Consider the following 72,089-nt stretch of genomic DNA (forward strand, 5'->3'; position numbering starts at 1 on the left):
GTTCTCTCTGCTACCGCATGGCAAGCGGTACTCGGAGCACCAAGTCTATGTCCAAGAGGCTTCTAAACAGCTTCTACCCCCAAGCCATAAGACTACTGAACATCTAATCAAATGGCTATCCAGACTTTTTGCATTGCCCCGTCCCCCTTCCCTATTTTACGCTGCTGCTACTCTGTTATTATCTATGCATAAGTCACTTTAATAACTCTACCTACATGTATATATTACCTCAAATACCTGGACTAACCTGTGCCCCCACACATTGACTCTGTACCAGTACCCCCCATATATAGCCTCGCTATTGTAATTTTACTTAAATTATTTGTTACTTTTATTTCTTATTTTTCTTTAGGTATTTTTCTTAAAACTGCATTGTTGTTTAAGGGCTTGTAAGTAAGAATTTCACTGTAAAGTCTACACCTGTGTTATTCTGCAGATGTGACAAATACAATTAGTTTTGAATTGATATAAACATGAGTCCTCTATCTATCTCTATGGGGGGAACACAACTGTCTGCCCAACAAAATTCCTCAATAGCAAATGGGAACTGACTACCATTGTGGTGTATCTTTGGAGCTCCCAATAATCTGTCTGTCACCCCCCCGGCAGTAGCAGGGGACAGTAATATGTTATAGAGTGGGTTGTTAGCTTGGGTATATTCTGTGATTGGGTATTGTCACGTCTGCTCCTGTTCCTCCCCTCTGGCATACGACGTCGCCAGAGTACTAACCACCGGTCCTGGGATTCATTATTACGCACACCTGTTAATCATTATGATTCACACCTGGACTCCATTACCTTCATCATTTCCTCCTCTTTATGTCACTCTCCCATGTTCACTCACCAGTTGGTGTTGTTGTTGTGTATTGGTGTTCTGCCTTATGTTCGTGTCTTGGTTTTGTTTTATTAAAACGTTTCTCCTGCTTCTGACTCACTGCCCCATCATTACAGGTATTATGCTCTGCCACATTCTATAAGACAATAGTCTGAAACAAAAACACAATTTGAAGAGCTGTGAACTTCCTCTGACTGTAACTATAAAGTAGTTTTACTCAAGTGGACGAAGGGTCTGTGGCTCTGTATCACCAGAGGCAATCTTCCACCAACCTGAGACTTAAAGAGGTCCGTGTACCCACAACTGACAGCACTTCATACATCTGGACAGAGAACAATTCGAGAGCTTGGGATTATAAGGTTCTATCTGTCATTTTTGTCAAAGTTTCATTATTAACATAGCCCTGTTTTGTTAAATGTTCTCTACCTTTTATAGTACCCGAAATACCCCAATTCATGTTAAGTTCAAAAGAATACAAGATAAAAATCGCTGACACTATTCAAACCAATGGGGGTTCGGAACTTTAAAGCCAGTTATCCCAGAATCATATTTTTGCAGATACGTTTAGTTCCAAGCTCTTGAAATGACAGGACTACTCTAAGGAGCAAGAAGCACTTGCCTGCATGGATTACAGTTGGCTTAAACCTGAAGAAAAAGCAACCATGGCACACCTCAAAAATGAATCAGTGGTATATGGCTTGCTGGCGGTCCTGGGTGTTGTAGGTCTGTCTGTACTACCTTGGTCTGCTGTGGAAAGTCTTCTCACAGGACTCATGTTTGGAACAGGCAGAGATTCATATGAAAGATAAGGAGCTCTATTCAGTCTGTATTGCTGAAGCGTTACAGATTGCGCGATAGAAATGTAAATGTAATTTTTGATTTGATCTGCACACCATGTTGTACTGCACTGTTTTTGCCTGTTTGTGGCCTGCCTGTCAGCTTGCACAATTCTTGCCATTCTCCTTCGACCTCTCAACGAGCTGTTTTCACCCACAGGACTGCGGCTGACTGGATGTATTTTGTTTGTCGCACCATTCTTGGTAAACCCTAGACACTGTCGTGACATGACTATCATTAACGTGATGACTGCTATTTATCGAATAATGACCTACTACATTTAATTATTACTCGATTAAATTAATCATGTAACAATCAACTCATTAGGAATTTGGGGAACCATGGGAAAAGTTGTTTACCGAGTTACTATCCTCTGACTTAATGTTCAGAGTTTATCTAAATAACAGTCAATTATTTATTATTTCCTCATATCAGTCTAATTCTGAACGTTGTTGACTTCAGAAATCTGCACAAACCCTAACCTAAGTGATGAATCAGCGATACACAAATTGGTTTAATTATTTATTCACTAACTAAATAATCACACAGACATACATAAACACACACACACACACACACACACGGTATAGGTTATTGATTACTAACATAATGTAATGAAAACAGTCCCTAGTGGACTAACAAAAACATGACCGTTTGGTTACACAATGGAAAGGGGGTGGGGAAAGATAAAGAGAGGGAGAGACAGAGAGAGTCAACTTATCGTACATACATTTGAAAACTACGCTCAACATATCCAGAATATTTAGCACCCTAACAACCGCTCATTCGGATTAGAAATGCAACATATATTTACGCGTAGATATCTTTCTCTGTCGTCTCTCTGTTGAAACCACTTGGTCCGTCTATGGGGAGTAGTTCGATGTAAGACTGGTTGTCCACCGGAGGTCACAATGTCCTTCTTAGTTGTAGGCTTCTTTGTCTTGGAGTGTTCTTAGAATGGATACCTCCAAGTGTGAGAGGGATCTGTCCTTCCCTCCTGTCTTTGGTCAATTGTCCTAGACTACTTCACATACCCAGCTGCAGACTGTGAATGTTTGGTCTAGTCTTCACCTTCTTCACTCGTCGAGAGTTTCAGAGGGTCTTACCATTTTTTGGTCTTGTAGTTTAAACCATTTCAAAGTGTGAACCACGTCCTCACGTTCTCTGGTCTGTATTTCAATTCTCAGCGAGTCCTTTTTTAGCACTCTGGCCTTGGAGGGCATTCCGTCCTGTTGACACAATGTCTGTGCTCACATCACATGGCGTGGTTACTGACTGGGCCCAGGTTTATATGAAAAGCCATTATCTCATTTAGAAGGCTAAACTCACATTTCTATCTTTTCAAAAGTATTCTTATACTTAATAATTAATTTTATACAACATTTAGATGCAAACCTGATAACTAGGACGTCTACACTTTCAGAGTTACAGTTATCTTGTTATACAGTCTTTCTGATCATTTTAATGCCATCACAAAATAGATATCCATTTTCCATATTCCATCCCTCATCATACTCAACGTTTGGATGTTGAAATATATTGTCCCAGTGTCCGTTGTTAGATGTTGAAGTTTTGTCAAGAGTCTCTCACTACACACAGCACATTCCTTTGTTCAATACTGCAGGGCAAGAGAGAGAAAGTTTATGACCTGCGTTAAGTCATAAAACCGGCCCAACTCCCCCCTTCCTCTCTGGTGGGAGAGAGGGGGGGGTTTGGCTATCTGTCATCCCTTTGCCGAGCTGATCTGGCGCCTTTGATCCTCACCAAGGAGAGAGAGTCATGACAACACTGTCATGCGTGAAAAGCCCAGGAGGCTGTTTCTAAGATACTGGAACTGGACAATCATACCACGCTCCAAGTCACTTAGGTCACTCGTTTTGCCCATTCTAACATTCAATCGAACAGTAAATGAAAGCCTCAATACCTGTCTGCCTGCTTTATATAGCAAGCCACGGCCACTTGACTCACTGCCTGTAGGAGCTAACCATTTTCATGAACCAGATGGTGTACCGAATACACTGGCCACTGAGTGTATGTCGCAATACTAAGAAAACACAGAATGACAGTCATTTTATATTTTTCAGATCCACTTAGCCTCCTTTGAGAAAACCCCTAGAGATCTTATCAGAGGATATTGTTGTGTACAACGTTCAAGGCCCATAAGCATTCACTTGAAAGTCCCTTTAATTAAAGCACATCCCTCAGTGTGAGAGTCTAACTTCTTATTTTTTCCTACGTTCTACAGCTTGTGATGTGAGCTTCTCATGCAAATGAGGGCTGCATTTCTGGACATCTAAAACCACATTGATTTAAATGGATCTGCTGAAGAGGGCCTCTGTATGCTTTGGAACTAACGAAGTGAAAAAACACATATGGGACCTCTTTTTTTTTTTCTCCCTCCGACGCTCTCTCCCTATGCCCAGATCCACACGCCTGCCATATGGGAGTGGATGAGAGGAGGGAAAGGATGGAAGCAGCACCTAATGCACATTCAGTCTCATTCCCAAACACAGCTGAAGGAATCAAAAGTCTCTCTTGTCTCTACTGTAGCTTGCTCTCTTGAGCTCGTGTAAGTGAAGGTCACCCTAAACGTCTGCTTGAAGAGTCTTGTTAGTCCATTTACTTTATTTTGTCTTGACTGGACATGCCCAGGTACTGAAAGAGGGTGAGGGAATAAGTCTGGGAACATTGAATGTATCAGATCAATTTATGCAATTACACACTTTCACAATAAAATATACCTTTTTGCATGTGAACAGGTTATACAGTCCTTGGCTGCACACACTCCAGTGGGCAGAATTTGGCATGGGACGTCATAATGACGTCATTTTCTGGTTGAAATCTGTTTTTTGGGTTGAAGAGATTCCAGTTTACAACCACATAAATATGCATTTTTCTCACCAATAAAAATGTGTAAGATTTAGACAGTGTACAACCTGACCATGACTTCACAAAACAAGCTGATGTCTTTTCAACTAACTTTGCACACAACCAGGATGGCATTGTTCTTATTTTATACAGTCGCTGTAACCTTCCCCTGAATCTAATTTCATAGAGATGGCTTGGAGATAAAGTTGGAAAGTGTCAAGTGGAGAATTCTGATGTGCTCCAGCCAGGCTAGAGCTCTGGAAGCCGTTAGAGCTAGGCCTAGTGGAGCTTTAGCAGAAGGGACAGTAAAAGTTAAACAGGTCAGGAACTCTAAAGCTGGAAGGTATGATGTGAGTTGTATAATCATGCTGAGTAGGATCCGAGGAGAAGACTTATTTGCTCTATAACCTTTACCATTGTGGATAAGGATTATTTTCAAAGTTTAGGCTACATTCTTATCAAATCTAGAGACAGCAATAAAAAATGCACAGCAAAGATGTAGTCCTATGGCCACAGGGCAGTTCTGGCAAATGCCAGATGGGCTGGTCCATTTTTAGCTGGACTAACGGCTCCATTCAATCCGTATCGCGGAAGTTCAGCTTTACAGCGTGATTGCAATTTAAAGTTCCCGCTGTCATAACTCTCCTGTGACGATCTGAAGGATCAGGTTAGTGGGTCCGCTCTACAGCATGCTCTCTCTAGAGGGGGAATGTCATGACTCTCCTGTGATGATCTGAAGGATCAGGTTAGTGGGTCCGCTCTACAGCATGCTCTCTCTAGAGGGGGAGAGCTGGAAGTCTGCTGTTTTATGACGGTCATAAAATACGCTGCCCCTATGCTCTGTAGTGTTCGAGATTGGAATGTAAACTCTGGAACACAGAGAGACCCTTGGACATCAAAAGTTTGAATAATTAAACAATGTTTCTATTTTTGAGAATGTGAGAATGGTCCGTGGACACTTAACCTGTCTGGGCAAGGTGGGACGTTTGCGTCCCACCCTAGTCAACAGCCAGTGGAATCGCGTCGCGCGAAATACAAAACCTCATAAATGCTATAACTTCAATTTCTCAAACATATGACTATTTTACACCATTTTATAGATACACCTTTCCTGAATCGAACCACGTTGTCCGATTTCAAAAAGGCTTTACAGCAAAAGCAAAACATTAGATTATGTTAGGAGAGTACCCTGCCAAAAAAATCACACTGCCATTTTCAAAGCAACTAGATGCATCACAAATACCCAAAACACAGCAAAATGCAGCACTAACCTTTGACAATCTTCATCAGATGACACTCCTAGGACATCATGTTACACAATACATGCATTTTTTGTTCGATAAAGTTCATATTTATATATAAAAACAGCATTTTACATCGGCGCGTGACGGTCAGAAAATATTTTCCCTCAAATGCTTCCGGTGAATCAGCGCTACAATTTACAAAATTACTATTCGAAAACATTGTTAAAATGTAATATTGTCATTCAAAGAATTATAGATTAACATCTCGTGAATGCAACCGCATTGCCACATTTAAAAATAACTTTACTGGGAAATCACACTTTGCAATAAACGACGTGGTATGCTCAGAAAAATAGGCTAGGCGATACATGTTAGCGCCATCTTGGAACCATCAACCATCAAAAATACTATTGTAAATATTCCCTTACCTTTGATTATCTTCATCAGAAGGCACTTCCAGGCATCCCAGGTCCACAACAAATGTAGTTTTGTTCGAAAAAGTTAATAATTTATTTCCCAATAGTTCCTTCTTGTTAGCGCGTTCCGAAGGCTACTCATAATGTACTGAAGCGCGCGGGACTTGTCGTCACGAATGTGCAAAAAAATAATATTTACGTTCGTTCAAACATGTCAAACGTTGTATAACATAAATCTTTAGGGCCTTTTTCAACCAGAGCTTCAATAATATTCAAGGCGGATGATTGCATTGTCTTACTAAGCGTTTCGGAACAAAAGGTTTCCCATGTGCGCCCGCGTCATAGTAGTTAAAACTTTGGGTCAGTTTCTACCATAGAAGACTCAAACCACTTTGTAAAGACTGTTGACATCTAGTGGAAGCCTTAGTAAGTGCTAAATGATTAATAAGTCCCTGTGTGTTTCAATGGCAAAGGTTTGAAGTGATTCCACACATCAGATTTCCATTTCCTGTTAGGATTTGTCTCAGGGTTTTGACTGCCATATGAGTTCTGTTATACTCACAGACACCATTCAAACAGTTTTAGAAACTTTAGAGTGTTTTCTATCCAAATCTACTAATTATATGCATATTCTAGTTACTGGGCAGGAGTAGTAACCAGATTAAATCGGGCCCGTTTTTTATCCGGCCGTGCAAATACTGCCCCCTATCCCCAACAATTTTAAGGGACAGTCATGTCGAGTGTGTTTCATTTGATGATCTCATGAAGAACAGGAAACACACAACTATATCTCTTAAAGTGTACATTTCTCAGCTGTCAGGTTTACTTCTGAATGTTGTGTTAGATGGATGAATAAGTATAAGAATTATTTTGAAAACAGTCTTCTAAATGAGAATTAGTTGTTTTATGGTAAATTATGCACAGTCAGTAGCCACACCCAGGTGGGCACAAACATGATGAGACGGCCCTTTTCTACCCAAGTATAAGAGCCCCCATGACACAATTCACACCAGACCACACAAACCACGGTGTAAGCTAAGGTTGCAAATGGTTGAATTTCTAAGACCAAAACATGCCGGATGACTCGTGTGTAAAGTGGTTTAAACTACAACTCCACCAAAGGACAAGACCAGAGAACGTGGAGATCAGTCCCACGTTGAAATGGCAAAGAAATCTACCAACTTAAGATCAGTTATGCAGACTGCAGCTGTTTAAATAATTTAGTCTGGTAACGCAGACAATTCTAAGAAGATTTTCGAATGGTACTCGGAAGTATCCATTATAACAACTAAGCCTGTCGTATCCATTACGAACACAACCAGAGACTTTCTGTCGATTGACTCTCCAGCAGATGGACGGGCGACCACAGAGAGAGACGACAAGACATACACTCGTAAATATGTAAATTGCTATTTATTTTTTTAATGAGTGGTCGTTCATGTAAAGTATTAACAATTTCTATGAATGTAGTTATGAGCTAAGAGTTTCCCGCTGTTGAGCAGTCCACACCCCCTTTCAAATCAAATCAAATGTATTTATATAGCCCTTCTTACATCAGCTGATATCTCAAAGTGCTGTACAGAAACCCAGTCTAAAACCCCAAACAGCAAGCAATGCAGGTGTAGAAGCACGGTGGCTAGGAAAAACTCCCTAGAAAGGCCAAAACCTAGGAAGAAACCTAGAGAGGAACTATGAGGGGTGGCCAGTCCTCTTCTGGCTGTGCCGGGTGGAGATTATAACAGCACATGGCCTAGATGTTCAAATGTTCATAAATGACCAGCATTGTCAAATAATAATAATCATAGTAGTTGTCGAGGGTGCAACAAGTCAGTAACACAAGAGTAAGTGTCAGTTGGCTTTTTCATAGCCGATCTTTGAGAGTATCTCTACCGCTCCTGTTGTCTCTAGAGAGTTGAAAACAGCAGGTCTGGGACAGGTAGCACGCCCGGTGAATAGGTCAGGGTTCCAGCAGGTCTGGGACAACAGGTCTGGGACAGGTAGCACGTCCGGTGAACAGGTCAGGGTTCCATAGCTGCAAGCAGAACAGTTGGAACTGGAGCAGCAGCACGGCCAGGTGAACTGGGGACAGCAAGGAGTCATCAAGCCAGGTAATCCTGAGGCATGGTCCTAGGGTTCAGGTCCTCCAAGAGAGAGAAAGAAAGAAAGAGAGAATTAGAGAGAGCATATTTAAAGTCACACAGGACACCGGAAAAGACAAGAGAAATACTCCAGATGTGACAGACTGACCCTAGCCCCCCGACACATAAACTACTGCAGCATAAATACTGGAGGCTGAGACAGGAGGGGTCCGGAGATACTGTGGCCCCATCCGATGAAACCTCCGGACAGGGCCAAACAGGTAGGATATAACCCCACCCACTTTGCCAAAGCACAGCCTCCACACCACTGGAGGGATATCTCCAACCACCAACATACCTTTCTTTTGTCTATCAAGCCGTCATATCGGTTTCGTCAGCTAGGGACTTTTTCTTTGTATCATGTAGTAACCCAAATATCTACTGCTTGTTTGTTATGTAATTCTGTGATTATTTAGTTAGTTAGTAAATAAATAATTGAGCCAATTTGTATATCGCTGAGTCATGATTTAGGCTAGGGTTCGTGCAGATATCCAAGGGTTTGCGACATTCAGTAATGAGAACTGATGAGGTAATAATAATAAGATATGGAAATATCTGAAGAGTTATAGTTGGGAAATTGACACTCTATAAACAACATTTTTCCGTGGTGCCACAACTTCCTAGTTAATTAAAGTTTACATGATTAGTTTAATCACATAATAATAATTACACATAGAGAATTGATTTGATAAAATAACAGTCTTCACATTTAATGATAGCCCAGACACGACACCTCTTTAGCGGAGACTGCATTCACAGTAAACGCTGCATATGTTGGCTCACTCTATCACGCAATCTATGATGCTTAAGTGATACAGATTGAATAGAGCCCTAAATTGGGGTTTTAATCCAGAATGATCATTATTTGACTAATAATGGGGGGCCTCAAAGACAAAAATGAGCCTGTGTTAGAAATGCCAGATTCTGTGGTAGTACTTTTCTGTTTCATTCAGCTTCCAAAAGCTTTCTCCCCACTGAACACAACCCAGGGGTAAAGCTCCACCACCTTAGGATGGGAAGTAGCATAAGTACAAAGAAGCTGAACAGATGTGAGCAAAAACATCTTCCTTTCTAAACCTAAGTAAATCATAGAGTAAATCAAAATATTTTGAAAACAGACCCCACCCAGTTAATCTGGTTGGTGTGGATTAGGCTACATTAACACAACAGCTCCTAACGTAAACGATAATGACACCCCACACTTCCCCCAAGTGGCAAAGCAATACGAGCACATCAGAAGCTATACATTGGGCTGTTTATCACACAATTACATTTTGATGAAGTCAATGTCCTTCTCATCAACTGTCACTTTAACTCACGACTGTCCAGCAAGTAAAAGCCTGGTTTGGATGCCATTCCCCCTCTTTTAGTCATTTTCTCTCGCCCCATCGTTCCTTTGCATATCTGCCAATTCGCCAATAAATACATTATGATAATTTCTGCTAATAACCAGAGACAGTGCCAGAGAAGGAAAGAAAACAACAGAATTTTCAGTGAAAAGTGTTTCTCCATAGAACACTTTAAGCCCATTTCCTGTGACAAAATTCGGTAGTTTTTGTGTTGTGGGAAACTAAAACTATGGTGCGAAGTAGGTATGGAGTCTATTGCCAGCTCGCTTGCGCCAGCCAGAATGGCATCACGTAGCGGCTACTGCCGACGCCAACTAACAAACAGCAGGTGACCTCCCCCACTCTCCATTTGCCAAGCTTCACACCTGCTTATTAGCCAATCTTCTGTGTTTAATATAATGCAAGTGCCAGCTTGCCGTAGAACCAAACGCAGCACATACACATCTGTCTATAAACATACATGTAGAAATGCACACATACTTACTGTATGTATCAATGGAACAGTTCCACAGAAGTGCGAGTCTGATCCTTCAAACACAACAACATAATGGGTCCACTAGATTAAACACAAATCTCCTTTTTTGACCGAGTAAGGTTTATCAGCTCTTTTTTCATTTCCATTTCTGCTATGGATCAAACACTTCCCGTTCAATGTCAGGCACATGATGTAGACCAGACCTGTTTTTGAAACATGACTAAATAAAATTACTAATACAATTGCTTAGAGAAAGTTTAACAACTAATATATTTTTTTTCACAAAAGGGTAGGGATCAAAATTATTGACACTCCTGTTTTCAATACCTTTCAATACCTCACCTTGCGAGGATATTGTACACCATTCCTACATACAGAATCCTTCCACATCCTTGATATCCTTTGCCTGTGCTTATGGACTGCCCTCTTTAATTCAAACTACAGTTTTTAATGGGTTTCAAGTCCGGAGACTGAGATGGCCATTGCAAAATGTTGATTTTGTGGCCAATTAACAATTTATTTGTGGATTTTGATGTGTGCTTGGAGTTATTGTCTTGCTGGAAGATCCACTTGTGGCCAAGTTTCAGCCTCCTAGCAGAGGCAACCAGGTGTTGGGCTAAAATATCCTGTACTTGGTAAAGTTCATGATGCCGATAACCTTAACAAGAGTCCCAGGACCAGTGGAAGCAAAATAGCCCCATACCATCAAAGATCCACCACCATATTGTACAGTAGGTATGGGCTTTATTTCTATGGAAGTCTATGCGTGACTTAATTCAATCTTAAATTGTAACGGGCAAATGACACATCAATATCATGTTTGAAAAATACATTTTTTTTGTCAAAATTCAAATTCAAAATAATATACTGCTCAAAAAAATAAAGCGAACACTTAAACAACACAATGTAACTCCAAGTCAATCACACTTCTGTGAAATCAAACTGTCCACTTAGGAAGCAACACTGATTGACAATACATTTCACATGCTGTTGTGCAAATGGAATAGACAACAGGTGGAAATTATAGGCAATTAGCAAGACACCCCCAATAAAGGAGTGGTTCTGCAGGTGGTAACCACAGACCACTTCTCAGTTCCTATGCTTCCTGGCTGATGTTTTGGTCACTTTTGAATGCTGGCGGTGCTTTCACTCTAGTGGTAGCATGAGACGGAGTCTACAACCCACACAAGTGGCTCAGGTAGTGCAGCTCATCCAGGATGGCACATCAATGCGAGCTGTGGCAAGAAGGTTTGCTGTGTCTGTCAGCGTAGTGTCCAGAGCATGGAGGCGCTACCAGGAGACAGGCCAGTTCATCAGGAGACATGGAGGAGGCCGTAGGAGGGCAACAACCCAGCAGCAGGACCGCTATCTCCGCCTTTGTGCAAGGAGAAGCAGGAGGAGCACTGGCATAGCCCTGCAAAATGACCTCCAGCAGGCCACAAATGTGCATGTGTCTGTTCAAACGGGCAGAAACAGACTCCATGAGGGTGGTATGAGGGCCCGACGTCCACAGGTGGGGGTTGTGCTTACAGCCCAACACCGTGCAGGACGTTTGGCATTTGCCAGAGAACACCAAGATTGGCAAATTCGCCACTGGCGCCCTGTGCTCTTCACAGATGAAAGCAGGTTCACACTGAGCACATGTGACAGACGTGACAGAGTCTGGAGACGCCGTGGAGAACGTTCTGCTGCCTGCAACATCCTCCAGCATGACCGGTTTGGCAGTGGGTCAGTCATGGTGTGGGGTGGCATTTCTTTGGGGGGCCGCACAGCCCTCCATGTGCTCGCCAGAGGTAGCCTGACTGCCATTAGGTACCGAGATGAGATCCTCAGACCCCTTGTGAGACCATATGCTAGTGCGGTTGGCCCTGGGTTCCTCCTAATGCAAGACAATGCTAGACCTCATGTGGCTGGAGTGTGTCAGCAGTTCCTGCAAGAGGAAGGCATTGATGCTATGGACTGGCCCGCCCGTTCCCCAGACCTGAATCCAATTGAGCACATCTGGGACATCATGTCTCGCTCCATCCACCAATGCCACGTTGCACCACAGACTGTCCAGGAGTTGGCGGACGATTTAGTCCAGATCTGGGAGGAGATCCCTCAGGAGACCATCCGCCACCTCATCAGGAGCATGCCCAGGCGTTGTAGGGAGGTCATACAGGCACGTGGAGGCCACACACACTACTGAGCCTCATTTTGACTTGTTTTAAGGACATTACATCAAAGTTGGATCAGCCTGTAGTGTGGTTTTCCACTTTAATTTTGAGTGTGACTCCAAATCCAGACCTCCATGGGTTGATAAATTGGATTTCCATTGATTATTTTTGTGTGATTTTGTTGTCAGCACATTCAACTATGTAAAGAAAAAAGTATTTAATAAGATTATTTCGTTCATTCAGATCTAGGATGTGTTATTTTAGTGTTCCCTTTATTTTTTTGAGCAGTATATATTGCATTATCATTTCCCTGATTGAATACGCATATTGCCTGCCAATTTGAAAAAGAAATGGCAAAGTCTGTTTCATATTTCAGTTCAATGGTACTATCCAGTAGAACACTGACACAGAATATTATTTTTATGTAAACGCTTCCCATGTTTGCCATTTAATTTCCTTGTGACCGCATGAATTGTGAAAAAAAGAAATTGAATTCTCAATTGCAGTTGACAATGTTTTTCCATACTCTGTGTGGTTTAAGTCTATCAAAATTCAAATGATCTATGAAATTCGATAAATCAGTTGCAATGCTTCATTTTGCTATTTCGTTTCCTCATTCCTCCTTTGTATTTTCAATGTGTTAGACATGTCAATCAAACACTGTGGGCGGGGTTTCGGTAACGTGAGGCAGAAGAGGTTGCCTGGACATGCTAGCAATAGATACACATGGCGATGTGTGGCTTGATGTGACCACGCCCCCGAGTGGGGTACAGATCTAGGGTACTCCTATGTAATTAGCCTAACTTTGACGTCATCCTAAGCAAACTCCTGACACCTTTTTGTCATTTCAATAAATGTTTTCATCAGCGTCCCGTGTCGTTATTAACATACAGTACTTGGCTGTCACAACAACAAATGATTTGCATAATACTTATTCTACCCCACTAATTTGTTACCCGACATGCTTTCATCTATAGTAAAGCTAGTAAAACTGTTGCATTATACTGACGTCACTGTTTGTTTACCCCTAGCTTTTTCTAGCAAAAGAAGTTAATCTCAATGTAATTCGCTAGTCTTAGATATGCCACTTAACTACTTCAAGTCTTTGCCTACCCTTGAACGGTCTGGTATTTAAAAAGTTGATTCTTGTTGGCTTGCCTATATGTCCTTTCAACTTGGCAGGGACCAGCTGTGCAGACAATCCTACCAAATGGCCCAGGTTTACACAGGCAATACACATAGCTAGTTACAGTAGATACAAACAAGTGTTAGCTAGCGACTTACCGTGAATTAATTGCTTCAAACACACAAATGTATTGAGTAACCGGAGCTCACAGATTCCCATCATCATCGCAGCGTATAGCCTGAAACCATGAGGTTCATCTAACCTGGTCCTTGGGCAGTTGATAAAACTTTATTTGGTGGTCTTTACTCCTACCATTGTTCAAACAAAACAGTACGCAACAGCTTTTCGATATCTTAGCTATAAAAGCAGGGTAAGTTAGCTAACGTTAGCTAGCTGAAGAAAGTCCATTGGAATCAGCTCTTTGGCTGATACTGGTGATGTAGTATCCATGCGACAGTCTAACTGTTCATGCTAACATTTTTACATTTGTTGATTAGCATCATCGGACTGAGCTTGTTGTCATTGCAGGCAATCTCAACGCTGTGCGTTACAGGGAAGACATCCTCCTCCCTCATGTGGGACCCTTCCTGCAGGCTCATCCTGACATGACCCTACAGTATGACAATGCCACCAGCCATACTGCTCATTCTGTGAATATCAGTGTTCTGCCATTGCCAGCGAAGAGCCCGGATCTCAATCCCATTGAGCATGTCTGGGACTTGTTGGATCGGAGGGTGAGGGCTAGGGCCAGTCCCCCCAGAAATGTCTGGGAACTTGCAGGTGCTTTGGTGGAAGAGTGGGGTACTTCCGGCGCCGACAGAGATGGCCGCCTCGCTTCGCGTTCCTAGGAAACAATGCAGTATTTTGTTTTTTTATGTGTTATTTCTTACAATGCTACCCCAGAAAATCTTAAGTTTTATTACATACAGTCGGGAGGAACTATTGGATATAAGAGCAACGTCAACTCACCAACATTACGACCAGGAATACGACTTTCCCAAAGCGGATCCTCTGTTAGGCCTACCACCCAGGACAATGGATCGGATCCCAGCTGGCGACCCAAAACAACGACGGCAGACGGAACGGTCTTCTGGTCAGGCTCCATAGACGGGCACATCACGCACCGCTCCCGAGCATACTACTAGCCAATGTCCAGTCTCTTGACAACAACGTAGACGAAATCCAAGCAAGAGTTGCCTTCCAGAGAGACATCAGAGATTGTAACGTTCTTTGTTTCACGGAAACATGGCTCACTCGAGACACGCTATCTGAGTCTGTACAGCCACCTGGCTTCTTCACGCATCGAGCCAACAGAAACAAGCATCTCTCTGGTAAGAAGAAGGGCAGGGGTGTATGCCTTATGATTAACGAGACATGGTGTGATCATAACAACATATAGGAACTTAAGTCCTTTTGTTCACCTGACTTAGAATTCCTCACAATTAAATGCCGACCGCATTATCTACCAAGAGAATTCTCTTCGATCATAAACACAGTCGTGTATATTCCCCCTCAAGCAGACACATCGACAGCCCTGAAAGAACTTCATTCGACTCTATGTAAACTGGAAACCACATATCCTGAGGCTGCATTTATTGTAGCTGGGGATTTTAACAAGACTAATCTGAAAACAAGGCTCCCCAAATTCTATCAGCATATTGATTGTGCTACCAGGGCTGGCAAAACCCTACATAACTGTTATTCTAACTTCCGCGACGCATATAAGGCCCTCCCCCGCCCTCCCTTCGGAAAAGCTGACCACGACTCCATTTTGTTGCTCCCAGCCTATAGACAGAAACTAAAACAGGAAGCGCCCGCGCTCAGGTCTGTTCAACGCTGGTCCGACCAATCGGATTCCATGCTTCAAGATTGCTTCGATCACATGGACTGGGACATGTTCCGCATAACGTCCAACAACAACATTGATGAATATGCTGATTCGGTGAGCGAGTTCATTAGCAAGTGCATCGGGGATGTTGTACCCATAGCGTCTATTAAAACATTCCCCAACCAGAAACTGTGGATTGATGGCAGCATTCGCACAAAACTGAAAGCATGAACCACTGTTTTTAATCAGGGCAAGGTGACCGGAAACATGACCGAATACAAACAGTGTAGCTATTCCCTCCACAAGGCAATCAAACAAGCTAAGCGTCAGTATAGAGACAAAGTGAAGTCGCAATTCAACGGCTCAGACACGAGAGGTATGTGGCAGGGTCAACAGTCAATCACGGACTACAAAAGAAAAACCAGCCCCGTCGCGGACCACGATGCCTTGCTCCCAGACAGACTAAACAACTTTTTTGCTCGCAATACAGTGCCATTGACACGGCCCGCTACCAAAACCTGTGGGCTCTCCTTCACGGTAGCCAACGTGAGTAAAACATTTAAACGTGTTAACCCTCACAAGGCTGCAGGCCCAGAAGGCATCCCCAGCCGCGTCCTCAGAGCATGCGCAGACCAGCTGGCTGGTGTGTTTACAGACATATTCAATCAATCCTTATCCCAGTCTGCTGTTCCCACATGCTTCAAGAGGGCCACCATTGTTCCTGTTCCCAAGAAAGCTAAGGTAACTGAGCTAAATGACTACCGCCCTGTAGCACTCACTTCCGTCATCATGAAGTGCTTTGAGAGACTAGTCAAGGACCATATCACCTCCACCCTACCTGGCACCCTAGACCCACTCCAATTTGCTTACCGCCCCAATAGGTCCACAGACGACGCAATTGCCATCACACTGCACACTGCCCTAACCCACCTGGACAAGAGGAATACCTCCGGTGAAAATAATTTGGCCTTATTTTGGATTACATTCCAATGATAAAACTGGAGGGGACAAAAATGCAATTTCAGAATGTGGGATCAAGTAGTAACGAAAGGCTAGGATAATGACTGACTGAGCAGAGATTACGATCTGGCAGAGTGGAATTGGCAGGAATGGGTATTTGTAGAGGTCTTGATTTATGGAACGAGTCACAGCTGGTAGGGATCTGCTCTGACTCCAGCACACCTGTCTCCAACCACACCATCACACACAAACAGAAAGGCAGGGGGAGAGAGAGAAAGAGTGTACTGGGGGAATAGCTGCAGGTAAAGCAGATACTGGATGACCACTAGGGGGTGTGGCAGGAGTAGATGTGACACATTCTAGTCATCCTAGCAGAGCTGGGTAGGATTTTTTTCATTGTATCCAAAGCGTTGGTAACTACCTGTGCTGCTGGCAACAATTTAATTACGTTTTTTTCCCCCGACGTTTACTGACACCGGACATTTTCAACGGGTGTTGAGCGTTCGTAAATTCATCAGTTATTCTGCGCTCTGATACATTCAGACGAGAGTGCTCTGAAATCTGAGCAGATAGCCAGAGCGAATTTACGAAGCACCCGAATTAACAATGTCCGATGAGAACGCACAACGACTATACAATTTTAGCTAAACTAAGAATGACGAGAATAATCAAGTCAATTAGCGATGGGTAGTTCGATAGCATATAGTTAATATACAGGCAAGTTCGATGTATTAGTAGCCAACTAACGTTAGGTAGCTGGCTAACATATTACCGGTACATACTGCTGTAATGATATGCTATGCGGAAAGTAGTTATGGTATTTGTGCCTTTTAATTGGTAACGGTTTTGATACCTTGTATTAAAAACAATACTGGGACATCTGCCGATTTACTACTGGAGAATGTGTTCCTTTATTCGATCACACAGTGCAACCAGTCAGGCTGACAGGGTCCATTGTTCGTCCATAATATAAATCTTTTGTCAATACACACACTCAGGAAACAAAAAAACACACAAAACAGTATTTGGTTAGGAACGTTTTCCTTTCCTATCATTTGAAAAGAGTAATTTCTTCTCCATCCAACTATTTTTTAATTATCTATGTCATTTTAAATGTTGCACCCACATGTTAGTTCCTGCTACTGTATGCACATTTCCGTGTAGGGTTTAAATTTATAGCTGGTTTCCCAATCATAACCAACTGTTTTACCACCTAATGTGCAGAACCTGTCCCAGAACAGGATTTTCTATGATGTTCAAAAGAAAATCAGTCTCACCCTCAATTAATTTTGTATGTTCGGAATAGCGTATCCACTCACTGGGTGTGGGGCTCCCTGCCACGTCTGACACAACCCCTGCACAGTTAACCTCATCTCCCCGGGAGCAATCAGCAAGCGGAGTTAGCCATTCCACCGCTGTCACAAAATTGTCGTAGAAATTCTAACCAAAAGGAGAGAGACTGTATTCTTCAAAACAACTTTATTATAATTTTGTAAAAATGGAGCAGTTAACTATGCACTTCAACAGTTGCACATTTAAGGCCCAACAAACAGTGTCGGTTCTCAGAGAAGTACATCTGTTTTGTATACTTGGCAGTCAGCAGAAATTAGTTGTCTGTGCATGTCACGATTGTCGTCGGTGAAAGAGGACCAAAATGCAGCAGGTACGTGTATGCTCATTTTGACTTTTATTTAACTATCAAAAGAACACTCCGAAACAACAAAACACGAAAACGAACGAACAACAAACAGTCTGGCAAAGCCTAGGGCTGAACACAGAACAATCACCCACAAATCACAAACACACCCTGATATATGAGACTCTCAATCAAAGGCAGATAGACAACACCTGCCTTCAACTGAGAGTCCCAATCCCAATTAACCAACATAGAAACACACTCACCAGACTAGACATAGAAATACATAAACAGACTATAAACCAAAACCCCGGAAATACTAAATCAAACACCCTTAATCAAACACACCACCCTGAACCACATAAAACAAATACCCTCTGTCACGCCCTGACCAAACTACAAAACAATTATCCTTATATACTGGCCAGGACGTGACAGTGCAAATTTAAGATTACGATCTACAGGCAGTCGTATGGTTAACCCACGGGATGTCACATGCTGTGGTCACACCCAAACGGCTCTTAGCTGTAAAACCAGTGTATTCACTAAGTCACACAAAGACAAGTTTGTATCAGGTTAGAAAAAACACTATCATATAACAAGAGACTAATCTTTAAGCAGTAAACACGGGAATATTCCATGACAGTTATCACCACTCTTGATTACTTTAAATGTAGTTTAGACAATGGCGTGTGGTTAGTGTTATATCCACATCCGATCACTTCTGGGTGTCGACCCCCGTCCCCGGGAGTTGGCCCACCCAATCTCTTGAGCGAGACTCTAGACAGCGGCTCTGGGTTAAAGCGTTAACACCACCTGTAAATGCACACTGGACAGGTGTAAAGAACACTTGTAAAAATGACCATAACAAGCGTTCAAATCACCTGGAAATGCACATTGGACAGGTGAAAAAATCACGGTTACACAAAATGACATTTGACACTTTCATGGTATCAATAACTGCTTTTAATACACCACATATACAGTGCCTTCAGAAATATTCACACCCCTTGACTTTTTCAACATTTGTTGTGTTAGCCACAGTGAAATGTTTACAAATGAATAAAAAATGAAAAGCTGAAATGTCTTGAGTCAATAAGTATTCAACCCCTTTGTTATGGCAAGCCTAAATAAGTTCAGGAGTAAACATTTGCTTAACAAGTCACATAAGTTGTGCAATAATAGTGTTAAACATGATTTTTTAATGACTACCTTATCTCTGTACCCCAATTATCTGTAAGGTCCCTCAGTATTTTTAATGCCTTGCAAAGAAGAGCAGCTATTGGTAGATGTTTTTTGTTTTGTTTTAAGCAGACATTGAATATCCCTTTGAGCATGGTGAAGTTATTAATTACACTTTTGACAGCCGTCCCTCCTAACTCAATTGCTGCAGGGGAAGGAAACCGCCCTGGGATTTCACCATGAGGCCAATGGTGACTTTAAAACAGTTACAGAGTTTAAAGGCTGTGATAGTAGAAAACTGAGGATGGATTAACAACATTTTAGTTACTCCCAGGGGTGCAACATTCACTGCGGACAGGAGGCACATGTCCACCCCACATTCTGAAATTGCATTTTTGTCCCCTCCAGTTTTATCATTGGAATGTAATCCAAAATAAGGCTATGGAGTGCTTTAGGACCATGCGGACACCTCCGAGCTGACGGGTAGGCTGTTTGGAGTGTTTATCTGACTGGATTAAAAAATATATATATATTATTATGTCCCCCCCCACTTCTAAAACCAAAGTTGCACCCCTGATTACTCCACAATACTAACCTAAATGACAGAGTGAAAAGAAGGAAGCCTGTACAGAACAAAAATATTCCAAAACATGCATCCTGTTTGCAATAAGGCACTAAAGTAAAACTGAAAACAATGTGGCAAAGAAATGAACTTCATGTCCTGAATACAAAGTGTTATGTTGGGGCACTCTTCATATTTTCAAGCATGGTTGTGGCTGCATCATGTTATGGGTATTCTTGTCATCGGCAAGGACTAAGGAGTTTTTTGGGATAAAAAGAAATGGGATAGAGCAAAGCACAGTCAAAATCCTAGAGGAAAACCTGCTTTAGTCTGCTTTCCAACAGACATCGGGACACAAATTCACCACAATAACCTAAAACACAAAACCAAATATATACTGGATTTGCTTACCAAGATGACATTGAATGTTCCTGAGTGGCCTAGTTACAGTCTTGACTTAAATCGGCTGCAAATCTATGGTAAGAATTGAACATGGCTGTCTAGCAATGATCAACAACCAACTTGACAGAGCTTGAAGAATTTTCAAAGTAATAATGTGCTAATATTGTACAATCTAGGTGTGCAAAGCTCTTAGAGACTTACCCAGAAAGACTCACAGCTCTAATCACTGCCAAAGTTGATTCAATCATGTATTGACTCAGGAGTGTGAAGACATATGTAAATGAGATATTTCTGTATTTAATTTTAATACAATTTGCTCAAATTTCAAAAAACATGTTTTCACTTTGTCATTATGGTGTATAGAGTGTATAGATAAAAACATATATTTAATCAATTTTGAATTCAGGCTGTAACACAACAAAATGTGGAATAAGTAAAGGGGTATGAATACTTTCTGAAGACACTATATGTTCTTGAACCGAGTATTTTATAATCACACACAGAAGAAATTAGAAGGATAATTTAGTTGCTAATGGCAGCCTGCAGTACCCCGGTCGGCCTTCAACTTGAGTTATTCAATGAGAGGGGGCAGCACTGAGCTAGCCTGCAACGTCACTTCCTGGAATAGCTCAAACTGAGCATGTTTTGTCTCCATGAGATGCCATCTTAAGCGAATTCATTTGCCTTCAATGCGCTGCTGAGTCTTCACATTGGAATGAATGGTGTCACGTGATCAATGGCTTTATCTATTCATACAGTACCAGTCAAAAGTTTGGGCACACTTACTTATTCAAGGATTTGAATGAGTAGGTGTGTCCAAACGTTTGACTGGTACTGTATATACAGTCAGTGTTTTAACTACTTTTTAAATTGATATTTTCCTTGAGATAATCACAGATTTGTATGTGATTGAAAATATCAGGAAGAAAGGAAGCATTTCTAATGTGATTGAAAAGGGCCATGTCTTTGTCCGACCTATGTCTTCACACCATTCACAATATGTATCTCATTTTACATTTATTTCCTTTCCTAACACTTTGTCTACTACAGGCAGTGTGTCTATCTACTGTGCATATCCCATAATAAGCTACAACCAAACCATTACCAACGGAACTACAACCAGACCTTCATCAATGGCAGCTACAACCTGACGATCACCAACCCAAACCATTTTTTAACAAAAATGATTTGCTTTCACTACCTGTATGCTGTGGATACCTGTGATTGCACTGCCACTGGACGCCCACAAGATGAAACTGGGCATCGCACAGAGCAACACAGAACTACACACATAATGGTTCTTCCTTCAGTTGGACCATTTAGCAAACATTGTTTGCACTGCTGCACTTTTACCCTGCTTTTGTGTCTGCTCACCTGTCTATCCGGGGGATAACAGATACTCTGCTCCCTACCTATAGTTTGGCGTTGATCAGCTGAGCACCTTCCGAAGATGGGGAGCACCTCAAGGAGCATGTGATGTGATGTCAAACGAATACATGAGTTCTCATGATGGAACCTCATTTGGGGCAATGACAGGATATGACATTACACTCACGATGCATTATAAGTTATCCTTTAAGAATACATGGGCACGCTGTATATCATAACAGCAGGACACCTTCCAGATTGTGGTAGAAAATGTCCATCGTGCAGTCACTACCTTTTGAAAAAGGCCATGTAAAAGCTTTCTATAATTTCAGCCAGAAGTATGATTCACGAGCCAAAACGGTTCCTTATAATGTGTGTACTATATGATTCTGTACATGTGCCACATTCACGATCTAACATCATATACCACACAAATGGATGCACTGCCGCACTGTGAAAAAACGGCTACTATGTGCCAACCTAAACTCACACTTTTACCTTGCAATGTAATTGGACATGATTGTGCATTTAGTCAAGATCCTGTTAAACTACAGCACCACCTAAGACAGAGGCTAAAGTTGTGTATTGCCCAGAGAATGATGGGACGGAGAGAAAAAGATCTGGAAGATGTTTGGAGACGCAGTCACCGCTGGTTAACGAAGTCTTCTGACCATGGCTGAGCCTGTGGGCATACTGTAGCTTCCTGTTGAAGCGAGCTACACTGCTTCCTGCTTTTGTTTTTTGTCTATGTTAATGCCAAAAGACTGAACTAAGAGATTGAACCGAAGATTGGTTTTAACCACACTTTAAATATAGTGCAGACAATGGTATGGGGTTAGTGTTATATCCACATTCGATCACTTCAAAAATGGTGGTGTTGGTACAGTAGGGTGTGGCTAGCACTGAGTGGGGTTTCCTATTGCAGGCGGCCCAATTCTGTTATAAAAGGAAGGAGAAGGATACTATAACTTTATCCATTGTTTTTCTTTTGGATGCTGAATATCTGATAGACTTGTGAGTATTCTGAGGTCATTTTATTTACAAGTTGGGGAGTTTGTATATTTATAACTAACCCAAGATAGTTTATCTGTGTCGTTTACAGTGGGAGCAAGAAGTGAATTTTTTTTATCTTGTATTGTAATGTTGATTGACTATTGACTGATATGCTGCATTTTTTTTACTCTGATAACCTCCTTAGCCATGTTGAACTGTTGGTTGTGAGTAGGCGACTGGTCATTAGCAGTTTGGGTTATGTGCGTCACCCCAGTAATCGAATTGGCAAAGCACGGTAATTGTACTGAGTGCATTGACTGGCTCCCCAAGGGTTTTTCTAACCCATAAAATGTTTGGAAGTAAGGCGTGGTATGGTTTAAATAATATGAAATAGTTAACTGCAAGTTTAGCCTTCTATCCAAGGGGCAACTGTAATTTAAGTATACATACTTTTGCTCCTTGGACACTAAATAAATATTGCTTGATTAATTTAGTATGAAAGAAGAAAAACCGTAACAGAGACGCTGAAGCAGCACTATATGAAAGGGAAAGGAAATTGTTTGTGTTTAGTGTCTGGCACAAAATAAGCTGCATGTAATGGCTTGGTAGTCGTGGTGAAGGAATGAGGCACAGGAAGCAGCGAGCACAGGGTAGTGGCGTATTTAATGTACACTCACACACAAAACAAATATTCCCAAACACAGGGGAGAAAACACACACGGCGGAAAACAGCGCCGACACGAACATGAGCCGTCAGTAACGAAATAATCCCGCACAACACGGAAGCGGACCAGCTAAATTAAATAGCCCCGCTAATTACCCAAACTAAACACAGGTGCACAAAACCAAAAAAAGGGAAAACCAAAAAAGGGAATCAGTGGTAGCTAATAGGCCGGTGACGACGACCGCCGAGCGCCACCCGAGCAGGAGGGGGCGCCACCGTCGGTGGGAATCGTGACACTGCATGAGGAGATATACGCACAGCTGATGTGTTCTCTGAAGTCAAAAGTTTATTTTTTTGTAAATGGTTAACTTTTTTATCTTAGAGGTAAGTAATAGGAATGGATGTAATCGAAGCCTTCGAAATCCTAGTGAAAGGTGTAAGGGAGGGAAGATGTATACTGTTAATTTGTTGAAGTTAGTTAACCCTTGATGGGATCTGATAAACATACAGCACATAAGTCTAGGTCAAATCTGTATTAGGGCTGTACGGGCTTAAACTATGGTGTTATAGTGGAAAATGTGTCCAAGCTGGATTGAGTCTTGGTGGAATGAGAGACATTGTGTAGATGTTACTAGGTCAAAATGTTAGAATGTAACAATAATGATAAAGCATAACTGCTGATTTTGACCTCAAGTTTCTAAGAATATGTAAAACTGTTAATATGTCTAAAGGGGATGGATTTGAGTTAATTATGGATTATGATGAATTTAATAGTTGAGGCAATGTATTACAGTCGAATGAAAAAGTTTGGGCACCCCTGACAATTTCCATGGTTTCCATTTATAAATAATTGGGTGTTTGGATCAGCAATTTCATTTTGATCTATCAAATAACTGATGGACACAGTAATATTTCAGTAGTGAAATGAGGTTTATTGGATTAACAGAAAATGTGCAATATGCATCAAAACAAAATTAGACAGGTGCATAAATTTGGGCACCCCAACAGAAAAATCACATCAATATTTAGTAGAGCCTCCTTTTGCTAAAATAAGACTCTAGACGCTTCCTATAGCCTCTAATGAGTGTCTGGATTCTGGATGAAGGTATTTTGGACCATTCCTCCTTACAAAACATCTCCAGTTCAGTTAGGTTTGATGGTTGCCGAGCATGGACAGCCCGCTTCAAATCATCCCACAGATTCTCAATGATATTCAGGTCTGGGGACTGGGATGGCCATTCCAGAACATTGTACTTGTTCCTCTGCATAAATGCCCGGGTAGATTTTGAGCAGTGTTTTGGGTCGTTGTCTTGTTTAAATATCCAGCCCCGGCGTAACTTCAACTTTGTGACTGATTCTTCAACATTATTCCCAAGAATCTGCTGATATTGGGTGGAGTCCATGCGACCCTCAACTTTAACAAGATTCCCAGTACCGGCACTGGCCACACAAATCCCCACAGCATGATGGAACCCCCACCAAATTTTACTGTGGGTAGCAAGTGTTTTTCTTGGAACGCTGTGTTCTTTTGCCGCCATGCATAACGTCCCTTGTTATGACCAAATAACTCAATCTTTGTTTCATCAGTCCACAGCACCTTATTCCAAAATGAAGCTGGCTTGTCCAAATGTGCATTTGCATACCTCAAGCGACTCTGTTTGTGGCGTGTGTGCAGAAAAGGCTTCTTCCGCATCACTCTCCCATACAGCTTCTCCTTGTGCAAAGTGCGCTGAATTGTTGAACGATGCACAGTGACACCATCTGCAGCAAGATGATGTTGTAGGTCTTTAGAGGTGGTCTGTGGGCTGTTTTTGACCGTTCTCACCATCCTTTGCCTTTGCCTCACCGATATTTTACTTGGCCTGCCACTTCTGGCCTTAACAAGAACTGTGCCTGTGGTCTTCCATTTCCTCACTATGTTCCTCACAGTGGACACTGACAGCTTACATCTCTGCGATAGCTTTTTGTAGCCTTCCTCTAAACCATAATGTTGAACAATCTTTGTTTTCAGGTCATTTGAGAGTTGTTTTGAGGCCCCCATGTTGCCACTCTTCAGAGGAGAGTCAAAGAGAACAACGACTTGCAATTGGCCACCTTAAATACCTTTTCTCATGATTGGATGCACTTGTCTATGAAGTTCAAGGCTTAATGAGCTCACCAAACCAATTGTGTGTTCCAATTAATCAGTGCTAAGTAGTTACAGGTATTCAAATCAACAGAATGACAAGGGTGCCCAAATTTTTGCATAGCCTATTTTTCACATCTGATTTAATTTCATACAACTTAATATTGCTACACTAAAAATCTTTGTCTGGACAATACCCCCAGTACTCAGCTTTTATTAGAAAATGAATGGCAAGGCACTGTGATGACAGAGTAAATTATTATGCAGCCTCAGAGGGGTGCCCAAACTTTTTCATACGACTGTATATGTGACCACTTGCTGACACGTGTCCACATTACAGTATATCCTTGGTAGGTTGCTGCTTGACCTTGTGATTTTGAGTTTGAACACTGAATGTGCAGGAGCTATGGAATGATAGTGGTGCTAAAACCTGGACAATCTGAGGCTTTGCAGCATTAGTGGAGAGGCAATTTTATTTTTCCATCATTTTACTCTTCATAGACAAAATATGTGACGTGTTTATGAGTTGTGAGTCTCTCTCTGCCTAGCATTTTTTTTCTGCACTGAGCACATTTCAGGTCTGCTGAGCACAAACTTGAACATTATGCAAATTCTGTGCGATAACTGTGAACACTGAAGATGTACTCGATGTAAGTTCCAGTTCCAGACTGGTAAAGTAGACTACTGTGGCTAATTGATCATAATTGTAGGCCTACCAAAAACAATGGAGAATGGATCCCATAACATTTTAACATGGAAATAGCTGTTCTATCATTCAGCCTACAGTAGCAGCCAATATGTGGTGTTCAGTGTAGGCCTACATTCCATGAGACTTGGACATTAACCTGTTTGTTCCACATGTCCTTCACACATGGAGGTGACTGAAAATGTTGTTGTGTTACAAATGATGCTACCCTCTGCCTATTAGCTACTTAGCTTATTAAAGCCTGTCTCAAAATACAACAATGCCCCTTCTCTTGGTTGTTTGGGGCTGTATAGTACAGTCTTCCCTGTGGCTCAGTTGGTAGAGCATGGTGTGTGCAACGCCAGGGTTGTGGGTTTGATTCCCACGGGTGGCCAGTACAAAAAAAAAAGGCACTCTGGATAAGAGCGTCTGCTAAATGACTAAAATGTAAAAATGTAAAATGTAATAAACGCACACCCTGTTTTAGGAAATCAAATACAGCCAAGTGGAGAAATCATGTTGTTGTATTTTGAGTGTAACAGCCACATGCTATGCAAACACAGAGTAGATGAACAGCTTATTTATGTCAATATCAGGGGGACTGGAGACTGGGGCCATGTGGATGCACCTGTCCAAATATATCTGCAACTTCATCCGGACCCTGACAATCCTTGTCGTCCTTTTATACAACAACTACATTCTGGAGGTGAGGAGAGAAAGTGATCTTCTCCCATTACCATCTACCTACATTAGCCTACCACCAGTGAAGACTGCTGAGGGGAGGACAGCTCATAATAATGACTGGAATGGAATAAATGGGGTGGTATCAACCACATGGAAACCACGTCTTTGATGTGTTTGATGCCATTCCATTTGCTCCATTCCAGCCATTATTATGAGCCGTCATCCCCTCAGCAGTCTCCATTGCCTACCAACCTTTCCCCCTTAGTGACCTCTATTCTCCTCCACAGTGGGAATTGGATCCACACAGGATCCACTCAGAGGGCCTTCCTCCCCTGGACCGCGAGCGACGCTTCTGTAGCCACTTGGGTAAAAATCCCTCACCTGAGGAGGCTCTGGAGGAGCGTTACCTCCTGGAGTCCATCGCCTGGCCAGAGCCTCAGCCATGGTCCACGTCTTCCCCCCTAAACCAGACCAGTGACCCTGCACACAGCCTGTTTACAATCCTCCCTGCAGGGGGTAGGAGAGAGTGGCACGTGGGGGACCAGCTGGAGGCTCTGGTCATTATGAACGATTTCCAGGGATTTCCCAAGAGCCATGGCGGGGACTTCTTGCTGGCCCGGCTGCACTCCCCAGAGCTGAAGGCGGGTGTTGCAGGACATGTGCTGGACCACGGGAATGGGACTTACTCTGTCATTTTTCCATTACTGTGGGAGGGGTCTGTATGGGTGGACGTGACATTGGTCCATCCTAGTGAGGCAGTTCCTGTTCTACTGCGTATACGTGAGGAACACCCCGACAGGGTGCTTTACAAGAGCCTGTTTCGCTCTGGATTACTGTCTGAGACCACCATGTGTAACCTGTGCCTGCCAACCAACCAGCAGCCACTGTGCAATTACACAGACCCCCACACAGGTGAACCCTGGTACTGCTACAAGCCCAAGCAGCTGCTGAGCTGTGATACACGGATCAACCACGCCAGGGCAGGCTACCAGAAAGATCTGATAACCGAGAAAGAAGCACTGCTTTTCCAAAGGTAAGTGCGAGGTAAAAAAAGAGTGGTTTTGGGAATAAATGTAAGTTTTACCTTGGGCATATGCAGAATTTTTGCCTTTTGTCATATATAAATTACAGAGTATGGTTCTGGGGAATGTTATTGCTTGCTTTAAAATGTAAAATGATTCTCTATCTTTTTTAGTGGAGTAAACCTCAAAACACGTATTCATGCTAAGGCGTCTGACAGTGTCACTGTGCTACCTAAGAAAAAAGGTAGGAGTTTTGTAGTGTGAAGAACATCTGAGTTTCTGTAAAGTGGTGGCGGCTGGTGCCTCACGCCTCCTCTCGTATTTCAGACAAACAAGAGGTGGAAAGCAACAGTGAAAAGGCAGCGCCTATCAGGACCATAGCCTCTGGGTATTACTTCCAAGGGTCATGGCGGGGGCTGGGTGGTGTCGTGATGCACCAGTTTAACGACCCCACTGCCATTACTCAGTGTCTGAAGGGCAAGATGGTGTACATGTATGGGGACTCCACCGTCAGACAGTACTACGAGTTCCTCACCAGCTTCTTGCCAGGTGAGTGCTGTTTGCCAATACAATTACATCTCAAACTCAGCTGTCTCAGGTGTATTCAAATTCTCTCTCCCTCTCTCTCCCTCAACATTTATCTCCCTCTCTCTGTCAAAGAGCTGACGGAGTTCAACCTTCAAAGTCCTGTGAGCACAGGGCCCTTCATGGCAGTGGACATCCCCGATAACATCCTGCTGAAGTACCAGAGCCATGGTCCCCCCATCTCCGGGACCCCTATCAGTGTCAGTCAGCTGCGCTATGTAGCTAACGAGCTGGATGGCCTGGCCGGGGGCTCAGACACTATTGTTGTCATCAGCATTTGGGCTCATTTCAGCACCTTCCCTGTGCAGGTCTACATTCGCCGACTACGCCACATTCGAAGGGCGGTGGTGCGGCTTCTGGACCGGGCTCCGAAGACCGTGGTAGTGGTGCGCTCAGCCAACCTCCGGGCCCAAAGCCTACAGGAGAGCCTCATCTTCAGTGACTGGTTCTCAGTGCAGCTGGATGGGGTACTCAAGGCCATGTTCAGGGGCCTGAATATATTGTTAGTGGATGCCTGGGAGATGACCCTTGCCCACCACCACCCTCATGATATCCACCCATGCCCTCCCATCATCAAGAACATGATAAACACTATCCTCTCTCACGTCTGCCCAGTGAAGAACTAGCAGATAGAGTTAAATTATACTTTTTTTCTCCTATTGTGTTATTGACTGTATGTTTGTTTATACCATGTTTAACTATGTGTTGTTGCTTGTGTCGCACTGCTTTGCTTTATCTTGGCCAAGTCGCAGTTGTAAATGAGAACTTGTTCTCAACTAGCCTACCTGGTTAAATAAAGGTGAAATAAAAAATAACAAATGTTTTTTTTAACAACTGCCAAAACAAAAGTAGGTCTCAACACCATTAAGTCGAAATGACAATGGCATCCTACTAGCAAATGTGTGACCAAATTCAGGAAACTAGGTGTATGTCGCAACTCACGACTTCACAGGAGAGCTGGTTGAATGTAAACATTTTTTTTTTATCAAAATACGTTTATTGTCAGAAATGCCTTCTTGAACATGTGAACTTTCATGTGCCTTAATAACAAACGTTTATGCCATTTGTAAATACAAATAAAGTTGTTAAATTACGAGCCTAGTTGGTTTATCCAAAGAAAAAGTCAGGAACTTTCCTGCTAGCCATGATTAGTTGAGATAATGAGTGGGCTGGACATGCCGAGAGATGAGTTTCAGATTGGTCTGCGGTGTAGCATCTTGTGTCTATAAAATGAGCTGCTCGGTATGCGTAGGTAATCCTTTCTACTGCAGTTTTTTTGAAAGATATAACGTTAGCCATGGAGAACTGCAAATATGTTGCTACTGCTCTCAACATTGCTGCCCTGAATTTATCAGGCGCTATTGACAAAGGTCAGTGGGGAAAAGTTGTGATGGACTACTTTCTGGAGTACGATCGTGCCAAGTTGACTCTCTGACTCTGAAAATGAATCAGACGATGACGAAATCCCTGATTTAGGTTAAAAAAATATTGACAAGACATTGTAGAGTTTTCTGATGACAGTGATAGGGAAGAAACAGCGATCAACAGTGTTGTTGTCAAGGAAGAATTTGACCGGGTTTTGAAATCAGTGGAACACAACAGGCCAAACAAGCTGTGCAAACTAAACAAAAACAACACAGAACATCTTATTTAATAAAAGGGGTTGCAGTCTGCTATGAAGCTTTCATCCATGTATACGGGTAAGAATCTAGCTACAGTTTCATATATGATACGTTTCTAATTTTGTCAGAACGTAGATTTCATTGCAAGTTAAAGCTTGCTGTTAGATAGCCAGCTGGAGTTTGATGGCTGGCTTGCTAGCTAACACTGAACCTATTTGGTTAACTTTAGCTAGCTATGACAATCGGTTTGTATTGCTAGTAACGTTACTCTATGGATTGGGATTATAGTTCATTTTTTAGCTAGCTAATGTTAATGTGACATGTCTAAACAAAAGACCCCAAGTTAAAGCTTGCTGTTAGCTAGCTAACATTAACTCACGTGTATGAAGTGTGTGTAACGTTCATTTTCTCAGCATGCCATTTCGCATTGCTAGTTATAGACTAATGTTAGCTAACTAACTAGCTAACATTGAACCTATTTGGTTAACTTTAGCTAGCTGTGACAATCTGTTTGTATTGCTAGTTCAAGCTTGCTGTCATCTAGCCAGCTGATGTTGATGGCTGGCTAGCTAGCTAACATTACGTGTATGAACTGTATGAAAAAGTATATGATCCCCTGCTGATTTTGTATGTTTGCCCACTGATAAAGAAAGGATCAGTCTATAATTTTAATGGTAGGTTTATTTGAACAGTGAGAGACAGAATAACAACAAAAATATCCAGAAAAACGCATGTCAAAAATGTTATAAATTGATTTGCATTTTAATGAGGGAAATAAGTATTTGACCCCCTCTCAATCAGAAAGATTTCTGGCTCCCAGGTGAATTAATACAGGTAACGAGCTGAGATTAGAAGCACACTCTTAAAGGGAGTGCTCCTAACCGCAGCTTGTTACCTGTAAAAAAGACACCTGTCCACAGAAGCAATCAATCAGATTCCAAACTCTCCACCATGGCCAAGACCAAAGAGCTCTCCAAGGATGTCAGGGACAAGATTGTAGACCTACACAAGGCTGGAATGGGCTACAAGACCATCGCCAAGCAGCTTTGTGAGAAGGTGACGACATTTGGTGCGATTATTCGCAAATGGAAGAAACACAAAAGAACTGTCAATGTCCCTCGGCCTGGGGCTCCATGCAAGATCTCACCTCGTGGGGTTGCAATGATCATGAGAACGGTGAGGAATCAGCCCAGAACTACACGGGAGGATCTTGTCAATGATCTCAAGGCAGCTGGGACCATGGTCACCAAGAAAACAGTGATAGTGGTTCCTCTCCATCGCTCGTTGTGTTGATTTCATCATGTCCATTTGGTGATGTTTTTTCACTGTTGAATCTTGTTGCAAATGTACTTTCCATTTTTTCCAATCTTATTGCAAATGTACTTTCCATTTGCAATATGTTTCAATGGGCATTTAGTTTCACGAATTTGACATGCTCAAAAATACTGCAGGAATGCGAAATTGACTGGCCCGATGAACTCGGGATGGCCTGGCAGTGATTCTGGTTTTTCTCCATCGCTCGTTGGTGTTGATTTCAGAATGTCATTTTGGTGACGTTCTATCACTGTTTAAACATATTGCAAAGGGACAAATGTCAGCCAGCAAGTCACCATCCATCAGTCAATTAGATATCATTCTGACACCAAACTGATAAACTGACACCACACCCACTTTTTCCAACTCGTTTAGAAGCCAACTATCACATATTTCAGAGCAGGCCCAAAATTCACAGCGCCTTCTGTTTAAACCATAATAAAAACATATAACACGTAGTTACTATCTAGCTGCGGGTCCAGTTCTGACATTATGTGTAGGCCTAGCTGAGGCGACCCCGAATCCCAAGTTTCGGCTCGATAGGTCATTTGGAGCCCGAGCAGCGACCTTAATTGGTGCTGAAAATACACATTTTCCGGGCATTGCTACGGGGTCCTTGAATGAGCTATCGGACAGAAACGTTGGGGTCCGTCTCTATGGGCCGAGGCAATTTCAATGCACCTAGTCTTGCGACTCTGGGACTTTTCTAAATGTCGTCATTTTCATAATGGTCAAATGTACGAGGCTGTTTCTCGGTCTGAGAACCTTCTAGAGCCGCATAACTGACCGTGCACTATCGACTTGAGCTCTAGAACAGGTTTCTAAAGTTTCAGAGCTCTAGGTCTGACGGTTATTTCATAGTTCGAACAAAGGTAACTATTACAGGCTCTGTGTCTCTAAGCCCCACACTGTGTCACTCCATCCTTGCTGTGTGTGTGTGTGAGTTTTACTTGTAAATCTGATGGGATAAATGACTGATTTACAGTTCATGAGGGTTACCTAGTCACACATATGAAGTTTTGGAAAGATGTGACTTTTTTAACCCTTCGAAACAGACACTGTGACCCCAATTTAAGGCACTTCCGGTTGGCACAAAAGTAAACACATATCCTCATTGGGGTAGGCTTTTACAGAATCCTGAGTTTAAAGTCTTTACGTTATGAATTGACTGATTTACACAGGGTTGAATGCAGTGATTTTCACAAACTGCAGGTTTGGTACATCAAAACACCTTTAGGATGAATTTAACCACTTCCGGTTGCTCCAGAAAGCTTAGAATCAACACAGGTAGACCTAATAGTGGCCTGCGGAATTGTCATCGAAGACAGGTTCATAAGACATTCATAACCCACATAGGCTTCAGGTTGAATTTAGGGGAGCAGGCAATGTATTCCTATGGGCAGAAAAGTCATTGCAAACTGTTTGATGTAAACACCTTCTTTTCACTGTTAAGGGTTAATGCCACATGGTCAAGGTTAGGTTTGCACAGATCGGGAGGACCTCAGGAACGTTCCTGAGGTCGAATTGTGCTTCTAACCCTAACGGTTCTCCTGCTGTCACCCAAAAGCACCTGCAATTTAGGGCCAAGCTTCATTATGGGCCTACTTTTTTCATGGTCGCTGTGCTCAGACCGAGCAAGCTACAGTCAAGCGAGGCATCTCGTTGAACTCGGCACAGCCTAGATATGATGGTAATGCCATTGCAGGCTCTGTGTGTCTTTAAGCCCCGCACTGTGTCACTCCATCCTTTATGTGTGTGTGTGTGTGTGTGTGTGTGTGTGTATGTGTGTGTGTGTGTGAGTTTTTTCTTTGACATCTGTTGGGAGAAATGACTGATTTACAGTTCATGAGGGTTGCCTAATCACACATACGAAGTTTTGGAAAGATCTGACCTTTTTAACCCTTCGAAACAGCCCCTATGACACTATTTTAAGGCACTTCCGGGTTGACACAGGAAGCTGAAAGTGAACACATATCCTCCTTGGGGTAGGCTCTTATAGAATTTTGAGTTTTAAGTCTTTACGTTAAGAACTGACGTATTTACAGAGGGTTGAATGAGTGTGTGTTATTTCAGAAAATCACAGAAATCTGGCAAAGCTCCGAAACCTGCCTTAACGGGTTCGTCTGAACACGCTGCAACTGGATCTGGAACAGTTTTGAAAAAAGACCAAAAAAATTGAACATCACCAATTGTACATTGTACGATTTCTCTTAAATGACGATAGATAAATGTCTGGTTGTTTTTTTCCTGACACCGTAGGTTTATGGACTTTGACGTGAAGCGGTCAAATTAGTGCTCTATTTTTGTTTTTGATCTTTAATCCCAGAAAAATGGCCTTAACTCAAAAAGCGTTGAGGCTTCGACATCATCTTGTTCGGGGCTAACTGCCCATTATGCCAAACCTATGCTCACCAAGTTTCATCTTCGAAGTCTCTTCCATTTAGGAGAAAAGGCCACATCATGATTGGTGATGTTTTGTACATTTGCAATATGATTACATTCGCCATTTGGTGGTATTTTCCGGGAAAGCGGAATAATGACCAAAATTTGAACATTTTATAATACCGGAAACCGAATGTCCGAGAGACTTCGTTCGATGGACATAACCTACTAAAATCATTCTGGTCTAACAAATAAAATATACAGTGAGGGAAAAAAGTATTTGATCCCCTGCTGGTTTTGTACGTTTGCCCACTGACAAAGAAATTATCCGTCTATAATTTTAATGGTAGGTTTATTTGAACAGTGAGAGACAGAATAACAACAAAAATATCCATAAAAACGCATGTCAAAAAGGTTCTAAATTGATTTGCATTTTAATGAGGGAAATAAGTATTTTACCCCCTCTCAATCAGAAAGATTTCTGGCTCCCAGGTGTCTTTTATACAGGTAACGAGCTGAGATTAGAGCACAATTTTAAAGGGAGTGCTCCTAATCTTAGTTTGTTACCTGTATAAAAGACACCTGTCCACAGAAGCAATCAATCAATCAGATTCCAAACTCTCCACCATGGCCAAGACCAAAGAGCTCTCCAAGGATGTCAGGGACAAGATTGTAGACCTACACAAGGCTGGAATGGGCTACAAGACCATCGCCAAGCAGCTCGGTGAGAAGGTGACAACAGTTGGTGCGATTATTCGTAAATGGAAGAAACACAAAAGAACTGTCAATCTCCCTCGACCTGGGGCTCCATGCAAGATCTCACCTCTTGGAGTTGCACTGATCATGAGAACGGTGAGGAATCAGCCCAGAACTACACGGGAGGATCTTGTCAATGATCTCAAGGCAGCTGGGACCATAGTCACCAAGAAAACAATTGGTAACACACTACGCCTTGAAGGACTGAAATCCTGCAGCGCCCGCAAGGTCCCCCTGCTCAAGAGTACATATACAGGCCCGTCTGAAGTCTGCCAATGAACATCTGAATGACTCAGATGACAACTGGTGAAAGTGTTATGGTCAGATGAGACCAAAATGGAGCTCTTTGACATCAACTCAACTCGCCATGTTTGGAGGAGGAGGAATGCTGCCTATGACCCCAAGAACATCATCTCCACCGTCAAACATGGAGGTGGAAACATTATGCTTTGGGGGTGTTTTTCTGCTAAGGGGACAGGACAACTTCACCGCATCAAAGGGACGATGGACGGGGCCATGTACCGTCAAATCTTGGGTGAGAACCTCCTTCCCTCAGCCAGGGCATTGAAAATGGGTCGTGGATGGGTATTACAGCATGACAATGACCCAAAACACACGGCCAAGGCAACAAAGGAGTGGCTCAAGAAGAAGCACATTAAGGTCCTGGAGTGGCCTAGCCAGTCTCCAGACCTTAATCCCATAGAAAATCTGTGGAGGGAGCTGAAGGTTTGAGTTGCCAAACATCAGTCTCGAAACCTTAATGACTTGGAGAAGATCTGCAAAGAGGAGTGGGACAAAATCCCTCCTGAGATGTGTGCAAACCTGGTGGCCAACTACAAGAAACGTCTGACTTCTGTGATTGCCAACAAGGGTTTTGCCACCAAGTACTAAGTCATGTTTTGCAGAGGGGTCAAATACTTATTTCCCTCATTAAAATGCAAATCATTTTATAACATTTTTGACATGCGTTTTTCTGGATTTTTTTGTTGTTATTCTGTCTCTCACTGTTCAAATAAACCTACCATTAAAATTATAGACTGATAATTTCTTTGTCAGTGGGCAAACGTACAAAATCAGCAGGGGATCAAATACTTTTTTCCCTCACTGTATATGTTACGCCCCTGAAAAAGGGGAGAAATAATCACGAGTGTGATACGGTATTGTTTCCTCACTGAGAACTTTTGCTGCAATCATTTTTCCAAAGTAACACATTTTACAAAGGTAACACATTTTACTAAACAACAGATCTACAGGAAAGAGCTAGTGTTGTAGGGTACAAGGCTTATTCAAGTCACAACAGTATACACTGTAATTCACTGAAACATACAATAATTTCAATATAACTGTCAAGCACAAAGCTTTAACTCAGTAAACCATAACTCAATTTATCAACAGTCAATAAAGAGTTTGAAAAACCATTATACAAATAACACCGCAAAATATCTTATTAACAACGCACATGTTCATTCACGATCGACATAAAATGGCAGCTACTCTCAGTACGAAGCTAGCCTTCGCTGCAACCGAACAGGGCTCATATTACTCTCAGCAAACTTAACTCTAACTTCCTCAAGATGTTACTAAGACACACTTTAAACACTCTTGACATGTTAGCGAGTTATTACATTTAAATGACTCTGTTTTATCATCAATAACGTACCTGAAAAAGGGGAGAAATAATCACGAGTGTGATACGGTATTGTTTTCTCACTGAGAACTTTTACTGCAATAAGGAAAAGACCGCGATTTCCACGCGAACTTGGGTGGTGACCAGAGCAATCGATCTCAGGCTCATAGATTAAGAGCATTTAGTAGATCACAGATGAACACTTTTCCCCTTCAATTAGGCACCACAAAATAAAGTAATCAATATAACGTTTACACATTCCTTTTACAATTCTTACCCTTTGTACGCTTGATGGATTTTAACTTATCAATCTCTATTAACTAATACAGAATGCATGATCTTTTTAACATTAGATGTTTTAAGATCCTCACATACTATGAACTTACTAATACTTAATGTATAACAGGCTATGAGTATTTCCTTTAACCTGTCACATATACAGTACCAGTCAAAAGTTTGGACACCGACTCATTCAAGGGTTTTTCTTTATTTTTATTATTTTCAACATTGTAGTATAATAGTGAAGACATCAAAACTATGAAATAACACATGGAATCAAAAAAGTTAAAAATATCAAAATAGCCAAAGTAGCCACCCTTTGCCTTGATGACAGCTTTCCACACTCTTGGCATTCTGTCAACCAGCTTCATGAGCTAGTCACCTGGAATGCATTTCAATTAACAGGTGTGCATTGTTAAACATTCATTTGTTAAATTTCTATTCTACTTAATGTGCTTAGCCAATCAGTTGTGTTGTGACAAGGTAGGGTTGGTATACAGAAGATAGCCCTATTTGGTAAAATACTAAGTACAAATTATGGCAAGAACTGCTCAAATAAGCAAAGAGAAACAACAGTCCATCATTACTTATAGACATGAAGGTCAGTCAATCTAGAACATTTCAAGAACTTTGACATTTTCTTCAAGTGCAGTTGCAAAAACCATAAAGTGCTATGATGAAACTGGCTCTCATGAGGACCGCCACAGGAAAGGAAGACCCAGAGTTAGCTCTGCTGCAGAGGATGAGTTCATTTAAGTTACCAGCCTCAGAAATCGGCAATTAACTGCACCTCAGATTGCAGCCCAAATAAATGCTTCACGAATTTCAAGTAACAGACAGATCTCAACAACTGTTCAGAGGAGACTGCATGAATCAGGCCTTCATGGTCGAATTGCTGCAAAGAAACCACTACTAAAGGACACCAATAATAAGAAGAGACTTGCTTGGGACAAGAAACATGAGCAGTGGACATTGGACCAGTGGAAATCTGTCCTTTGGTCCAACCGCTGTGTTTTTGTGAGGCACAGAGTAGGTGAATGGATGATCTCTGCATGTATGGTTTCCACCGTGAAGCATGGAGGAGGAGGTGTGATGGTGTGGTGTGCTTTGCTGGTGACACTGTCAGTGATTTATTTAGAATTCAAGGCACATTTAACCAGCATGGCTACCACAGCGTTCTGCAGCGATACGCCATTTGGTTTCTACTTAGTGGGACTATTATTTGTTTTTCAACAGAACAATGACCCGACACACCTCTAGGCGGTGTGAGGACATTTTCTGTTAAACCTTACTAATGCTTGTGTACTAAAATATCCTTCTTTAAGTGTAGGCATTGGGCTTGAGATTGTTAAAGAAACTCATGTAAGATAGAAAAGTTTGTGTGCATTAATAAGAGGCCTGTTCTAACTGTTGTGTGTGTAGCATGACCCCATGATATCTGGGCGCTCAGCCAACAGCTTACAGGAACTAACTGGTTCCTCTTAGCTTAACTGGAGACAGAGCAAAGTGTTATATTATGCACACTAGTGATAGAGTTGTTTGGCAAAATATTCATGTTTTGTGTGTGTGGGGTTAGGACATACATAATTTGGGCCGACAGTCAAAGGCGCTTGCTTGCCCAACTTGGGAAAACCGTTGAGCTACTGTTAGAGGAAGTACACGACCGTTCAAAAGCTTGGGGTCACTTAGAAATGTCCTTGTTTTTTAAATAAAAGCACATTTTTAGTCCACTAAAAGAACATACAACTGATCAGAAATACAGTGTAGACATTGTTAATGTTGTAAATGACTACTGTAGCTGAAAACGGCAGATTTTTTATGGAATATCTATATAGGCGTACAGGGGCCCATTATCAGCAACCATCACTCCTGTGTTCCAAGGGGACGTTGTGTTAGCTAATCCAAGTTTATCATTTTAAAAGGCTAATTGATCATTAGAAAACCCTTTTGCAATTATGTTAGCACAGCTGAAAACTGTTGTCCTAATTAAAGAAGCAATAAAACTGGCCTTCTTTAGACTAGTTGATTATCTGGAGCATCAGCATTGTGGGTTCGATTACAGGCTCAAAATGGACAGAAACAAAGGTCTTTCTTCTGAAACTCGTCAGTCTATTCTTGTTCTGAGAAATGAAGGCTATTCCATGTGAGAAATTGCCAAGAAACTGAAGATCTCATACAACGCTGTGTACTACTCCCTTCACAGAACAGCACAAACTAGCCCTAACCAGAATTGAAAGAGGAGTGGGAGGCCCCGGTGCACAACTGAGCTAGAGGACAAGTACATTATAATGTCTAGTTTGAGAAACAGACGCCTCACAAGTTCTCAACTGGCAGCTTCATTACTTGCAGCGTCATTAGATAGTACCCGCAAAACATCCGTTTCAACGTCAACAGAGAAGAGGCAACTCCGGGATGCTGGCCTTCTAGGCAGAGTTCCTCTGTCAAGTGTCTGTGTTCTTTTGCCCATCTTAATCTTTTCTTTTTATTGGCCAGTCTGAGATATGGCTTTTCTTTGCAACTCTGCCTAGAAGGCCAGCATCCCGTAGTCGCCTCTTCTCTGTTGACGTTGAGACTGGTGTTTTACTGGCTCGATCCTAGGCCCCACACTCTTCTCAATTTACATCAACAACATATCTCAGGCAGTAGGAAGCTCTCTCATCCATTTAAACTCAGCAAAAAAAGAAACGTCCCTTTTTCAGGACCCTGTCTTTCAAAGATAATTCGTAAAAATACAAATAACTTCACAGATCTTCATTGTAAAGTATTTAAACACTGTTTCCCATGCTTGTTCAATGACGCATAAACAATTAATGAACATGCACCTGTGGAACGGTCATTAAGACACTAACAGCTTACAGACGGTAGGCAATTAAGGTCACAGTTATGAAAACTTAGGACACTAAAGAGGCCTTTCTACTGACTCTGAAAAACACCAACTGCCCTAGTTACACCAGGAATGCACAATCCCTCTATCAGTGCTCAGACTGTTTGCAATAGGCTGAGAGAGGCTGGACTGATTGCTTGTAGGCCTGTTGTAAGGCAGGTCCTCACCAGACATCACCGGCAACAACGTCGCCTATGGGCACAAACCCACCGTCGCTGGACCAGACAGGACTAGCAAAAAGTGCTCTTCACTGACGAGTCGCGGTTTTGTCTCACCAGCGGTGATGGTCAGATTTGCGTTTACCGTCGAAGGAATGAGCGTTACACCGAGGCCTGTACTCTGGAGCGAGATCGATTTGGAGGTGGAGGGTCGGTCATGGTCTGGGGCGGTGTGTCACAGCATCATCGGACTGAGCTTGTTGTCATTGCAGGCAATCTCAACGCTGTGCGTTACAGGGAAGACATCCTCCTCCCTCATGTGGTACCCTTCCTGCAGGCTCATCCTGACATGACCCTACAGCATGACAATGCCACCAGCATGACAATGCTCATTCTGTGAATATCAGTGTTCTGCCATTGCCAGCGAAGAGCCCGGATCTCAATCCCATTGAGCATGTCTGGGACTTGTTGGATCGGAGGGTGAGGGCTAGGGCTAGTCCCCCCAGAAATGTCTGGGAACTTGCAGGTGCCTTGGTGGAAGAGTGGGTTACTTCCGGCGCCGACAGAGATGGCCGCCTCGCTTCGCGTTCCTAGGAAACAATGCAGTATTTTGTTTTTTTGTGTTATTTCTTACAATGCTACCCAAGAAAATCGTAGGTTTTATTACATACAGTCGGGAGGAACTATTGGATATAAGAGCAACGTCACCTCACCAACATTACGACCAGGAATACGACTTTCCCGAAGCGGATCCTCTGTTAGGCCTACCACCCAGGACAATGGATCGGATCCCAGCCGGCGACCCAAAACAACGACGGCAGACAGAACGGTCTTCTGGTCAGGCTCCATAGATGGGCACATCGCGCACCGCTCCCGAGCATACTACTCGCCAATGTCCAGTCTCTTGACAAGGTAGACGAAATCCGAGCAAGAGTTGCCTTCCAGAGAGACAGAGACTGTAACGTTCTTTGTTTCTCGGAAACATGGCTCACTCAAGGCACGCTATCTGAGTCGGTACAGCCACCTGGCTTCTTCACGCATCGAGCCAACAGAAACAAGCATCTCTCTGGTAAGAAGAAGGGCGGGGGTGTATGCCTTATGATTAACGAGACGTGGTGTGATCATAACAACATATAGGAACTTAAGTCCTTTTGTTCACCTGACTTAGAATTCCTCACAATTAAATGCTGACTCCTGGTTATGATCGAAGAATTCTCTTCGATCATAACCACAGTCGTGTATATTCCCCCCAAGCAGACACATCGATAGCCCTGAAAGAACTTAATTCGACTCTATGCAAACTTGTAAACCACTTATCCGGAGGCTGCATTTATCGTAGCTCGGGATTTTAACAAGGCTAATCTGAAAACAAGGTTCCCCAAATTCTATCAGCATATTGATTGGGCTACCAGGGCTGGCAAAACCCTAGATCACTGTTATTCTAACTTCCGCGACGCATATAAGGCCCTCCCCCGCCCTCCCTTCGGAAAAGCTGACCACGACTCCATTTTGTTGCTCCCAGCCTATAGACAGAAGCTAAAACAGGAAGCCCCCGCGCTCAGGTCTGTTCAACGCTGGTCCGACCAATCGGATTCCATGCTTCAAGATTGCTTCGATCACATGGACTGGGACATGTTCCGCATAACGTCCAACAACAACATTGATGAATACGCTGATTCGGTGAGCGAGTTCATTAGCAAGTGCATCGGTGATGTTGTACCCATAGCGTCTATTTAAACATTCCCCAACCAGAAACCGTGGATTGATGGCAGCATTCGCACAAAACTGAAAGCATGAACCACTGCTTTTAATCAGGGCAAGGTGACCGGAAACATGACCGAATACAAACAGTGTAGCTATTCCCTCCACAAGGCAATCAAACAAGCTAAGCGTCAGTATAGAGACAAAGTGAAGTCGCAATTCAACGGCTCAGACACGAGAGGTATGTGGCAGGGTCAACAGTCAATCATGGACTACAAAAGAAAAACCAGCCCCGTCGCGGACCACGATGCCTTGCTCCCAGACAGACTAAACAACTTTTTTGCTCGCAATACAGCACCACTGACACGGCCCGCTACCAAAACCTGCGGGCTCTCCTTCACGGTAGCCAACGTGAGTAAAACATTTAAACGTGTTAACCCTCACAAGGCTGCAGGCCCAGAAGGCATCCCCAGCCGCGTCCTCAGAGCATGCGCAGACCAGCTGGCTGGTGTGTTTACAGACATATTCAATCAATCCTTATCCCAGTCTGCTGTTCCCACATGCTTCAAGAGGGCCACCATTGTTCCTGTTCCCAAGAAAGCTAAGGTAACTGAGCTAAATGACTACCGCCCTGTAGCACTCACTTCCGTCATCATGAAGTGCTTTGAGAGACTAGTCAAGGACCATATCACCTCCACCCTACCTGGCACCCTAGACCCACTCCAATTTGCTTACCGCCCCAATAGGTCCACAGACGACACAATTGCCATCACGCTGCACACTGCCCTAACACACTTGGACAAGAGGAATACCTCCGGTGAAAATAATTTGGCCTTATTTTGGATTACATTCCAATGATAAAACTGGAGGGGACAAAATTGCAATTTCAGAATGTGGGATCTTAAGTAGTAACTAAAGGCTAGGATAATGACTGACTGAGCAGAGATTACGATCTGGCAGAGTGGAATTGGCAGGAATGGGTATTGTAGAGGTCTTGATTTATGGAACGAGTCACAGCTGGTAGGGATCTGCTCTGACTCCAGCACACCTGTCTCCAACCACACCATCACACACAAACAGAAAGGCAGGGGGAGAGAGAGAAAGAGTGTACTGGGGGAATAGCTGCAGATAAAGCAGATACTGGATGACCACTAGGGGGTGTGGCAGGAGTAGATGTGACACATTCTAGTCATCCTAGCAGAGCTGGGTAGGATTTTTTTCATGGTATCCAAAGCGTTGGTAACTACCTGTGCTGCTGGCAACTATTTAATTACGTTTTTTTCCCCCGACGTTTACTGACACCGGACATTTTCAACGGGTGTTGAGCGTTCGTAAATTCATCAGTTATTCTGCGCTCTGGTACATTCAGACGAGAGTGCTCTGAAATCTGAGCAGATAGCCAGAGCAAATTTACGAAGCACCCAAATGAACAATGTCCGATGAGAACGCACAACGACTATACCATTTTAGCTAAGCTAAGAATGACGAGAATAATCAAGTCAATAAACGATGGGTAGTTCGATAGCATATAGTTAATATACAGGCAAGTTCGATGTATTAGTAGCCAACTAACGTTAGGTAGCTGGCTAACATATATTACTGGTACATACTGCTGTAATGATATGCTATGCGGAAAGTAGTTATGGTATTTGTGCCTTTTAATTGGTAACGGTTTTGATACCTTGTATTAAAAACAACACTGGGACATCTACCGATTTACTACTGGAGAATGTGTTCCTTTATTCGATCACACAGTGCAACCAGTCAGGCTGACAGGGTCCATCGTTCGTCCATAATATAAATCTTTTGTCAATACACACACTCAGGAAACAAAAAACACACAAAACAAACAGTATTTGGTTAGGAACGTCTTCCTTTCCTATCATTTGAAAAGAGTAATTTCTTCTCCATCCAACTATTTTTTTATTATCTATGTCATTTTAAATGTTGCACCCACATGGTAGTTCCTCCTACTGTGTGCACATTTCCGTGTAGGGTTTAAATTTATAGCTGGTTTCCCCAATCATAACCAACTGTTTTACCACCTAATGTGCACAACCTGTCCCAGAACAGGATTTTCTATGATGTTCAAAAGAAAATCAGTCTCACCCTCAATTAATTTTGTATGTTCAGAATAGCGTGTCCACTCACTGGGTGTGGGGCTCCCTGCCACGTCTGACGCAACCCCTGCACAGTTAACCTCATCTCCCCGGGAGCAATCAGCAAGCGGAGTTAGCCATTCCACCGCTGTCACAAAATTGTCGTAGAAATTCTAACCAAAAGGAGAGAGACTGTATTCTTCAAAACAACTTTATTATAATTTTGTAAAAATGGAGCAGTTAACTATGCACTTCAACAGTTGCACATTTAAGGCCCAACAAACAGTGTCGGTTCTCAGAGAAGTACATCTGTTTTGTATACTTGGCAGTCAGCAGAAATTAGTTGTCTGTGCAAATTTAAGATTACGATCTACAGGAAGTCGTATGGTTAACCCACGGGATGTCACATGCTGTGGTCACACCCAAACGGCTCTTAGCTGTAAAACCAGTGTATTCACTAAGTCACACAAAGACAAGTTTGTATCAGGTTAGAAAAAACACTATCATATAACAAGAGACTAATCTTTAAGCAGTAAACACGGGAATATTCCATGACAGTTATCACCACTCTTGATTACTTTAAATGTAGTTTAGACAATGGCGTGTGGTTAGTGTTATATCCACATCCGATCACTTCTGGGTGTCGACCCCCGTCCCCGGGAGTTGGCCCACCCAATCTCTTGAGCGAGACTCTAGACAGCGGCTCTGGGTTAAAGCGTTAACACCACCTGTAAATGCACACTGGACAGGTGTAAAGAATACTTGTAAAAATTACCATAACAAGCGTTCAAATCACCTGGAAACGCACATTGGACAGGTGGAAAAAATCCCGGTTACACAAAATGACATTTGACACTTTCATGGTATCAATAACTGCTTTTAATACACCACATATACAGTGCCTTCAGAAATATTCACACCCCTTGACTTTTTCAACATTTGTTGTGTTAGCCACAGTGAAATGTTTACAAATGAATAAAAAAATGAAAAGCTGAAATGTCTTGAGTCAATAAGTATTCAACCCCTTTGTTATGGCAAGCCTAAATACATTCAGGAGTAAACATTTGCTTAACAAGTCACATAAGTTGTGCAATAATAGTGTTAAACATGATTTTTTTAATGACTACCTTATCTCTGTACCCCAATTATCTGTAAGGTCCCTCAGTCGAGCAATGAATTTCAAACACAGATTCAGCCATAAAAAATAGTTTTTTTAATGCCTTGCAAAGAAGAGCAGCTATTGGTAGATGTTTTTTGTTTTGTTTTAAGCAGACGTTGAATATCCCTTTGAGCATGGTGAAGTTATTAATTACACTTTGGACGGTGTATCAATACACCCAGTCACTACAAAGATACAGGCGTCCCTCCTAACTCAGTTGCTGCAGGGGAAGGAAACCGCCCTGGGATTTCACCATGAGGCCAATGGTGACTTTAAAACAGTTACAGAGTTTAAAGTCTGTGATAGTAGAAAACTGAGGATGGATTAACAACATTTTAGTTACTCCCAGGGGTGCAACATTCACTGCAGACAGTGTGTCCACCCCACATTCTGAAATTGCATTTTTGTCCCCTCCAGTTTTATCATTGGAATGTAATCCAAAATAAGGCTATGGAGTGCTTTAGGACCATGCGGACACATCCGAGATGACGGGTAGGCTGTTTGGAGTGTTTATCTGACTGGATTAAAAAATATATATATATATATTATTATGTCCCCCCCACTTCTAAAACCAAAGTTGCACCCCTGATTACTCCACAGCCTGTACAGAACAAAAATATTCCAAAACATGCATCCTGTTTGCAATAAGGCACTAAAGTAAAACTGAAAACAATGTGGCAAAGAAATGAACTTCATGTCCTGAATACAAAGTGTTATGTTGGGGCACTCTTCATATTTTCAAGCATGGTTGTGGCTGCATCATGTTATGGGTATTCTTGTCATCGGCAAGGACAAAGGAGTTTTTTAGGATAAAAAGAAATGGGTTAGAGCAAAGCACAGTCAAAATCCTAGAGGAAAACCTGCTTTAGTCTGCTTTCCAACAGACATCGGGACACAAATTCACCTTTCAGCAGCACAATAACCTAAAACACAAAACCAAATATATACTGGATTTGCTTACCAAGATGACATTGAATGTTCCTGAGTGGCCTAGTTACAGTCTTGACTTAAATCGGCTGCAAATCTATGGTAAGAATTGAACATGGCTGTCTAGCAATGATCAACAACCAACTTGACAGAGCTTGAAGAATTTTCAAAGTAATAATGTGCTAATATTGTACAATCTAGGTGTGCAAAGCTCTTAGAGACTTACCCAGAAAGACTCACAGCTCTAATCACTGCCAAAGTTGATTCAATCATGTATTGACTCAGGAGTGTGAAGACATATGTAAATGAGATATTTCTGTATTTAATTTTCATACAATTTGCTCAAATTTCAAAAAACATGTTTTCACGTTGTCATTATGGTGTATAGAGTGTATAGATAAAAACATATATTTAATCAATTTTGAATTCAGGCTGTAACACAACAAAATGTGGAATAAGTAAAGGGGCATGAATACTTTCTGAAGACACTATATGTTCTTGAACCGAGTATTTTATAATCACACACAGAAGAAATTAGAAGGATCATTTAGTTGCTAATGGCAGCCTGCAGTACCCCGGTTGGCCTTCAACTTGAGTTATTCAATGAGAGGGGGCAGCACTGAGCTAGCCTGCAACGTCACTTCCTGGAATAGCTCAAACTGAGCATGTTATGTCTCCATGAGACGCCATCTTAAGCGAATTCATTTGCCTTCAATGCGCTGCTGAGTCTTCACATTGGAATGAATGGTGTCACGTGATCAATGGCTTTATCCATTCATACAGTACCAGTCAAAAGTTTGGGCACACTTACTTATTCAAGGATTTTCTTTATTTTTACTACATTCTACAATAATAGTGAAGGCATCAAAACTATGAAATAACACATATGGAATCATGTAGTGACCCCCAAAAAAGTGTTAAACAAATCAATATATATTTTTTTGATTTGATTGTAGAAATAATTAAAATAAAGAAAAACCCTTGAATGAGTAGGTGTGTCCAAACGTTTGACTGGTACTGTATATACAGTCAGTGTTTTAACTACTTTTTAAATTGATATTTTCCTTGAGATAATCACAGATTTGTATGTGATTGAAAATATCAGGAAGAAAGGAAGCATTTCTAATGTGATTGAAAAGGGCCATGTCTTTGTCCGACCTATGTCTTCACACCATTCACAATATGTATCTCATTTTAAATTTATTTCCTTTCCTAACACTTTGTCTACTACAGGCAGTGTGTCTATCTACTGTGCATATCCCATAATAAGCTACAACCAAACCATTACCAACGGAACTACAACCAGACCTTCATCAATGGCAGCTACAACCTGACGATCACCAACCCAAACCATTTTTTAACAAAAATGATTTGCTTTCACTACCTGTATGCTGTGGATACCTGTGATTGCACTGCCACTGGACGCCCACAAGATGAAACTGGGCATCGCACAGAGCAACACAGAACTACACACATAATGGTTCTTCCTTCAGTTGGACCATTTAGCAAACATTGTTTGCACTGCTGCACTTTTACCCTGCTTTTGTGTCTGCTCACCTGTCTATCCGGGGGATAACAGATACTCTGCTCCCTACCTATAGTTTGGCGTTGATCAGCTGAGCACCTTCCGAAGATGGGGAGCACCTCAAGGAACATGTGATGTCAAACGAATACATGAGTTCTCATGATGGAACCTCATTTGGGGCAATGACAGGATATGACATTACACTCATGATGCATTATAAGTTATCCTTTAAGAATAAATGGGCACGCTGTATATCATAACAGCAGGACACCTTCCAGATTGTGGTAGAAAATGTCCATCGTGCAGTCACTACCTTTTGAAAAAGGCCATGCAAAAGCTTTCTATAATTTCAGCCAGAAGTATGATTCACGAGCCAAAACGGTTCCTTAAAATGTGTGTACTATATGATTCTGTACATGTGCCACATTCACGATCTAACATCATATACCACACAAATGGATGCACTGCCGCACTGTGAAAAAACGGCTACTATGTGCCAACCTAAACTCACACTTTTACCTTGCAATGTAATTGGACATGATTGGGCCTTTAGTCAAGATCCTGTTAAACTACAGCACCACCTAAGACAGAGACTAAAGTTGTGTATTGCCCAGAGAATGAGCGGACGGAGAGAAAAAGATCTGGAAGATGTTTGGAGACGCAGTCACCGCTGGTTAACGTAGTCTTCTGACCATGGCTGAGCCTGTGGGCGTACTGTAGCTTCCTGTTGAAGCGAGCTACACTGCTTCCTGCCTTTGTTTTTTTGTCTATGTTAATGCCAAAAGACTGAACTAAGAGATTGAACCGAAGATTGGTTTGAACCGTGTTACGAACCGGCTCAGAGTTCGCAACAAAAGGGAGACAACGTGGAGACAAGGAGTATCAAAAATATATATTTATTCGATACCATAACTAGCACAACCAAAAACAAGGTGTCTGCATGGAGAGAGTCTCCCCAATGACTGTGGAAGAGTTGTCTTTATCCTGGGACACACCCGAGCCCAGGTGCTTCCCATGCAACTGACGACCCTTCCAACTCCGCCCACTGGCATCCTAATAAGGAACAAGAGCAAAGAGAGAAAATACAGCAGACAGAGTGGGAGGGTCGTCACAACCGAAGATTGGTTTTAACCACACTTTAAATATAGTGCAGACAATGGTATGGGGTTAGTGTTATATCCACATTCGATCACTTCGAAAATGGTGGAGTTGGTACAGTAGGGTGTGGCTAGCACTGAGTGGGGTTTCCTATTGCAGGGGGCCCAATTCTGTTATAAAAGGAAGGAGAAGGATACTATAACTTTATCCATTGTTTTTCTTTTGGATGCTGAATATCTGATAGACTTGTGAGTATTCTGAGGTCATTTTATTTACAAGTTGGGGAGTTTGTATATTTATAACTAACCCAAGATAGTTTATCTGTGTCGTTTACAGTGGGAGCAAGAAGTGAATTTTTTTTTATCTTGTATTGTAATGTTGATTGACTATTGACTGACATGCTGCATTTTTTTTTACTCTGATAACCTCCTTAGCCATGTTGAACTGTTGGTTGTGAGTAGGCGACTGGTCATTAGCAGTTTGGGTTATGTGCGTCACCCCAGTAATCGAATTAGCAAAGCACGGTAATTGTACTGAGTGCATTGACTGGCTCCCCAAGGGTTTTTCTAACCCATAAAATGTTTGGAAGTAAGGCGTGGTATGGTTTAAATAATATGGAATAGTTAACTGCAAGTTTAGCCTTCTATCCAAGGGGCAACTGTAATTTAAGTATACATACTTTTGCTCCTTGGACACTAAATAAATATTGCTTGATTAATTTAGTATGAAAGAAGAAAAACCGTAACAGAGACGCTGAAGCAGCACTATATGAAAGGGCAAGGAAATGGTTTGTGTTTAGTGTCTGACACAAACTAAGCTGCATGAGGAGATATATACACAGCGGATGTGTTCTCTGAAGTCAAAAGTTTATTTTTTTGTATATGGTTAACTTTTTTTATCTTAGAGGTAAGCAATAGGAATGGATGTAATCGAAGCCTTAGAAATCCTAGTGAAAGGTGTAAGGGAGGGAAGATGTATACTGTTAATTTGTTGAAGTTAGTTAACCCTTGATGGGATCTGGTAAACATACAGCACATAAGTCTAGGTCAAATCTGTATTAGGGCTGTACGGGCTTAAACTATGGTGTTATAGTGGAAAATGTGTCCAAGCTGGATTGAGTCTTGGTGGAATGAGAGACATTGTGTAGATGTTACTAGGTCAAAATGTTAGAATGTAACAATAATGATAAAGCATAACTGCTGATTTTTGACCTCAAGTTTCTAAGAATATGTAAAACTGTTAATATGTCTAAAGGGGATGGATTTGAGTTAATTATGGATTATGATGAATTTAATAGTTGAGGCAATGTATTATATGTGACCACTTGCTGACACGTGTCCACATTACAGTATATCCTTGGTAGGTTGCTGCTTGACCTTGTGATTTTGAGTTTGAACACTGAATGTGCAGGAGCTATGGAATGATAGTGGTGCTAAAACCTGGACAATCTGAGGCTTTGCAGCATTAGTGGAGAGGCAATTTTATTTTTCCATCATTTTACTCTTCATAGACAAAATATGTGACGTGTTTATGAGTTGTGAGTCTCTCTCTGCCTAGCATTTTTTTTCTGCACTGAGCACATTTCAGGTCTGCTGAGCACAAACTTGAACATTATGCAAATTCTGTGCGATAACTGTGAACACTGAAGATGTACTCGATGTAAGTTCCAGTTCCAGACTGGTAAAGTAGACTACTGTGGCTAATTGATCATAATTGTAGGCCTACCAAAAACAATGGAGAATGGATCCCATAACATTTTAACATGGAAATAGCTGTTCTATCATTCAGCCTACAGTAGCAGCCAATATGTGGTGTTCAGTGTAGGCCTACATTCCATGAGACTTGGACATTAACCTGTTTATCCACATGTCCTTCACACATGGAGGTGACTGAAAATGTTGTTGTGTTGTTTGATGCAAGAAACCACTTTACAAAATAAAATGCATTATTATTCCCACACCATTATTACAAATGATGCTACCCTCTGCCTATTAGCTACTTAGCTTATTAAAGCCTGTCTCAAAATACAACAATGCCCCTTCTCTTGGTTGGTTGGGGATGTATAGTACAGTCTTCCCTGTGGCTCAGTTGGTAGAGCATGGTGTTTGCAATGCCAGCATGGTGTGTGCAACGCCAGGGTTGTGGGTTTGATTCCCACGGGGGGCCAGTACAAAAAAAAATGCATGAAATGAAATGTATGCACTCACTACTGTAAGTCGCTCTGGATAAGAGCGTCTGCTAAATGACTAAAATGTAAAAATGTAATAAACGCACACCCTGTTTTAGGAAATCAAATACAGCCAAGTGGAGAAATCATGTTGTTGTATTTTGAGTGTAACAGCCACATGCTATGCAAACACAGAGTAGATGAACAGCTTATTTATGTCAATATCAGGGGGACTGGCGACTGGGGCCATGTGGAAGCGCCTGTCCAAATATATCTTCCTCCCGCTGACCCTGACAATCCTTGTCGTCCTTTTATACAACTACATTCTGGAGGTGAGGAGAGAAAGTGATCTTCTCCCATTACCATCTACCTACATTAGCCTACCACCAGTGAAGACTGCTGAGGGGAGGACAGCTCATAATAATGACTGGAATGGAATAAATGGAATGGTATCAACCACATGGAAACCACGTCTTTGATGTGTTTGATGCCATTCCATTTGCTCAATTCCAGCCATTATTATGAGCCGTCATCCCCTCAGCAGCCTCCATTGCCTACCACCCTTTCCCCCTTAGTGACCTCTATTCTCCTCCACAGCGGAAATTGGACCCACACAGGATCCCCTCAGAGGGCCCTCCTCCCCTGGACCGCGAGCGACAAGTCTGTGGCCACTTGGGTAAAAATCCCTCACCTGAGGAGGCTCTGGAGGAGCGTTACCTCCTGAAGTCCATCGCCTGGCCAGAGCCTCAGCCATGGTCTACGTCTTCACCCCTGAACCAGACCAGTGACCCTGCACACAGCCTGTTTGCAATCCTCCCTGCAGGGGGTAGGAGAGAGTGGCACGTGGGGGACCAGCTGGAGGCTCTGGTCATTATGAACAATTTCCAGGGACTTCCCAAGAGCCATGGCGGGGACTTCTTGCTGGCCCGGCTGCACTCCCCAGAGCTGGAGGCGGGTGTTGCAGGACATGTGCTGGACCACGAGAATGGGACTTACTCTGTCATTTTTCCATTACTGTGGGAGGGGTCTGTATGGGTGGACGTGACATTGGTCCATCCTAGTGAGGCAGTTCCTGTTCTACTGCGTATACGTGAGGAACACCCCGACAGGGTGCTTTACAAGAGCCTGTTTCGCTCTGGATTACTGTCTGAGACCACCATGTGTAACCTGTGCCTGCCAACCAACCAGCAGCCACTGTGCAATTACACAGACCCCCACACAGGTGAACCCTGGTACTGCTACAAGCCCAAGCAGCTGCTGAGCTGTGATACACGGATCAACCACGCCAGGGCAGGCTACCAGAAAGATCTGATAACCGAGAAAGAAGCACTGCTTTTCCAAAGGTAAGTGCGAGGTAAAAAAAGAGTGGTTTTGGGAATAAATGTAAGTTTTACCTTGGGCATATGCAGAATTTTTGCCTTTTGTCATATATAAATTACAGAGTATGGTTCTGGGGAATGTTATTGCTTGCTTTAAAATGTAAAATGATTCTCTATCTTTTTTAGTGGCGTAAACCTCAAAACACGTATTCATGCTAAGGCGTCTGACAGTGTCACTGTGCTACCTAAGAAAAAAGGTAGGAGTTTGTAGTGTGAAGAACATCTGAGTTTCTGTAAAGTGGTGGCGGCTGGTGCCTCATGCCTCCTCTTGTATTTCAGACAAACAAGAGGTGGAAAGCAACAGTGAAAAGGCAGCGCCTATCAGGACCACAGCCTCTGGGTATTACTTCCAAGGGTCATGGCGGGGGCTGGGTGGTGTCGTGATGCACCAGTTTAACGACCCCACTGCCATTACTCAGTGTCTGAAGGGCAAGATGGTGTACATGTATGGAGACTCCACCGTCAGACAGTACTACGAGTTCCTCACCAGATTCTTGCCAGGTGAGTGCTGTTTGCCAATACAATTACATCTCAAACTCAGCTGTCTCAGGTGTATTCAAATTCTCTCTCCCTCAACATTTATCTCTCTGTCAAAGAGCTGAGGGAGTTCAACCTTCACAGTCCTGTGAGCACAGGGCCCTTCATGGCAGTGGACATCCCCCATAACATCCTGCTGAAGTACCAGAGCCATGGTCCCCCCATCTCCTGGACCCCTATCAACGTCAGTCATCTGCGCTATGTAGCTAACGAGCTGGATGGCCTGGCCGGGGGCTCAGACACTATTGTTGTCATCAGCATTTGGGCTCATTTCAGCACCTTCCCTGTGCAGGTCTACATTCGCCGACTACGCCACATTCGAAGGGCGGTGGTGCGGCTTCTGGACCGGGCTCCGAAGACCGTGGTAGTGGTGCGCTCAGCCAACCTCCGGGCCCAAAGCCTACAGGAGAGCCTAAACTTCAGTGACTGGTTCTCAGTGCAGCTGGATGGGGTACTCAAGGCCATGTTCAAGGGCCTGAATATCTTGTTAGTGGATGCCTGGGAGATGACCCTTGCCCACCACCACCCTCACGATATCCACCCATCCCCTCCCATCATCAAGAACATGATAAACACTATCCTCTCTCACGTCTGCCCAGTGAAGAACTAGCAGATAGAGTTAAATTATACTTTTTTTCTCCTATTGTGTTATTGACTGTATGTTTGTTTATACCATGTTTAACTTTGTGTTGTTGCTTGTGTCGCACTGCTTTGCTTTATCTTGGCCAAGTCGCAGTTGTAAATGACAACTTGTTCTCAACTAGCCTACCTGCTTAAATAAAGGTGAAATAACTTTTAACAACTGCCAAAACAAAAGTAGGTCTCAACACCATTAAGTCAAAATGACAATGGCATCCTACTAGCAAATTTGTGACCAAATTCAGGAAACTAGGTGTATGTCGCAACTCACGACTTCACAGGAGAGCTGGTTGAATGTAAACATATTTTTTTTAATCAAAATACGTTTATTGTCAGAAATGCCTTCTTGAACATGTGAACTTTCATGTGCCTTAATAACAAACTTTTATGCCATCTGTAAATACAAATAAAGTTGTTAAATTACGAGCCTAGTTGGTTTAAAAGAAAAAGTCAGGAACTTTCCTGCTAGCCATGATTAGCTGAGATAATGAGTGGGCTGGACATGCCGAGAGATGAGTTTCAGATTGGTCTGCGGTGTAGCATCTTGTGTCTATAAAATGAGCTGCTCGGTATGCGTAGGTAATCCTTTCTACTGCAGTTTTTTTGAAAGATATAATGTTAGCCATGGAGAACTGCAAATATGTTGCTACTGCTCTCAATAACATTGCTGCCCTGAATTTATCAGGCGCTATTGACAAAAGTCAGTGGGGAAAAGTTGTGATGGACTACTTTCTGGAGGACGATTGTGCCAAGTTGACTCTCTCTGACTCTGAAAATGAATCAGACGCTGACGAAATCCCTGATTTAGGTAAAAAAAATATTGACAAGACATTGTAGAGTCTTATGATGACAGTGATAGGGAAGAAACAGCGATCAACAGTGTTGTTGTCAAGGAAGAATTTGACCGGGTTTTGAAATCAGTGGAACACAACAGGCCAAACAAGCTGTGCAAACTAAACAAAAACGACACAGAACATCTTATTTAATAAAAGGGGTTGCAGTCTGCTATGAAGCTTTCATCCATGTATACGGGTAAGAATCTAGCTACAGTTTCATATATTATACGTTTCTAATTTTGTCAGAACGTAGTTTTCATTGCAAGTTAAAGCTTGCTGTTAGATAGCCAGCTGGAGTTTGATGGCTGGCTTGCTAGCTAACACTGAACCTATTTGGTTAACTTTAGCTAGCTATGACAATCGGTTTGTATTGCTAGTAACGTTACTCTATGGATTGGGATTATAGTTCATTTTTTAGCTAGCTAATGTTAATGTGACTTGTCTAAATAAAAGACCCCAAGGTAAAGCTTGCTGTTAGCTAGCTAACATTAAATCACGTGTATGAAGTGTGTGTAACGTTCATTTTCTCAGCATGCCATTTCGCATTGCTAGTTATATACTAATGTTAGCTAACTAACTAGCTAACATTGAACCTATATGGTTAACTTTAGCTAGCTATGACAATCAGTTTGTATTGCTAGTTAAAGCTTGCTGTCATCTAGCCAGCTGATGTTGATGGCTGGCTAGCTAGCTAACATTACGTGTATGAACTGTATGAAAAAGTATATGATCCCCTGCTGATTTTGTACGTTTGCCCACTGATAAAGAAAGGATCAGTCTATATTTTTAATGGTAGGTTTATTTGAACAGTGAGAGACAGAATAACAACAAAAATATCCAGAAAAACGCATGTCAAAAATGTTATAAATTGATTTGCATTTTAATGAGGGAAATAAGTATTTGACCCCCTCTCAATCAGAAAGATTTCTGGCTCCCAGGTGAATTTATACAGGTAACGAGCTGAGATTAGGAGCACACTCTTAAAGGGAGTGCTCCTAATCTCAGTTTGTTACCGGTAAAAAAGACACCTGTCCACAGAAGCAATCAATCAGATTCCAAACTCTCCACCATGGCCAAGACCAAAGAGCTCTCCAAGGATGTCAGGGACAAGATTGTAGACCTACACAAGGCTGGAATGGGCTGCAAGACCATCACCAAGCAGCTTGGTGAGAAGGTGACAACATTTGGTGCGATTATTCGCAAATGGAAGAAACAAAAGAACTGTCAATGTCCCTCGGCCTGGGTCTCCATGCAAGATCTCACCTCGTGGGGTTGCAATGATCATGAGAACGGTGAGGAATCAGCCCAGAACTACACGGGAGGATCTTGTCAATGATCTCAAGGCAGCTGGGACCATAGTCACCAAGAAAACAATTGGTAACACACTGAAGGACTGAAATCCTGCAGCGCCCGCAAGGTCCCCCTGCTCAAGAATACATATACATGGATGTCTGAATTTTGCCAATGAACATCTGAATGATTCAGAGGACAACTGGTGAAAGTGTTGTGGTCAGATGAGACCAAAATGGAGCTCTTTGGCATCAACTCAACTCGCCATGTTTGGAGGAGGAGGAATGCTGCCTATGACCCCAAGAACACCATCTCCACCGTCAAACATGGAGGTGGAAACATTATGCTTTGGGGGTGTTTTTCTGCTAAGGGGACGGGACAACGTCACCGCATCAAAGGGACGATGGACGGGGCCATGTACCGTCAAATCTTGGGTGAGAACATCCTTCCCTCAGCCAGGGCATTGAAAATGGGTCGTGGCTGGGTATTCCAGCATGACAATGACCCAAAACACACAGCCAAGGCAACAAAGGAGTGGCTCAAGAAGAAGCACATTAGGGTCCTGGAGTGGCCTAGCCAGTCTCCAGACCTTAATCCCATAGAAAATCTGTGGAGGGAGCTGAAGGTTCGAGTTGGCAAACGTCAGCCTCGAAACCTTAATGACTGAAGATCTGCAAAGCGGACTGGGACAAGATCCCTCCTGAGATGTGTGCAAACCTGGTGGCCAACTACAAGAAACGTCTGACCTCTGTGATTGCCAACAAGGGTTTTGCCACCAAGTACTAAGTCATGTTTTGCAGAGGGGTCAAATACTTATTTCCCTCATTAAAATGCTAATCATTTTATAACATTTTTGACATGCGTTTTTCTGGATTTTCTTGTTGTTATTCTGTCTCTCACTGTTCAAATAAACCTACCATTAAAATTATAGACTGATAATTTCTTTGTAAGTGGGCAAACGTACAAAATCAGCAGGGGATCAAATACTTTTTTCCCCAACTGTATATATTTAATAATCATAGCAGAATAATTTTTTCAGTAGATTCAAGTTGAGTTGGATAATGGATATACTTGATCAAGATGATCTTACAGAAGATTTTACCATTATCAACTAGACTTGACATATGTTTAAATCAGTGATTTTTTACTGTGTTGTTTTACAGTGCCTTCGGAAAGTATTCAGACCCCTTGACATTTTCCACATTTTGTTACTTTACAGCCTTATTCTAAAATGGATGAACATTCTTCAGCAATCTACACACAATACCCCATAATGACTAAGCAAAAACAGTTTTTTAGAGAAATAAATAAATTATATTCAGTCCCTTTGCTATGAGACTCGAAATTGAGCTCAGGTTTATCCTGTTTCCATTGATCATCCTTGAGATGTTTCTACAACTTGATTGAAGTCCACCTGTGGTAAATTCAAATGATTTGACATGATTTGGAAAGGCACACACCTGTCTATAAGGTCCCACAGTTGACAGTGCATGTCAGAGCAAAAACCAAGCCCTGAGGTTGAATGAATTGTCTGTAGAGCTCCAAGACAGGATTGTGTCGAGGCACAGATTTTGGGAAGGGTACCAAAAATTGTTTGCAGCATTGAAGGTCCCCAAGAACACAGTGGCCTCCATCATTCTTAAATGGAAGAAGTTTGGAACCACCAAGACTCTTCCTAGAGCTGGCCGTCCGGCCAAACTGAGCAATTGGGGGAGAAGGGCCTGGGTCAGGGAGGTGACCAAGATCCCGATGGTCACACTGACAGAGCTCTAGAGTTCCTCTGTGGAGATGGGAGAAACTTCCAGAAGGACAACCATCTCTGCAGCACTCCACCAATCAGGCGTTTATGGTAGAGTGGCCAGACAGAAGCCACTCCTCAGTATAAGGCACATAACAGCCCGCTTGGAGTTTACCAAAAGGCACCTAAAGGAACAAGATGGTCTGGTCTCTGGTCTGATGAAACCAAGATTGAACTCTTTGGCCAGAATGCCAAGCGTCACGTCTGGAGGAAACCTGGCACCAACCCTTCGGCGAAGCATGTGGGTGGCAGCACACAGCAAAGACAACACAGGAGTGGCTTTGGGATAAGTCTGAATGTCCTTGAGTGGCCCAGCCAGAGCCCGGACTTGAACCCGATCGAACATCTCAGGAGAGACCTGAAAATAGCTGTGCAGCAACACTCCCCATCCAACCTGACAGAGCTTGAGAGGATCTGCAGAGAAGAATGGAAGAAACTCTGCAAATACAAGAGTGTCATACCCAAGAAGAGGCAAGGTTGTAATCGCTGCCAAAGGTGCTTCAACAAAGTACTGAGTAAAGAGTCAGAATACTTATGTAAATGTGATTTTTCTGTTTTTTTGCATTTTGTTTAGATTGATGAGGGGAAAAAACGATTTAATACATTTTTGAATAAGGCTGTAACATAACAAAATGTGGAAAAAGACAAGGGGTCTGAATACTTTCCGAATGCACTGTATATAGTGTGGCAAACCTCTTCAAAGTTAGGAGCGTTTGTCACAAATTAAGTGGGAAACTGTCACCAAAGTCAGCCCAGAATGAAAGTTCTTTCGAACATGACAGTACCTGTGTGTCTTTTTCGCTGTCCTGGTCCACCCAGGCCACAGGTAAGGTCAAGGATAGCAGGGTTCGGTACACAAATCTGGTTCTCGTTAGGTCCAGGTCTAAACGCCAACAGGTAAGTCCAAAACAGTCCAGCTCGTACACGGTAAATCCAGCCAATGTAGATTGTCTCTTTCTCTATGGTTCATAGATCCTTCCCGCCCTCTCTCTCTCTTCCTGGTTTTTCTTGACCTTTTATCTGTGGGTCGGCTCCACCTTCTGAGGGTTCCCCTTGTTTCTGGGAATTGTAGTTTTGGCGGTCGGCCATTTTGTGATCTGTAGTTCTGATCGGGGTGGTCATTTTAGTGATCGGGCAGAGCCCGTTTATTAGTTCTGCCCTCACATATCTGCCATTTATCACTCGACCCCCTTCTTTGCCACAATAGATATTGGGGCTGAGAAATAGGGGTAAAAATGTCTGTTAATTTTATCATAGGTAGAGCCCTGTATGTTCTCAAGAATAAAACATACCTTTAAATAATAAAAAAAACAATATAGTTTATATGTTAGTGTTACAAATGGCAAAAGATTTGCATGGTAGGATGTCTAGGAAAAATATGGGAACAAATGGGTTAATTGTGTCTCACAAATAGGAGGGAAACATGAAAACGGGAAAACCAAATTTGAGGGGGAAAAACAAAAGACAGTACTACAGATGTGGTCACACAGATCACATGGGGCGAGACCCAAAGTGTCCCGCACGTGGTCAACTGTGTCACAAGTGCAATGGAAGGGACCATTTCTCAAAGGTGTGTCAAAGTTGCAAACTTGCTGGTGCTTATTGGAACAATACATTGCAATGAAATTGTGCCTCAAAAGATTAGAGAAATGTTTTTCTTATAGTTGCACATTTATTCTTTGTACTTTACTTTTTAATCAAATAATGCCATTTGGAGAAATTATTGGAAGGTGTGTGAAACTCAATCTTTTTGTGCCCACTGGTTTCAGAAAATGTTTGTTTCTGAATAGATGAGAAACCACAGGGACTCACGCTTCACCATCTGGCAGTTTGACGGACTAATCTGGGTTTGGCAGATGGCAGGAAAACGCTATCTGCTCGATTGCATAGTGCCAACTGTAAAGTTTCGTGGAGGAGAAGTAATGGTCTGGGCTGTTTTTCATGGTTCGGGATAGGCCCCTTAGTTCCAGTGAAGGGAAATCTTAACACTACAGCATACAATGACATTCACGACGATTCTGTGCTTCCAACTTTGTGGCAACAGTTTGGGGAAGGCCCTTTCCTGTTTCAGCATGACAATGCCCCCATGCACAAAGCAAGGTCCATACAGAAATGGTTTGTCGAGATCAAAGTGGAAGAACTTGACTGGCCGGCACAGAGCCCTGACCTCAACACCATCGAATACCTTTTGGATGAATCGGAACTCGAGCCAGGCCAACATCAGTGCCTGACCTTATGGAATCTTATTGGCACTGTACGAAACATATACACGATGTACAATACCACTCAAATGGACGTTGTTTCATTCAAAACTGATTGCAAATGCCATATGACAAATGCCAAGTGTCACACAGCAAAAATCCAATAGATGGCGAGCGTACGCCACCGTAAATGTTCTTATTGCAAATGTAACAGAAGTCAAGACACAAGAGTAAAATGTTGAAAATGTGGAAAAAAATGCAAAAACTTATCACCCCCAAAGTGCTTTCTGGACTGTTTTTCGAAAGTCTTTCGATTTTTTTGTCAATTATACATGTGTAAGAACTGTATGAACATACTTTTGTCATATTTTGTCATAATTTTTATTTTGTTCATTTGCAATATGATTTCATAGGAAGTCAAAAGTCAAAGTCAAAATTCAGTGAACCATTGCCAAATGCCATAAGAAATGTCCAAATGCAATATGAAAGTATTGAATGTGCCAAATCAGGATGTTTTGTCCATTTGCAATATAATATCGTAGGAAGTCAAAAGTCGAAGTCACTTTTTTTGTTGCCAAATGCCATAAGAAATGTCCAAATGCAATATGAAAGTATTGAAAGTGCCAAATCAGGGTGTTATGTCCATTTGCCATGTACGATCATAGGTAGTCGGTTTCCAAACCCAAAAGTCAGTGAACCATGTCCAAATGGCATTTATACTGCCCAAATTATATATAGCCCTATGTTAAGCCATGAATCAACCTAGATGGTCTATTTGTCATGTATGATGAGGGAGAAGTGGGACTTTGTTGTTTTTTAACCTCTCTGGGGCAGGTGGCACCAAATCGTCCCACCTATGTAACAGCCAGTTGAATCCTGTGGCGCGATTTTCAAATACCTTAGAAATGCTATTATTTTTTTTTATTTATTTTTTTCTACTGCATCATTGATTGTATGTTGTTTTACTCCATGTGTAACTCTGTGTTTTTGTATGTTGTTGAACTGCTTTGCTTTATCTTGGCCAGGTCGCAATTGTAAATGAGAACTTGTTCTCAACTTGCCTACCTGGTTAAATAAAGGTGAAATAAAAATAAATAAATAAAACTTCAATTTCTCAAACATATGACTATTTTACAGCTATTTAAAGACAAGACTCTCGTTAATCTAACCACACTGTCCGATTTCAAAAAGGCTTTACAACGAAAGCAAAACATTAGATTATGTCAGCAGAGTACCCAGCCAGAAATAATCAGTCACCCATTTTTCAAGCTAGCATATAATGTCACAAAAACCCAGAAGACAGCTAAATGCAGCACTAACCTTTGATGATCTTCATCAGATGACACACCTAGGACATTATGTTATACAATACATGCATGTTTTGTTCAATCAAGTTCATATTTATATCAAAAACCAGCTTTTTACATTAGCATGTGACGTACTAGCATACGTACAGTACTAGCATACCCCCCGCAAACTTCCGGCGAATTTACTAACAATTTACTAAATTACTCACGATAAACGTTCACAAAAAGCATAACAATTATTTTAAGAATTATAGATACAGAGCTCCTCTATGCACTCGATATGTCTGATTTTAAAATAGCTTTTCGGTGAAAGCACATTTTGCAATATTCTAAGTAGATAGCCCGGCATCACAGGGCTAGCTATTTAGACACCCACCAAGTTTAGCCTTCACCAAACTCCGATTTACTATAAGAAAAGTTTGATTACCTTTCCTGTTCTTCGTCAGAATGCACTCCCAGGACTTCTACTTCAATAACAAATGTTGGTTTGGTCCAAAATAATCCATAGTTATGTTCCAACAGCGGCGTTTTGTTCGAGCGTTCAGGACACTATCCGAATGGTAAATAAAGGTCACGCGCACGGCGCATTTCGTGACAAAAGATTTCTAAATATTTCATTACCGTACTTCGAAGCATGTCAACCGCTGTTTAAAATCAATTTTTATTCCATTTTTCTCGTAAAAAAGCGATAACATTCCGACCGGGAATCTGCAATTAGGTAAACAGCCGAAAGAAAATATATCACTGGGTCGACTCGGGCACGCGCCTAATTCCTTTGTCCTCTGATTGGCCACTTGGCAAAGGCGATTATGTGTTTCAGCCTGGGGCTGCCTCGACATCGTTCAGCTTTTTCCCGGGCTCTGAGAGCCTATTGGAGCCGTAGGAAGTGTCACGTTACAGCTAAGATCCTGACTCTTCAATAAACAGAAGCAAGAACAACAACACCTTGTCAGACAGGCCACTTCCTGCATGAAATCTTCTCAGGTTTTTGCCTGCCATATGAGTTCTGTTATACTCACAGACACCATTCAAACAGTTTTAGAAACTTTAGGGTGTTTTCTATCCAAAGTCAATAATTATATGCATATTCTAGTTACTGGGCAGGAGTAGTAACCAGATTAAATCGGGTACGTTTTTTTCATCCGGCCGTGTAAATACTGCCCCCTAGCCCTAACAGGTTAAAAAAAATTGAAAAACATCCAAAATGACCACGTGGCGCTATTGGATGGGCACGGGTGGGGGGTGCTCCCAACCCAACCGTAGACCCCTTGCACCCCCCCCAAAGGCATTAAAACCATTTGAAAAATGTGCTCCTGGTAACGCATTCCAATCACCAGGCGCACGGATGTCCATTTGCAATATGTTTCAATGGGCATTTAGCATCACGAATTTGACATGCTCAAAAATACTGCAGAAATGCAAAATTGACTGGCCCGATGAACTCCCTTAGCTTTTTCCCCAAAAAGAGGCGGGACTACTTTGTTATGTTTTTAACTACAGATTGTCCCCTTAAAACCTCTTGCATCTAGACGTTCCGCTAGCGGAACGCCTCGCCAAATATCCAATGGAAGAACGTGGCGCGAAATACAAAAACCTCAAAAATGCAATCATTTCAATTTTTCAAACATACAACTATTTTACAACATTTTAAAGACAAGACTCTCGTTAATCTAACCACATTGTCTGATTTCAAAAAGGCTTTACAGCGAAAGCAAAACATTAGATTATGTTAGGAGAGTACACAGCCAAAAATAATCACACAGCCTGTAATGCTTTCGTTAGGAGAAGTATCGGAGTCAGGCGCAGGGGCCGACTTCAGTGGAAGTCGTGACACAGCCATTTTCAAAGCAAGCATATATGTCACATAAACCCAAAAACACAGCTAAATGAAGCACTAACCTTTGATGATCTTCATCAGATGACACTCCTAGGACATTATGTTATACAATACATGCGTGTTTTTTTTGTTCAATCAAGTTCATATTTATATCCAAAAACAGCTTTTTACATTAGCATGTGATGTTCAGAACATGCAATCCCACCCAAAACTTCCGGTGAATTTACTAAATTACTCATCATAAAAGTTGACAAAATACTTAACAATTATTTAAAGAATTATAAATACAGAACTCCTTTATGCAATAGCTATGTCAGATTTTCAAATAGCTTTTCGGCGAAAGCACATTTTGCAATATTCTGAGTACATAGCTTAGTCATCACGGCTAGTTATTTTGACACCCGCCAACTTCGGGGGCACACTAAACTCAGAATTACTATTAGAAAAATGGTATTACCTTTGCTGATCTTCATCAGAATGCACTCCCAGGACTGCTACTTCCACAAGAAATGTTGTTTTTGTTCCAAATAATCCATACTTATGTCCTAATTCCTCCGTTTTGTTTGTGCGTTCAGGTCACTATCCAAAGAGTAACGCGCGAGCGCATGTCGAGACCAAAAAATTCAAAATGTTCCTTTACCGTACTTAGAAGCATGTCAAACGCTGTTTAAAATCGATAAAAGCGATAATATTCCAACCGGACAATAGTGTGTTCATTCAAATAGGAAAAGAAAAAACAGCATGGTCGTGGGACCGCGCATCTCCAATCTCTTTGTCACTAGGCAGACCACTGACAAACTGTGCTAGTATACTCTGCCCAGAGACAGGAGACGCCTCAATCCGCTTTCTGAAGGCTTTAGAGAGCCAATGGAAGCCTTAGAAAGTGCTTCGTAACAGCTCAGATACTGTAGTTTCGATAGAGAACCAAAAGAAGAACGACAATTTCACAGACAGGCCACTTCCTCCTTGGAATCTTCTCAGGTTTTTGCCTGCCATATAAGTTCTGTTATACTCACAGACACCATTCAAACAGTTTTAGAAACTTCAGAGTGTTTTCTATCCAAATCTACTAATAATATGCATATTCTCCTCGTTTCTGGGCAAGAGTAGTAACCAGTTTAAATCGGGTACGTTTTTTTCATCCGGCCGTGAAAATACTGCCCCCTATCCCAAACAGGTTAAAGGGATAGTCCACCCACATTTCATTTTTTTTCAATGGACAAGGTCCATGCTTTCATTTTGTTTAGCTGGCCTCTATATCCAAATGCAAACTTTTTAGTGTTTGGGTGTGTCCAAAATCCAATGCAAGTTACTCTCCCCTATATCAGGGGTTCCCAAATGTTTTCACTCAGGCCCCCCTTCCATCATTGGGGAACATCCCGTGCCCCCCGCGAGTGCGCGCACCACGTCTATTTCTATGGGCATAAGCACCATTCATGACAAAAACTGCATGCCTTTCTTGTTGGTGGAGAGAACATTTTGCAAGTTTTAAAGCTCATTTTCTTGCAATTCAATACATGTTGCCACTTCTAACGTGTATTCATGTGATATTTGAGTGACTCAAACATTACTATCTCAAGGCCATCAGACTGGTAAATAGCCACCACTTGCACATTAGAGGTTGCTGCCCTAAATACATAGACTTGAAATCACCAGCCACTTTAATAATGGAACACCAGTCACTTTAACAATGTTTACATATTTTGCATTACTCATCTCATATTCCCAAACAGAGGCGGGACCACGTTGTTATGGTTTTAACTGCAGATTGTCCCCTTTAAGGGATTGTCCATCCACATTCCAATGCCAAGAGTGTGCAAAGCTGTCATCAAGGAAAAGGGTGGCTACTTTGAAGAATCTCAACTAAATGTTGATTTGTTTAACACTTTTTTGGTTGCTACATGATTCCATATGTGTTATTTCATAGTTTTGACACTGAGTATACCAAACATTAGGAACACCTTCCTAATATTGAGTTGCACATCAGGAACAGCCTCAACTCATCGGGCCATGGACTTTACAAGGTGTCAGAAGCGTTCCACAGGGATGCTGGCCCATGTTGACTCAAATGCTTCCCACAGTTGTGTCAAGTTGGCTGGATATCCTTTGGGTGATGGACTATTCTTCATACACATGAGGAACTGTAGAGCATGAAAAACCCAGCAGCGTTGTAGTTCTTGACACAAAGCGGTGCGCCTGGCACCTACTACCATACCCTGTTCAATGGCACTTAAATATTTTGTCTTGCCTATTCATCCTCTGAATGGTACACATACACAAAACATGTCTCAATTGTCTCAAGGCTTAAAAATCCTTCTTTAACCGATCTCCTCCCCTTCATCTACACTGATTGAAGTGGATTTAAGTGACATCAATAAGGGATCATAGCTTTCACCTGGATTCACCTAGTCAGTCTATGTCATGGAAAGAGCAGGTGTTCTTAATGTTTTGTATACTCTGCGTATATTTGGCCTTGTGTTTTAGGTTATTGTACTGCTGAAAGGTGAATTTGTCTCCCAGTGTCTGTTGGAAAGCAGACAATCAGGTTTTCCTCTAGGATTTTGCCTCTGCTTAACTCTATTCCGATTATTTTTATCCTAAAAAACTCCCCAGTCCTTCCCGATTACAAGCATACACCATGATGCAGCCACCACCATGCTTCAAAATATAATGTAGTATTTGTAGTGACTGGGTATATTGCTACAGCATCCAGAATGTAATTAATAACTTCATCATGCTCAAATGGATATTCAATGCCTGCTTTTTTAATTTTTTACCTATCTCCCAATAGTTGTCCTTTTTTGCAAAACATTGGAAAACCTCCCTAGTCTTTGTGGTTGAATCTATGTTGAAATGCAATGCTGACTGAGGGACCTTACAGATAAGGGGTACATACCTTACAGATGTGGGGTACAGAAATAAGGTAGTCATAAAAAAAATGCTGTTAGACACTATTATTGCACACAGAGTCCATGCAACATATTATGATTTTTCAAAGACATTTTTACTCCTGAACTTATTTAGGCTTGCCATAACAAAAGGGTTGAATACTTATTGACTCACGACATTTCAGCTTTTCATTTTTAATACATTTGTACAAATATTTACACTTTGGTATTATGTTTTTTTTTGTGTGTAGGCCGGTGATACAAAATATCAATTTAATTCATTTTGAATTCAGGCTGTAACACAGCAACATTTGGAAAAAGTCAAGGGATGCGAGTACTTTCTAAAGGCACTCTGACCCATAAAAAAAAATCATGCTAATTCATGATTTCGACTGGCTTTGAGAAAAGCTGCCTGACTGTCTCGTCCGGACTCCCATCACTTTATTACTTGAGATGGAAGTTCAATACTGAAAAATTTTGCAAATGTCAGAGAGACAGACAGCAAGATTTATAGAAATCGCTGCTGTTGAAAAACAAATGCTAATCTCAAAGAAATGGCAGATAATGTCTAGATCCTTTTTACAGTGGAGATCAAGTTTATAAATTACCTGGCTGGGCTCATGAGAAAGTGGATTGTGCAGTGAGATGGAACAGTGAATAGGCATGTCAACGTCATAGTCTTAGCCGGTGGTAACTTGTGGAATAGACACTGGCTGGAATGCGGTTTTAAACAATCGGCATCCAGGATTAAACCCGTTGTATAATGGCCATTAAAGACTGCCAACGGTTCTGCACATGGGTCATTGGATCAGTATGATCATTCTAATCTGGATCTGTGATGGTGAGTGAGATCCCCAATCCAGACACATGTGGTTTGGACTTCTTTTAAAATGCATCTCCTAGTCTCACAGCATCGTCATTAGGCCGCCCTAGTTGTGTCTTACATAACAAGATAAACTGTAAGTACTATTTTACATGATCTAATTAGGACAGCAAAGGTGCATTTGCTCTAATTCCAATTTAATCACTTTTTGTGTTTATGTAGTGAAGACATACAATGACAATTATTTTAGATCTATTTTACCTTATGATCGCTGAAGACGTGAAACCAGTCATATGGCAACAAACTGAAAAGCATTTCAACATGACAGTTATTTATGGCCCTTTCCCACAGTGAAGTTTGAAATGCTTTGCCATTTTGCAGAATTTTAATTGTATGGTTTTATAACTTGCAGGGATGAAATTTGGAGACCCAAGCTATGGAATCCAGTGACAGTAGCGCCAAACCTACCGAGTTGATTTACGCACTCTAGAATGTTTTATATGGATGGTTCGAAATGTACATTTTTTTTTTTTAAATTTACCGTTATTTTACCAGGTAAGTTGACTGAGAACACGTTCTCATTTACAGCAACGACCTGGGGAATAGTTACAGGGGAGAGGAGGGGGATGAATGAGAGAATTGTAAGCTGGGGATGATTAGGAGACCGTGATGGTATGCGGGACAGCTTGGGAATTTAGCCAGGACACCGGGGTTAACACCCCTACTCTTATGATAAGTGCCATTAAGTGCCATTAATGACCTCAGAGAGGTCCCATCCGAAAGACGGCACCCTACACAGGCCTGGGGCATTGGGATATTTTTTAGACCAGAGGAAAGAGTGCCTCCTAATGGCCCTCCAACAATGGGAACACAGATGCTATTTCAATTTCAGTCAGGGGGAGGGTTTAATCTTTAAAAAAAAATTTGAGTCCAGGGGAAGGTCATGTAATTTGTAATTGATGAAATGTAACTATTTCTCAGTGTTTTAGAACTAGTTGCTTCTCAGGCTATATCGATGTGCGTCCGATGCCGCCCCTCATCTCTGATTCTCCGCTGGGTGCGTTATACCAAGTGCGACTATCAGCTATTTAGTGTGGTTTCAATAAAATTATCCATAGCCTATAAACTATAGGCTATACGAAATGTATGCTCGGAGAAGCACAGAGCAAAGTTATATTTCTAAGAAAATGTACTTCCTTCCCGAGTCTTTTGTGCTGCTGCGATGGTGTAAATAAAACTAGGCTACATTACACAATGCAATGGATATTCCAAACCCTGAGCCTTGACCTGCTCTGCTCTTGTTGATCAAAACCTTTCTGTGTGCTACCTAACCAATGGCTGTGCTGTGTAGGCCTACGGTGGCAGCTCAGGAAGAGAGTCGAAGGCTTCTCCCGATTACAATTTGTTATTAGGCCTAGTCCCAAAAATTGTATATCTTGCATGCGAACCAGCGTATATGTTCTGTTCAGTTTGAGAAGAAGAGCGCGAAGATTAGAAGGAGGACCAGAGGTCAACTTTGATAGCTTGCTACTACTATAATTGATTTGAATAACAACTATGTTTCTTGCCCAATAAGCCAGATTCGAGTAATTTACATAGTGATACTGAAACTTGACGTGGAAGCCATGACACAATCAATTAAAAATGAACAGCTCATGGTGCTGTAAGTAGGCAAATATGAGTAGACATAGTACATTGAAACCGTCTTCATTTTCATTTTACTTTACTAACAACAACAGGGCTTTGTGTTGGAGCGTATTTATTCCTATTTAAGAAATAAGAGGTAGGCCTACCTGTTTGACAAATGAAATTAGGCCATCATGCACTCTTTAAATAGCCTACCTCCGTGTCAGTGGAGCGATCTTAAGTTAAAATCTGGGCCCGGTTTCCCAGAACCATTGTTATTAACATTGCACTTTAAAACGCTCAGAATCTAACGCCTGCCTCAGACCACTCGTAGAACAGCAAAGTTGCCAATGTCTTTGCAGTTGTTACAAACAAGCGACCCTTACAAGAAAAGGTTGCACTTTTGAAAATGCAGTAGAAGTGCAGTAACTTCAGTCGACTGTGGTATTTTCGACGCAGTAATTGCAGAATAACTGCAGTTTTGGTTTTGTTATGTCCGAGGAGCAGAAGGAGCGTGCTTTGCACCTGAAAAGATATAGGATTGGAATGTGTCATGTGTGGATCTGCGAATCAGGGTGCCTATCAAGGGGGTTATTTCTGGAGTCATGCTAGAAGTAAGTGTAAAGGATGTAATTGAAGAAGTTGATGCAGTGGGTGGTGCACGCCGACTGACTTGTATGGTGGATGGAGTGAGGAAGCCCAGTGGTTGGTACACGCCGACTGACCCGAAGAGTCTCTCCCTTTGTACATATATTTGGGTTATGTGAGATATCCTGTAAGAGCTTTCGTGCCAAAACCTCTTGCAGTGTGATAAATGTAAACTATTTGGACAGGTGTTAAGTGTATGTAGACAGCAGGAGTATCATATGCCAGTTGAGGCAAAATGCTGCAATTGTGGTGGTGAGCATGCAGCAGAAAGTGCCCTCTTAGAGTGAAGGAGACCGAGGTGACAAGAATAAGGGCTGTCCAGCATGTCTCCTATCCGGAGGGGGTGAGAAGAGTGGAACAAGGAAGTAACGGTAAAGAAACCATGGTAGCTGGATTAGAGACATCAGTAAATGTTACTCGCCATTAGGACCCTGGCACGTTGCATGTTAAAAAGGTGGACTTAGTATCGTTTATTGCATTGGTTATAAACTGCACAGCGCAAACAAAGAACAAATCTGAAAAAATCATTGTGATTGCAGCTGAAAGTTTTTGGGGACTCAGGGATTTTGCAGCAGAGGCACTACAAGGAATCCTGTCGTTGAATTTTCCGTCCACACAGGCACATGAACCTGTGAAGGGATGTGATTTGGATTATCACTGAAGGAGTGGGGTGGGGATTTTGGGGATATATTTTTGTATTGTATATGATGTTGGTATTCCACCCCACCCCCTTTCCCGCAATAGATATTTGTATTTTATTTGATTTATCGTTCCCTACCCATACAGTAGGTGGCGGCAATACACCAATAGCTGTAGTCTGCCATAAAACGTTGAAGAAGTAGTTATGAAGCAAGTTAAGTAGTCAACAATGCTCGTTTCCCAGTTGCTTTGAATGTTCAAAATCATTGTGTAAGAACACTTTTAAAGCGTCAAAGGATAACTTTTATTTTGTCTAGCCACAGTAGTCAACTAGCTAGCTATGTAGCTGTTTAGCTTTCTAGTACATTCACTAATTTGTTTGTAAACAATTAACAAACTAGTTCGCTACCACATGTTCTTGTCAAAGTGTCAGAATAGCTAGCAAGCAACATTATATGCCTAATGGGTCTGAAAACCACTTTGCATGGCCAGGAATCAGATTTGTATCTGACTTCAAACCACCTACGAAGGTGGTTTAAAATGTGGCTTGGAATATCCGATTCCATGTGCCTTTTGGCTGTTCAATCTGCAGAAAAAATAACAAATTCAAATCGTATATGCAACAAAAAAAATTGTTGAGTCTGTCACGGATCCCTCCGGTACTGTTGCTCATTCTGTGCACCAGTTTCGGAGGTCTACGTCACAGGCCTCTAGGAACTGAACTGTGTCATTACGCACACCTGGTCCCCATTCCTACTGATTATAATTGTATAAACGTGCCCTTTGGTTCACCATTGGGCTGCCGATTATTGTTCCAATGTCCATTGGTCGTGTGAGTACCTGTGCTGTGTTGTTTTGGCTTTCATGATGCTTATATTGCGCAGATGATTACGGGTCTCGTCCCGTGTGGTATCATTGTGTGCGTGTATGTTACGGGTCTCGTACCGTGTTGTATCATTGTGTGTGTGTATGTTACGGGTCTCGTACCGTGTTGTATCATTGTGTGTGTGTGTATGTGACAGGTCTCGTCCCGTGTTGTATCATTGTGTGTGTATGTTACGGGTCTCGTACCGTGTTGAATCATTGTGTGTGTATGTTACGGGTCTCGTACCGTGTTGAATCATTGTGTGTGTATGTTACGGGTCTCGTACCGTGTTGAATCATTGTGTGTGTGTATGTTATGGGTCTCGTCCCGTGTTGTATCATTGTGTGTGTGTGTGTGTATGTTACGGGTCTCGTCCCGTGTTGTATCATTGTGTGTGTGTGTTACGGGTCTCGTACCGTGTTGAATCATTGTGTGTGTGTATGTTACGGGTCTCGTACCGTGTTGAATCATTGTGTGTGTGTATGTTACGGGTCTCGTCCCGTGTTTTATCATTGTGTGTGTGTATGTTACGGGTCTCGTACCGTGTTGAATCATTGTGTGCGTGTATGTTACGGGTCTCGTACCGTGTTGAATCATTGTGTGTGTATGTTACGGGTCTCGTACCGTGTTGAATCATTGTGTGTGTGTATGTTACGGGTCTCGTACCGTGTTGAATCATTGTGTGTGTATGTTACGGGTCTCGTACCGTGTTGAATCATTGTGTGTGTATGTTACGGGTCTCGTACCGTGTTGAATCATTGTGTGTGTGTGTATGTTACGGGTCTCGTACCGTGTTGAATCATTGTGTGTGTATGTTACGGGTCTCGTACCGTGTTGAATCATTGTGTGTGTGTATGTTACGGGTCTCGTACCGTGTTGAATCATTGTGTGTGTGTGTATGTTACGGGTCTCGTACCGTGTTGAATCATTGTGTGTGTATGTTACGGGTCTCGTACCGTGTTGAATCATTGTGTGTGTATGTTACGGGTCTCGTACCGTGTTGAATCATTGTGTGTGTATGTTACGGGTCTCGTACCGTGTTGAATCTTTGTGTGTGTATGTTACGGGTCTCGTACCGTGTTGAATCATTGTGTGTGTATGTTACGGGTCTCGTACCGTGTTGAATCATTGTGTGTGTATGTTACGGGTCTCGTACCGTGTTGAATCATTGTGTGTGTATGTTACGGGTCTCGTACCGTGTTGAATCATTGTGTGTGTGTATGTTACGGGTCTCGCCCCGGTGTATTTATTCGAGGTACTTTTGTTTGGGTTTCAACCCTGTGTTTTGTATAGTGTTTGTTTGGTCTTCGTCCCCGTGCCTGTACATGGCACGCTGTAATTTGGGTGAAATAAAAACCCTATTAAGCATTCCTGCGCCTGTCTCCCGATCATTCACACAAGGTGACAGAGTCACTTCAAACTTCCAACCAACCCATTTAATAAGAATTCACAACTGCAATCTACCCAAAATACTGACAATCTCCAATTCATAGGAGACAAACACATAAATAAAACATATATAAATACATGTGAACAAGGCTTTTAGTCCATGCTGCAGCAGATCAGACAGAAGCATCACACCATCAGACGGGACATGCCGCCCTCAAGCCAACTCTACAACCGCTGCTGTTGCTTCACCGTAGGGATGATGCCAGGTTTCCTCCAGACGTGACGCTTGGCATTCAGGCCAAATAGTTAAATCTTGGTTTCATCAGACCAGAGAATCTTGTTTCTCAGGGTCTGAGAGTCCTTTAAGTGCCTTTTGGCAAACTCCAAGCGGGCTGTCATGTGCCTTTTACTGAGGAGTGGCTTCTGGCTGGCCACTCTACCAGAATGGCCTGATTGGTAGAGTGCTGCAAAGATGGTTGTCCTTCTGGAAGGTTATCCCATCTCCACAGAGGAACTCTAGAGCTCTGTCAGAGTGACCATTGGGTTCTTGGTCACCACCCTGACCCAGGTCCTTCTCCCCAAATTGCTCAGTTAGGCAGGGTGGCCAGTTCTAGCAAGAGTCTTGGTGGTTCCAAACCTCTTCCATTTAAGAATGATGGAGGCCACTGTGTTCTTGGGGACCTTCAATGCTGCAGAAATGTTTTGGTATGTTTTGCCTCGACACAATCATGTATCGGCGGTCTACGGACAATTAATTGACCGTGGCTTGGTTGTTGCTCTGACATACACTGTCAACTGTGGGACTTTATATAGACAGATGTGTGCCTTTTCAAATCATATCCAATCAACTGAATTTACCACAGGTGGACTCCAATCAAATTGTAGAATGATCTCAAGGATGATCAATGGAAACAGGATGCACCTGAGCTCAATTTCGAGTCTCATAGCAAAGGGTCTGAATACTTATGTAAATAATGATCTTATCCTCTGCAGCAGAGGTAACTCTGGAACGATTTTTGAATACCCATTCTAACATACTGTATACTACATACTTAATGAGTATATACTACATACTATATACTATTAGTTAATGTTAGTATACAGTAAACGAACAGTATCCTTTCAGTTGAGCGTACTAGCTCTTTGCGTTACCAGCTTCAGAAATAAGACTTGGTCTTTTACCAAATAGGGCTATCTTCTGTATACCAAACCCACCTTGTCACAACACAACCGATTGACTCAAACGCATTAAGAAGGAAATAAACAAGGCAAACCTGTTAATTGAAATGCATTCCAGGTGACTACCTCATGAAGCTGGTTGAGAGAATGCCAAGAGTGTGCAAAGCTGTCATCAAGGCAAAGGGTGACTTTTTTGAAGAATCTCAAATATAAAATATGTTTTGATTTGTTTAACACTTTTTTGGTTACTACATGATTCCGTATGTGTTATTTCATAGTTTTGATATCTTCACTATTATTCTACAATGTAGAAAATAGTAAAAAATACTACACCTGCTTGTCGAACATCTCATTCCAAAATCATGGGCAT

At 42.1% G+C, this 72,089-nt stretch overlaps 2 protein-coding genes across 2 annotated transcripts; both read left to right on the forward strand.

Annotated features, from left to right (window-relative positions):
• The first annotated feature begins 22,014 nt into the window (after positions 1–22,014).
• Positions 22,015–52,677, forward strand: LOC115198235 (NXPE family member 3-like). Its single transcript, XM_029760024.1, has 7 exons — positions 22,015–22,670; positions 26,446–26,555; positions 26,821–27,566; positions 27,729–27,799; positions 27,883–28,104; positions 28,216–28,939; positions 52,538–52,677. The coding sequence occupies exons 1-6, from the start codon at positions 22,634–22,636 to the stop codon at positions 28,764–28,766; spliced, it is 1,737 nt and encodes a 578-aa protein (XP_029615884.1). The 5' UTR covers positions 22,015–22,633; the 3' UTR covers positions 28,767–28,939; positions 52,538–52,677.
• LOC115199228 (NXPE family member 3) lies at positions 47,905–52,570 on the forward strand (the record flags this gene model as incomplete). The annotated part of the gene is made up of 6 exons (XM_029761853.1): positions 47,905–47,919; positions 50,436–50,517; positions 50,548–51,181; positions 51,344–51,414; positions 51,497–51,718; positions 51,814–52,570. Coding segments are annotated over 6 exons (1,575 nt in total), but the record flags the coding sequence as incomplete, so codon positions are not given.
• Positions 52,678–72,089: the final 19,412 nt, after the last annotated feature.

Source organism: Salmo trutta, chromosome 8 (assembly GCF_901001165.1).
Source record: "Salmo trutta chromosome 8, fSalTru1.1, whole genome shotgun sequence".
In the NCBI taxonomy this organism is placed as follows: domain Eukaryota; kingdom Metazoa; phylum Chordata; class Actinopteri; order Salmoniformes; family Salmonidae; genus Salmo; species Salmo trutta.

Excerpts from the sequence above, each read along its gene's own strand:
- LOC115198235 (XM_029760024.1), top strand. The coding sequence starts at position 22,634 with ATGTGCGTCACCCCAGTAATCGAATTGGCAAAGCACG. Across the intron at positions 22,671-26,445 it reads AATCGAATTGGCAAAGCACG|GGGGACTGGAGACTGGGGCC; the intron begins GTAATTGTACTG and ends TGTCAATATCAG. Across the intron at positions 27,800-27,882 it reads TGTGCTACCTAAGAAAAAAG|ACAAACAAGAGGTGGAAAGC; the intron begins GTAGGAGTTTTG and ends CTCGTATTTCAG.